General features: G+C 48.7%; 4 protein-coding genes across 4 annotated transcripts; all 4 read left to right on the top strand.

Annotated features, from left to right (window-relative positions):
- Positions 1 to 4,842: 4,842 nt before the first annotated feature.
- On the top strand, positions 4,843 to 23,158 carry MGAT3 (beta-1,4-mannosyl-glycoprotein 4-beta-N-acetylglucosaminyltransferase). Its single transcript, XM_085323444.1, has 2 exons — positions 4,843 to 4,995; positions 16,914 to 23,158. Exon 2 carries the CDS (start codon positions 16,915 to 16,917, stop codon positions 18,421 to 18,423), a length of 1,509 nt encoding a protein of 502 aa, XP_085179570.1. The 5' UTR covers positions 4,843 to 4,995; position 16,914; the 3' UTR covers positions 18,424 to 23,158.
- Positions 23,159 to 32,698: 9,540 nt separating this feature from the next.
- On the top strand, positions 32,699 to 33,257 carry MIURF (mitochondrial elongation factor 1 upstream open reading frame). Its single transcript, XM_085323613.1, has 2 exons — positions 32,699 to 32,787; positions 33,012 to 33,257. The coding sequence occupies exon 2, from the start codon at positions 33,038 to 33,040 to the stop codon at positions 33,248 to 33,250; it is 213 nt and encodes a 70-aa protein (XP_085179739.1). The 5' UTR covers positions 32,699 to 32,787; positions 33,012 to 33,037; the 3' UTR covers positions 33,251 to 33,257.
- Positions 33,258 to 33,350: 93 nt separating this feature from the next.
- On the top strand, positions 33,351 to 42,875 carry MIEF1 (mitochondrial elongation factor 1). Its single transcript, XM_085323612.1, has 5 exons — positions 33,351 to 33,437; positions 34,601 to 34,749; positions 34,900 to 35,080; positions 37,152 to 37,414; positions 38,508 to 42,875. The coding sequence occupies exons 2-5, from the start codon at positions 34,606 to 34,608 to the stop codon at positions 39,312 to 39,314; spliced, it is 1,395 nt and encodes a 464-aa protein (XP_085179738.1). The 5' UTR covers positions 33,351 to 33,437; positions 34,601 to 34,605; the 3' UTR covers positions 39,315 to 42,875.
- A 9,851-nt stretch (positions 42,876 to 52,726) lies between these two features.
- ATF4 (activating transcription factor 4) lies at positions 52,727 to 55,845 on the top strand. Its single transcript, XM_085323450.1, has 3 exons — positions 52,727 to 52,953; positions 54,079 to 54,393; positions 54,914 to 55,845. Exons 2-3 carry the CDS (start codon positions 54,177 to 54,179, stop codon positions 55,762 to 55,764), a joined length of 1,068 nt encoding a protein of 355 aa, XP_085179576.1. The 5' UTR covers positions 52,727 to 52,953; positions 54,079 to 54,176; the 3' UTR covers positions 55,765 to 55,845.
- The last annotated feature ends 5,889 nt before the right edge of the window (positions 55,846 to 61,734 follow it).

Genomic DNA, 61,734 nt, shown 5'->3' with positions numbered 1-61,734 from the left:
ATTATTATTATTTCTCTTTATTCCCCCTTCTTCCCCCCCCCCCCCATAATCCCGGCATCCCCTGCTAGGGAGCATCAGTGATGGGGAGGAGGAAGGCGATGCTGCGAGCCCCCTCTCCCACGGCACCCTCTCAGCCCGGGCGCCGCAGCAAAGGCCCATCTGCTGCCCATGCTCGCCGTGCTAGGAGGGCACGGGCCGGGGACGCGTGCCAAGCCTGCAGCAAGCGAGAAGGAGTAACAGGAGTGCGTGCGTGGGAGGGAAAACATACATACAAATGTGTGTGTGTGTATGATCATCATCAAACATCTCTTCTTCCTTCCCCCGCCCCACATCAGCTTGCTCCACTCCCCCATCAAGGGCCACCTGCAGAAGGATGCAGGCACTGAAGTTCTCCCCGCTTCTGCAGGGCTGCCAGGGTGTTTGTGGGCTGGAAAATAGCTGTGCATTTGTTCTGGAGCGGCACAGGCTTGCACAGCTCTGTCCTTGTGAGGGCTTTGCTTGCTGGGTGAGGGTGACAAAGGTGATGGGGAAGGCGGCATCTGCTGCAGCTCGAGACTTTCTTGGGCAGCTCAGCAAGGATGGCCAGAGGCACCCCTCCACTGCCTCAGTTCGTGGCTTTCCTCGAGGGCTTTCTGCAGGCTGTTTCTGCAAGCTGAGCCCTCCTCTGTTTCCCAGGGAAGAAGCCAGGATCTCGTAACCATCTCCTCCACCCTGGGACAGAGCTTAGGTCAGGAGAAATGGGCCCCCTTCTTCACTGCGCACACGCACAGAGGCAGGGCAGTGTGGGTGCYGAGTACCTCCCTTCCTGGAGAATGGCCCTCTAGTTAACACCAAATCCCTCCCCTTGAGTGGGAAGTTCAAGCCAGTGAAAACATTCAGTGGCACCACCGCTAACAAGCATGACTTGAGTCACCGGGAACCCCCAGCCCTATGCAAAATGAATTTCAAATTCCCACCTACACCTATCTCCACTCTAGCAGGATACAAGTCACCAGGACCTTTTCAGGCCTCTTCCCCTAACAGTGGGTCTCTCAGTCAGTAGATTCCACCCTCAGAAGTGGTGTTCAAGTCCAGCTGAAGCCCATGACTTGCATGTCACTTTAAGTCCCTGTTGCTGAAGCTTGAGTTGRTGTCCTCTCCTCTGGGAGGAGCTGAAATCAAGCAGGACCTGCTATTACTTGAGCCTCAGACAGCTGAGAGCCATCTCAGAGAAGAGGGAAAAAACAAAATTCCCCGCTCCCCAATGCACTTCCAATTCCCAGCACTCCCTAAAACACAGCCATATCATCTGTGCTGCCCTTCAGCCTCAGCAGCAAGGCCAGAAACATACCCTCCAAGCTGTGATAGGAGAAGAGCAGTCCTGTGAGCTATTCTTGGGGAGCCTCCTGCTTCCCCATAGCAGTATCAGGCAGGCTTTGAATGAAAGCTGTTGCAAACTGCAGAACAAGAGCAAAGCTGGCACAAAGATCCCTCTAAGATTTATAGCCCTTCTCCACCTTCAGGAGATTTTGCAGCAGTGGTAAGAAATCCATTGCAAGGTATAACRTTCCCTCCCTGCGAGGGCATTCAGTTATTATACCTGCATAGCTTGTTTATTAACACYTTGGAAATACAAATTATACCCCTGGGATTCTGACAAGCTTCAGGTGAGTTTCCTTGCCCTGCTCCTAACGTGGTGGCTCAGCTGTTGCCTTTCATGCCACCCTACACACCTTTGGTCAGTAGTGCTGTTGGTGCTCACCTCCATCAGAGGTGCCTGGAGTATGCAGAGCTATTTCCAACCTGGGTTCAGGGGCTGAGCCGTGGCCTCCCTCACTGCAAGCAGCAGCAAGATTATGGAAAGAAAGAGTTTGCCTTACCAAAGAGGTTTGAGAAGTGGAGGTGGAAAGTAGTGCGTGTATTTGCATGGCAATGTTAGCTTTAGGATGGGCCCACAACTGTAAACATTTATCGAAAGTACTTGTGCCCAACATGAGAGAGGGATAGTGAGTCTGAAGGGTTGCTCAGTCTATCCTGCGGCTGCAGAGCCTGCTTAACATGGGCCAGATGCACTGTGGTAAGTGCAGATACRCTCAGTATGTTCGCCTGGGGAATGTACACATGAAGTTTGTGTGCTCACGCGTTTCCCATGCTTCTTGTGTTTATCCTTCTCCTCCCTCTCCCACGCACAATTGCCTATGTAGTGTGTGACTCTGTGGCCTGCCAGATTGGTGTAACACATATTGCACGTCTTTAAGGGATGTTTGTGTGACAGACGTGGGTATTTGCAAAGGCTGGGTGCATGTAGCAATACCTGCAGGTACTGCCGAATACAATGCAGTAGAGTGCATGTGCTTCTGCAGGTGTTATGCTGGCAAAAAATATTGGTGTGTATAAGCAGTCATTGTACAGGAGTTGTTTAGAATAATGCTGTAGATGTTGTTGTGCATGTACAACGAATGAGGGATACCCTAGTCCTTGCTTTAACACACACCTTGCTTTAACCTGTCAGCAAGCAGAGATAACTCTATCTTACGGCAGGGTTTATATCTGAGTTTTCAGCTTGCTCTGTCTATGTTTCTGCTTATCTTGAGAATAGCATCTTTAAGGTACACTCGCTATCACAGACTGGCTTTAAAAAAAAAAATTTATTATTATTTTTTTTCTCTCCTGTGCACCGGTTCATAAAGGCTGAAGAAGAAAGAGGGGCAATTTGGTGATGGACAGAGCGGGTTAGCTGGGCCAGCGTTCATTCCTGGAGGCTGATTAGGTTTTAGGTGGGGTTACTTGCTCTCAAGCGAGCCCTTTGTACATTGTTGGAGTCCGCGACCCAATCAGTGGGACGGAGCTGGAGGAGGTGGTGCTAACGAAGGCTGGTACGGCTGACAATGGCTCCGGCAGATAGGGTGGCAGAGGGGGTACTGACTGGCACCGGAGGCGTCTCTGCGTCTTTAGGTCGACGTGAGGTGCCTGAGAGGGCTGGGTCATACATCAGGCCTAACTGTGGGGATGGGGAAAGAGTGTGGCTAGTTGTCCCTCCTGCTTTTCCCTTCCGTCGCTGCCGTGCTTCGTTTCRGCAACAAAAAGCCAGGCCACGTTGCATTTGTCCTGATGACAGGATGGCGTCTTGTAGTATTACGGTGCAGCGTAACGGTGGGATCTGAAATCTGGGAAAGGTAGAAGCATCGGGCAGCACAGTGCAAGGGGGTAAGGATACATCCTAGGAAAGTCGGTGGTTCCCCACAGGTGGAGGGGTAAGCSTGGAGCTGCAGGCAGCACTCCGGGTGCTGTGGGGTGCTTTGACGGACTTAGGGCGGTGCGTTTGCTAGGGCTGGGCTGTGTGGGTCAGGCTGCGCCGCAGGAGCAACGCCGTGCGGTATGCTAGGACTAGAAGCTTGTCCCAGGTGCCAGAAACCAGGGAAGGGTTGCAGTCACRGGGAGGCGGAGATCCCCTTTCCTCACGGGGAGGTAGAAGGAGACGCTGTGTATTGGGGGCTGTGGCAAAGGATGGTCAAGAGCTCAATTCCCRTATCCCTGTGAAATGGGCTCTGGTTGCACCTCTCAGGAAGACAGACCTTCCTCTTCTGGCTGCGCTGCGCTCCCTGCAGGGCAAGCCCTCTGCTTCCCTCAAGCTGCTCCTGAAGCACAACAGGTACCTCCTGCTCTCCAAACCTCTGAATACCTGAAGCAAAGCAGATASGTTTTTATGCTCAGAAACTTGCCTAGTAGAGCTGATCCGCGAAAAGGAGCGCGGTGTGCTGCTCCGAGCTCTCATCGGGCAGGCCGAGGGAAGAAATAGCGATGAAGGGAACTGGGCACCTCACAAAAAGCAAGGACTTGTTCTTGAGCCGTGACTTAGAAAGTGATTATCCTCTGCTTTAGGATAGCAGTAGTTACCTGAGCTGCTTGCTGTGGGGGCCTAGGCCTTTCGTACAGAGATAAGCCCCTCTCATCGACTAGGCAGCTCGATCAGCTCAGTTAACGCTTTTTCTGTTTCCCCAGCTGGCAGTGGCTAAGGGAGTACCCACACTCGTGCCCATCTAGAGAGGCTTTTTGCACACATCAGTTGTGGTTGTGGTATGTGACCAAATCGAGCTCTGCCGGCAGGCTCTTTCAGCTGATGGAGTAGAAGTTGCAAGCAGTGGGAGAGGTAGATAAGACCCTCCAGAGGGAGAGAGACGGCGGGGGAAATGCCTACCTCCTCTTTCAGAGGATTGTCTCAATRTCTTGTGTTTTTATGGCAAGGTTCATTTCAAAAGGCTTTGAAGCAACCCGTTAAGCTTCTCTTAGTTAAGCAAGCCCCTTACCTGGAGGTGGAAAAGCGGCGCTCCCGTTCTGTGTCCAGGGAACCGTCGGCRTGGAGCAAGGCTGTGGCGTGCATGAAGTGACATGTTCAGGAGGAGGGAAAACAAAGAAGGGCAGAGCTCACCTGCGGCTGCCTAGCAAATCCCCCCCACCCCCCAAACTCCTGCAGGCTGGGCTGATGCAGAGCTCGGGGTTGTCAATAACTTTCTGGTTGCCGCTTGGATCCTGCCGCCCTTTTCGCCGCGGTTATCACCTCTTTCTTGATCTGTTGTCTAATCTGTAATCCCAGCTCCCTGCTGCCTGTCCCTTGGAGTGCCATTTTTCCTCCGTGTGTAAATCCTTATGGATTGGGTTAGTGAGCAGAATCAGTCTTTGTCGTCTCTTTAGGGCTTTGGTATGATTTTTTTTTCCCCCCTTGGAGCATTGATGTGTTTGTTTTTGCATCTTACCAAAGCCGCAGCAAGTGAGTTTGAGGCGTACCGAGAAAATAATGCAAATTAGACCCACTGCATAACGTCTTCAGCAACTGTGAAATCTGTGCTCTAAAATGCAGGTAGCCGCTATGCTGACTTTATCTGCGCTCGGATCCTCTGTTTCAGCATTCAGATACCAGAATTGAACAGAAAGCAAAAGAGGCGGTGTGGCAAAGCGAGAGACATGAAAGGGAGCCTCTCTCCTAGATGCTTGAGCCCTCTGAGAAAGAAGGGGAAGGTAAGCTAGAGCCCAGAGACTTTAAACCGGTTGCACCGAGGTGGAAGACAGGGCTCTGGCAGCGCTTTTGATTCCCCCTCCTCCGACACGATCGCTTCTAGCCGGGCGGCAGGTAAAAGGAGAAGGACGGAGGCCTGAGCATGTTGGGCACGGGCAGTTCTGGGAGCCAGGAAAGGCAGGGCTTTGGGAGGGCTGGCCGGCGCAGGGGCCCAAAGGAGGTGCTCCCTCCTCGTGGAGCTGGTAGGGCGAGGGCCGCCTTTGAGGCAGAGCCGAGMGCGGGGTAAATCGGGAGCGCGGTGCCCCGGAGCGACCAGCGCGCRCCGCGCACGAATATTTCCTGACCCCATTGCTGCGGGAAACCTCTGTCGCCCTGGTGTTCAGGGAGGCAGTGTTTCCTGAAGGCTCTTCGAGCCGGGTAGGAAAGCGGCCAGGTAGTCTGTCTGCTTTTAGCTCAGCCTCCTCCGTGTATTGCTCGCGTTAGAAAAACGGTTGCCTCTACGCTATCTCCAGGCTGTTTCCATTTCCCTTTTCTCCTTCCCTCCTGCCCCGACAGCCCTCTCTTGCCTTCGCTTTGCTGCGCTAGTGCCTGAGCCCCCTCGCTGCTTAATTTGGGGCGCAATAACGAGACGAGAAAGCCAGCTTGGGGAGGATGTGATTTCCCACTTTCCTCCTGGGACCACGTGAGGCCTCTGGAGAATAGGTGGGTTAAAGGCATTACTGTTTCCCCGGGAGCCCTTTGTCCCCGGCTACCTTCTGCTGCGCTGGTTTTTGCGGCAGGCCGGACTGTTTGCAAGTGGCCGTTGGGCTTTCAGATATGTGCTGTTGGCACAGAGCCTCGGTGGCCTCAAATTCTCTATTTAGCAGCAACTTTTGGAGCTAGGGTTGACCACACCTGCATTCAGCCTGGCCAGGGGGACGACGGGATTGCTTCTGCATAATTTAGCAGTCTCTTGAATTATTTATAGTGCAGTTGTGCTCGGAACAGAGTCTTCTCGCTTCCCGTGAGCGCTGGGGGGGGGGAGGAAGGGGAGTTTCTGTCAGGCATCCAGAGTCTATCACTTCATGTTGTGGGAGTGCTGTGGGTTTCCTTTCTGCCCATGTTTGCTTCCCTATGCCTTTATGCAGCTGCACTGCCCTAAGACACCRCTGTTGAGCAAACCCAGTTCTGATTTCTGCATCATTCAGGTGCATGGTACTGCAGAGCATCTCTGTGACTCGGGACTGTGCAGGAGATTCCCAAGTGCAGAGACATGTGTTTACAGTGAAGAGATGGCATCAAGTACAAGAGAGTGAATTTGGAGCTTGGATTTGGTCCCTGACTCAATTACAGTGCCATGCTGTGGATCTGGGACGGGGATCACCAGGACTGCTCTCTAAAATATTCGGGTGCTGGAGAGCATGTTTGGAAAGCCCATCTTGTCCTGTCAAAGAGATTTTAGCTCTGGCATGACACAGTAAGTCAGATTTTGCAAGAGATCATCAGGACCTGAAGACTTGAAAGCTCGTGCGGTTATCAGCAACCCGTGTGAATTGCATGACTGAAGTTCCCATCATTTCCCACTTACTTAACCCTAAACAGAGGGAGCTGAGGGCAGAGGGAGGCTGGGACAGTTTTCACAGGCTCTTTCAGCGGATGAGTGTCGTGAGGATGAGCCAGGTGGCCTGAGTGCCCACCCCAACGCCATATGTGCTTCATCCCCTYTGGCTCGCCGTGGCAGCCTGCTGCACCATGCAGCTGGGTTGTCCYGCTCCTGCTCAGGCAGTCTTGGCAACTGAAACACAGCTGTGGCTTCTAATATATTGCACACCCTTCCGGTGCACCACTAATTCTAATGGTGTGTTTATACATTAGCTTTTATTGTCTTTTTCCTCTCCTTTCTTTCTGGTGTGGCTGTGGCAGCTGATTTCTCAGAAACAGAGTTCGAGATAAATGTGTTTGCGCCGTTGAAGACCTGAAAGGGGAGGGACAGGGTCAAGGGGGTGGAAAGCAAAAGGAACTTGGACCGTAATCAAGCAATTGTGACCGTAAACCGCTCGCTCTCTGTCCACTGTGCTGCTGAGCTGAAACGCGGGGTTTCCCTGCTCCCAGCTGCACTGGGTCGGTTTGTGGCTTTGGTGCTCAGGAAGAGCTGGCGGAGTTAGCTGGGTAATCGCCACGGGGCTCTTCGACAAGCAGCTCTCTCCTGCCTGGTTCTCAGCCTGCAACACCACCAATTCTCGAATCAAGTGGTTTTTACCTCCTGTCATGGAAGCCAGCAGCTACATAAATAAAAAAAAAATTCCTCGTCGTCGTTCCCAAGAAAGGTCCYAAGGTGATCTTAGGGAAGAGAAATGGTACCAAAGCCTGTGCAATGTCCAGGATGAAATCTGATCTCACCGGATGAAGACAAACTCTTCCCTTCTTCCCTCATCCGTGCCCTGGCCCCCAGGCTCAGGGCTGGGGGCAGGTACGGCTCGGCTCTGCCGCCACGGCTCCGGGCCTGGCCTTTCCCACTCTTTGGCCGTGCCGGCCCTGGGAGCAGCAGGCAGCTCTCCAGCAAGGCGAGTGGTGTGTGGCTTTGCCCCTAAGGAGAGGRGAACGTGGGTCTCCCGCAGTCCTCTCCGCTCGGTTTACTCCGGAGATCAGGGCGCTGCTTTGCTTAGTGAAAGGGAGCGCGTGTATGGAAGGAGTAAACATATTGTTGAGACCTGTAACGCCTGTAAACAGGATCCAGCCGTCTGTGGGAGGCAGAAGAGAGWTTTATGTGACCCCGAGTTAAGTGCATTAGGAGGCTTTTGATTTCATTCTGGGAAACTGCCCCTTTTCACGGTACCATATGCCCGTTACTGGCACAGAGCGGTTAGTGAAGATTTGATTCGGGTGGATTTAATCCGCGGGGCTGTGACACCGCAATCGGAAGGATTACGCGAGCGGGGGCTTGCCTCGGTGAGCCGAGCTCTGCGGAGCCCCGAGCCCCTGCCCTTTGCCYGCGCCGGAGGTGGGAGTCCGGGCTGACTCACTTCTGCCTTGGGCGAAGGCATTGAGGAGCTCTCCGCCTGCCTGCCGGCGCTTTCCTTTCCTTCCGAAAATAATAACACAGTGAAGTGGCGGTGGGGGGTCCAGGCGGCACTGTGTCGAGGTCTTGCCTAAGTCTTGAAAGAGGAAGTGAAGAACAAAGGCAGAAGAGACAAATAAACAAGGGTCTGTTCTTGGTCCAGGAGAAATTCCCAAGGGCTCGCGCAACGTTCTCGGAAAGACACAACGCTCCCAGTGCTGGAGTTAGYTTTTGAGAAATAAAAGGAATGGGAAGGAGAGGCGAGAAGGAGGTGGGAAGAACTGGGGGCGGAGAGGAGAGAAGGAGGGAGAGACACCCTAGAGAAACCTCTCCGCACGGAGTCGGAGTCGGGTTTCTCGGCTGTTCCCAGCGAACAGGGGTTAACGCGGTTTGCGTGGGATTGGCTGGCCACCAGACATTCAGAGGAGAGGGGGATCCGGGGGCTGCCAAGCGGGACCCCTGTGGCCTGAAAGGAGGGGAGGAGGGGAAGGAAGAGGCTGGGAACGCTCTTCCAAACAGCAATAGATCGGCTACTGTGGGAAAGCGAGTGCACTGCCAAGCCCCAAGTGGTTCGTGATGGATGGGGGAGGAAAGGGGGCGGGGATGGAGGGGCAGCTCTTCCTCTCGGTGGCCGCTAGGATCTTGCCGTTATTGCCTTTTATTCCCTGGCCTCTCTTTATTTATTGTCTTTCCGGGGTTTAATTACTGCCCTCTTCTCTCCAGCTTGGAGAACGTTTATCCCAGGGATGCACAAACAACTGCCACCTGCTTCAAAAATAGCTGGAAGCAACGTGGTTTCTGCCTGCCTGCGTGGGCTGCTGCACTCTACCCATCACCATGGCATTAAGCACTTCTTGCCTTGTTCCTTCTTTAATTGCCTCTCTGTGGCCCGCAGGACATCCACCTCACCTTGTTCTGGGCTGTTGAACCTGCACTTCCCAGAGCTTCACTGTTGCCGGGAGTCCCTGGGATTTCTCCTGCTTTTCTTTGCTCTTTTGCTCAGGGTTTATGTGCATGATCTGGTGCGCGTCTGCCCTGCGCTTCTCACCCAGGGGCCCTCAGCAATTAGTACAATTTTGGCTGCCCRTTTTGCTGCTGTTCTTAGGATTCTTGATTTGCATTCTTCAGCACGTGTGGATCACCTGGCAGGCTCTGCTTTGAAAGCCGTTGTCTGCTGTTGCTTCTTCCACATCCCTCCTTGAGACCTGCTCCTTCCCTGCTGCTTGCCAGGAGGAGCTAGCTAGCTCCTGGTAGTTGAACTGGAGCCTCACTGGAGATTTGGTTAGATCAGCCGTATTAAAAAATGTCCTTGAATTTTGAGTGTCTGAGGATGTAGTTGCATGATATCTCAGTTTTGGTAAGAACTGAGCTGGTGAAGTCAGTTTAGGAAATTTCTGCCAGTCAACCACTTGTTCCCATCCCTAGGCACTTTTATTGATGTTTATTTTTAATTCAGTTAGATCTGTTGCTGGTTTGGGTTTACAACACAGACTTTCATGCAGTTGTACTGACACAGCTGAGGGGTGGTGAGCTGTGAAAGGGGTGAGTGAGAGGAGAGAACCTATGAAACCATGCAGCCCGTGTTACCACACGCCTCACTTGGGTCTCTGAAGGCATGTTTTTCTTTTACACTCAGAAGGAAAAAAAAAAAAAGAAAAAAAAAGATTTTGTCCTGTTCCTCTCTGCAAGACACAGACTGTCTGGGAGTTCTCACATACTTCTTTGATTACCCGATGGCCTGTCTAAGGACATAAATTGTTTTTGCATAGTTCTGTCCGTGTCCTTTCATATTCATTGTCTCGCGATGATGTGTTCCTTCTCTGTATGACACCAAAGTCAAAGCAAAAGAACTAGCAAACTCTGTTTTGCATTGCTGTAACCACTGCGCACTTGAAGCAGTGAGCAGCAGTAATACTGTGTTTGGCTGGGAGAAAGGTCTTGCGCCCTTGTTATGTATATGTGTGTTCTGCAGAGCATCATGAGCCATGTCTCAGCTCACTCTGATGTCCTGAGAGAACCTATGTGTGGGCCAAGTGATGACATAATCTCCAGGGCCATCACAACCATCTTCAGGGAACTGGATGTTACAAGAACGCAGTAAACAGGATTGAGGAAGAATCTTTCCAGGATGTCAGGAGATAGTGAAGGAGAAAAGAGGATAGGAGTGCTACTTTTCCTTCAGTGGAAAGAGTGCTTATCCTAGTAGTACCAGGAAGTTTAAATTATGGTTTCTGAGAGCATCTGAAGAATCAGTATGTGCTGAGGCATCTTGGAACCATAGAAATTCCTATGGTGAGTGTGATTTTACCTGGGGAGAGGAGGAGAGAGCTACAAGGAAGCCCAGTACGGCAGAAGCATGCTAAGAGGAATATTCAATAGATTCCAGTGGAGTTAGAAATCCAGCTTTAAGTTTTCTTTAACGCACACCACTGTACCCTTGTGATGTCCAAGTACTTCTCAGATAAAATTAAATCGGTATCTCATAGCCCATTATTGAATTTACTCTTCTCTGAGCAGATCTTCTTTTAAACCGGGGGCTGGAGAATTATATAATTATGCTGCTATTAGTATTATGGTAGTTACAGTAAGAACAATCTGTTCAAGTGAAGGGTTCTATAATGGACTCTGAAGGAGTTCAGATGCTGGGTTATTCTGGTGACTTCTGGAAGAGCAGTCTTGAGCCAAAACTCTCTCAGTGAAGACTGATTTATCTCCAGGTCCTGTGCGCTTTGTACAAAGGGTTGAGAGATGCTTTGTCCCAGAGTGTGCAGCTATCTTGCAGTGGTTGGACATGAGACACCTAAAATAGCCCAGACTAAGTCCACCAAAGAGCAGGACAGTAGAAACAGTGAAAGCCCATGGAAGATGTGGAGTCCAAAGGTATGGTGCTTCTGGGAATCCTTTGCCTTGGGGAGATGGACCGCCACAATATTTAAAAAGCTAGAGTCTCTGCATTGTGTCCCTCTTAGTTTCTATATACAGCAGACGGTAGCTGCTGGCTTGGAGAATGTTGCACAGAGATTGTTGTCTGGAGGTTTCCTACAAGAGTGCATGGGAGAGTTATGGTTGACTTGATATACAACATCTGTCTGCCTTCAGTGGAAGGGGAAAGGCAACATTCTGGTTTCTCAGTTGTGCTCTCACGCTTTCCTGGCCAACTTTGTCTCAGCCTTGTGTAGATTCACTCTTTAGCTGTTCTTTCTCTGTCCAAGTTTTCTCCTGGCTTGATGTCACCCATTGATGGTGTGTAGATATCAGATCTGGAAGTCAAATGGATGCGATGGTCATGCGCTGTTGAGAGCGGTGACCTCATGTCTCCCGGCTTTTCCAGGCTGCCTTGCCTTACTGTTGAAAAGGAGGGAAGATGCTTAGGATAGAGCCTAGTTTTCCCTTTGCCTGACCTAGATCCTCTTGAAGAGTAGCTGTGCTGGACRATTTTGCATCAGCTAGTTGGGCTGGAAGTGAGTCAGTGGCACCTTGTGGTCAGTTGCCTCAAAGCTGCAAAGAAAATGCATAGCATGAGGAATTACYGTCTGCATTAGTGCTGTGGGTGATAGCTCTTAACGAAGGTCACAGAAGGATGTTGAATCCCCTTCCTGAAATGTGAATGGAAAGCAATATGAACCTATCTGCATTCAAACCACCTTGCACTGTGACCCCATCAGAACTTSCTGCCAACATCCTCATCACTTGCAGTCCCTGAAAATACCAAGGCTTCTTTCGCATAAGACAGAAATGCTGAGCCCTAGTTACTGTCTAGTTTGTAATGCTTCCCTCTATTTTCCCTGCTGTCCAGCTTTGTAGGATATGTTTCTCTTCCTATCCTACAGGAAAGCAGAGTTCTGCTGTCCCTGAGCTAGATACATTTCAGCTGTAGATAAGTAATAGTTTCATAGTTTCTCCTTACTCCCATGAATGTTTGCAGGACAGAAGTAATTTGAGATTTTAGAGTGTTTTAAGGTACTGTAGCTCCAGTGTGTTGTTCTGTCATGTGCCCTGTGAATGACAGGTAGATACAGTACTTCAGAAGTGTAGAGCCCATCCACATTTATCTGCAGCCCGAGTGGAGAGTGAGTTTGGCCCTCAGTGTGGAAGGGGGGATGGAAATTATGTCGTATTTTGTTCTGCCACCTGAAAGCAATTCTAGTTTGAATCGTTGCTCTGTGTCAATGTGTCTAAGTGATGGGCAAATGTTACTCCATGGGTGTTCAAGGGATACCTTGAGGCACAGGAGATGAGTTTTGGGGTGTGGGAGGGTGAGGGGAACAGAGTGTCTGTTCTGACTTGTCCTCCTCAGCAGTCTTTCTTGTGTAACCCCAGGAGGAGCATAGGGTGTCTCAAGCTGTGAGCCCTAATGGGCCAGAGGCTGGGGAGCTGTGCATCCTATAGCTTGTGTGGCCTCTTGCCAGTGTCCTCCAGAAGAGAACATTAGGACTGGTAAATTGCCAGCTCTTAGTTGTGCATATCTTTCTGTCTGGCTCCTTGAAATCAGGATATGATTTCAGGATGGTATAAATCAACTCATCACTTGAGATAATGGCAAAGTAAAACTGTTACAGGTGCCTGGGAGTAACTATTATGCACACCACCCCTATCTTTCCTCCTCCTTCTCTGAAAGCAATTCCCCTGTGTCATAGAGACTTACCACTTCTTCAGGCGAGAAAATCAGTGTGGTCCCTTAAAAAAAAAAAAAGCTTTCAGCTTTCCTTGCTGCATAACTGCATGTTCCCTAAAGTGCTTTGTCCATACTCTTCTCAGCCTTTTTCTCTACTTAAACACGAAAGCTTTCTTTTTCTTTTCTTTTTCTCTCTTTCTTTCTTTCTTTTTTTCTTTTTTTTTTTTTTTTTTTTTTTTTTTGGTCATTGTTTTTAACTTGACAGCAACTTGATCTCTCTCTCTGAGATCAGGTTGACTCTTTTTTTTTTTCTTCCTTCTCTCCTCACTCAAATTTGTCAGAAGGGAAGCATCTCTTGCTGTTTTTTTGTGTTCCTGGTAGCTGATGGCTGCTTTGTGATGGAGCAGCTGGGATCCTTTATGACAAGCTGAGATGTCTTCCCGACTGGTACCTCCTTTCTAATTTCCACCACACGTAAATGCTTTGGATGGGGAAACTGGCTAATAATGTCTTCCTCCCCTGCTGGCCTTTGTCTCCAATTAGCTATCACTCAAAGACRTATCTTTCACTGTAGTGCTGATCAGAAGATACAAGAAGGGATATGTGACTGATGGTTTTTAGCATCTCAACCCACCCAAGGGTGGATGAGCTCTCTTCCTCCCTGACAGAGGAGTCCCTGGTATGGGAGAAAGGAGGTGGCTCCAGGGAAGAGGATTTGAAGGGGATGCAGTTTTATTCTTCACTTGCCTCCTTTTAGAAAAGGATAGGAAATGGGTTTGTCTTCCCGTTGCCTCAGAAGGCAGCAAAAATTGCCTCCTGGGAAATATCGGTAGCGCAACAGCAGAGGGTACTGCAGGGCCAGCTTGTTTTGGCAGAGCTGCAGAGGAGAGCTGTGTGCACCAGCCCGGCTCTCCCAGACGCAGGCTGCAGTATCAGGGAGGCAACCAAGCCACGCAAGGGCTGAGCTGTGCCAGTGGGTGAGGAGCTACAGAGCCGTRTGCTGGGCCTGACAGATACTGATGTATGCAAATGTCAAGTGAGGAAAACATTYTTTACTTCCTAAAACCGTGTATCCTGCTATGTTGACATGGCACACCACACCCCAGAAAGTGAAGCAGTCTGTTAAATGTCAAGAGTTATGACCTTTGTCTGGGAATTTCACAAGACATGCAGAGCATCTCAGCCGCCTGGGAAGGAGACGGAGATCTGCCTTAGGTGCGTGGCTCCTTCGGTTCTTGTCCTCTGAACTGGCCTGACCCGGGGGAAGCTGGCTGCAGGAACCGGAATGAAACCAGCATTGCCCGGCAGCAATGCCGGTGGGATTGCCGTAGTGGAGCAAGCTGGGTCTCCATCTGACCAAGGACTTTGCATTTAGTGAAGACCTGGTGTCTGGAGGTGATGCCTCAGAGAAAGCACAAGGCACCTARTAGGAGATAACTGCATAGTAGTTTACCAGTGAAGGATGGTTTTTCCTAACAGCAAATCACTCTAGATTTAGTCTTTTTGGCTTCCTTGTGCTCTTTCCCCRAACCTAGGGGCAGAGCAAAACCAGTGACATGTAAGGCGGAAGCTCTGGGTACTCCTCCGCTCTGCAAACAACCTCGCCGCTCCAGCAATAAATGGAGCCTTAARAAAATCATTTTACCCTGGACACGACAAGATGGCAGTGGCGGAAAGGGAGGGAGGTCTTCAGCAGTCTCGCTTCACCTCGATGAAGAAAACATTACAGCGAAGCCCAGAACGGCCTTTACGGGTTTCAACAAAACGCTCTGGCCAGCCCGGCCAGAGAGTCCTTGGGGACAGGCTGCGGCACGGCGGCAAGACGGGCGAGAGGCAGGCGGCCCAGGCACCGCCAGAGCAGGGACGCCGCATCCTCGGCCAGGCTGGCCCGGCCGGGCTGACAAGACGGCGGGCGCTGGGTTTGGTGGTGGTTTTTGTCCGACTCTTCCCTTTGCAGCAGCTCAGGAGGAGGTCAACCCAAGGGGATTCRGGACCACTTCTCCGCCAGCTTCAGGCTGCTCTCCTCCCCTTGGAAGCCAAATAACCTCACCGCTAAATGTTGGAGTCTTCCCATAAGCGCGCTGTTTCACCCGGCGCTGCTCATCCGTCTTAGCTTTGGGGCCTCATCCGGGCCCCCGCCGAGCCACGTCCCCGGGAACCACATTGCCCAGCGTGCGGGRTGCAAATGAACGGCTGGCCGGGTGCTTCGGTTTGAGAGGTGCCACAAGGCACCGCGCAGCACGTTTGGTTCAGGGAGATGGAAAACGTAGGGCTGGAAATGGGATTTAAGGGCTGGAAGCCTTGGAAGTTCTCCAGAGGCCGTCAGCACGGGGGGGACGATGTCAGCGAACAGCGGTGTTGCTGAAAGAGGACCACAAAGCGTCCGGGAACATCTGCTGCTGCGTTGTAGGGTATAGGTGGAGATGGTTGTGCTATCAGAGCCCTCTATGAAGATCCACACGTGGGTTGTGCGGGTTTTTTTCTTTCTTTTTTCTTTTCTTTTTTTTTTTTTTTTTTTTTTTTTTTTTACCTTTTGTCTAAACACTTTATAGCTTCTCACTGTAGTATTAAAGTCTCTCCAAGTTAATAAGTAAGCGTGCTTTGTTATATTTCACTTACTGCCCTCGGAAGCGGCGAGAGAAGGCCAGAGATTTCTTCCCTCCGTTCCCACCCCGGGACACGTGTCAGCCCTGGGGAGAGCCCAAGCGAAGGGCTCGGCATTTCCCCCTGGCGCAGGGCGGTCTGCGCTTAGCCCTGGCGCTCTGGGCAGGATGGTCCCATACCCGAGTCTGCCTCCCACGGAGGTGTCGCCTAACCCTGGCGCCCGTGTTCGATGGAGACCTTTATTAACGACCGCGTGGGATGCGTTATTCCCGTACGAGAACTTTGGTCCTTAGAGGGGGAGGAGGAGCCGAATCCCACGCGCAGAAGCGGCACGCAGGGCGCCAGGGCCCTGGCGAGCCACCCCACCTTGGCAGCCTGCGGAGCGGCGTGGGCCAGCTGGTGCGTTTTGGGCGTGCGTCCTCTTCTGCACGGGGGTGGAGGGGGCGCTGAGGCTTGGGCTGCAGAGGGGGAAGGGGTCTCTCCACCTCTCTGCACAGAGAGTTTCATGCTGCTGGGGGGCGGGGAGCGTATAGCCTCCGTGTTGCAAAGGGCATTTATGAGATGCTGTTCCAACACCTACCTTCTCCCAAACCTTCCAGTTTTAGCAGAGGGAGTCCCTCCTTCCCTAAACAGCAAAATGCCTTTTCTTATTTTCCTTGGTGAAGCATTGGTTCAGGTTAGAGCTTCTGTCTGTCCTTCTGTCTGTCAGTCTTCAATTACTTTTCTGCCTGACAGCAGCACTGCGCTCCCCACCGGGGCTGGAGGTGGTGTAGAGAGGGGACGGAGGCTGTTTTTCTTACTGTTTTCTGAGAAAAGGGCTGAGTGCTGCTGGGTTCTTGCTKACCCAATGTGGATCCTTCACCACAGCACGATATTACCAGCAGGTAGCTGGATGTGTATTTTAGCCACCTCAGTCAAGATGCAAAATGCTTTGCACCTGGTTCACAGAAAATAAAAAGCAAAGGGCAACACCTGGAGGTGTTCTGGACTTGAGAAGGAGGGGAGGAGAATAAAAGAGACAGAAACTTTTTTTTTTTCTATTCCCATACAGAATCAAATAGCACTTCCTGGGAGTGAGGGTTTTTTAGGGTGCGTGTTGTGAGTAAACCTTGAAAAGATCTGGGAAACGTCGGTACTTSCTAGGTTCTGGGAGGCTGGCTAACGATCTCAGTCCTTTAAAATCCAAGTGCTCTCATAGATTGGTCGTGTTTTCAGTTGTTTCAACTGTGAACCTCTACCCCGTCTCATCCCTCTTGCTCTCTGCTCACTCTCCATCTTCCCCTGGGTCTCATCTGGTGCAAGACCTGAGGAGGCCTGAGTTTATTGTCACTGCTGAGYGTGGGGACTTCACGAGATTGTGAATCCCCTTCCTTTCTGTGTTTCTCTTCCTTTTACTTTGTCACCAGTGCCTTTCTGCTCTTCGTGAGGTTAAAAGACTGTATCTGATCTAGAAGAGGTTCAACTTGGTGTAACCTAGCCAAGATAAAAGGCCTGTTGAAGGTGGCAGAGGGTGGGGAAAGCTGTTTTGGACTTAAGTCTCAAAGGATGCATCCTGAACTCGGACTAGGTGTGTGGCATTCCCAACCTTGTCTTCCTACAAGTGGTAAATTTTTACACCCCACTAGCTGCTGAAAGTGACTTTTCTTTTCATGGCTTTTCCACAGGATGAAGATGAGACGCCATAAGCTCTTTCTGACTCTCTGCATGGCTGGTCTCTGCCTCATCTCCTTCTTGCACTTTCTGAAGGCCCTTTCCTATGTCACCTTCCCCCGGGAACTAGCTTCGCTTAGTCCCAACCTCGTCTCCAGCTTCTTTTGGAACAATGCACCWGTCACACCTCAGGTTAGCCCTGAGCCAGGGGGTGCAGAGTTCCTCCGCACGCCTCTCTACTCCCACTCCCCCTTGCTCCAGCCCTTGCCTCCCAGCAGAGCCAGCGAAGAGCTGCACAGAGTTGAGTTTGTGCTGCCAGAAGACACAACAGAATATTTTGTCCGTACCAAAGCCGGTGGCGTTTGCTTTAAACCGGGCACCAAGGTGTTGGAGAAGCCATCTGTGGGAGGGCGGCCAGAGGAGCGAGCAGATGGTGCTGCCTCAGGGCGACCCGCTCGCAAGCCACTAAGTGCCAGCGGGACCAAGCGACGCAAGTGGGTAGAGTGTGTGTGTTTGCCAGGCTGGCACGGCCCAAGCTGTGGGGTCCCCACTGTAGTCCAGTACTCCAACCTGCCCACCAAGGACCGCCTTGTGCCCCGTGAGATCCCCCGGCGGGTCATCAATGCTATCAACGTCAACCATGAGTTTGACCTGCTGGATGTCCGCTTCCATGAGCTGGGAGATGTGGTGGACACCTTTGTGGTGTGCGAGTCAAACTTCACGGCCTACGGTGAGCCGCGGCCCCTCAAGTTCCGTGAGATGCTCCTCAATGGCTCCTTCGACTATATCCGCCACAAGGTGCTCTACGTCTTCCTGGACCATTTTCCCCCCGGTGGCCGYCAGGATGGCTGGATTGCTGATGATTACCTGCGCACCTTTCTCACCCGTGATGGCGTCTCTCGCCTCCGCAACCTGCGCCCGGATGATGTCTTCATCATCGATGATGCTGATGAGATCCCGGCCCGTGATGGTGTGCTCTTCCTCAAGCTCTACGACGGCTGGACAGAGCCTTTCGCCTTTCACATGCGGAAATCACTCTACGGCTTCTTCTGGAAGCAACCAGGCACCTTGGAGGTGGTCTCAGGCTGCACTATGGGGATGCTCCAGGCTGTCTATGCCACTGATGGGATCCGTCTACGGCGCCGTGAGTATTACACCATGCCTGGCTTCCGGCAGTATGAGAACAGCACAGGACACATCCTGGTGCAATGGTCACTGGGAAGCCCCCTCCACTTTGCTGGCTGGCACTGCTCCTGGTGTTTCACGCCAGAGGGGATCTACTTCAAACTGGTATCAGCCCAGAATGGGGACTTCCCCCGCTGGGGTGACTATGAGGATAAACGAGACCTCAATTATATTCGGGAGCTGATCCGGACTGGTGGCTGGTTCGATGGTACCACGCAGGAGTATCCCCCTGCAGACCCCAAAGAGCAGATGTACGCTCCCAAGTACCTGCTCAAGAACTACCAGCGGTTCCACTACTTGTTGGAGAATCCATACCGAAGAGCAGAAGGGGCTGGGTGAGGCCACTGGGGCTGGCATAGAAAATTGGAACTTCACAACAAAGGGAAAGAGTCGAGTGTTTTGTCAGTTCCTTTCTTTTTTTGTTTTCTTTGATTCCAGGTGGGGTGTACCATTTCTCGGCAGTCTCTACCCTCCCTTTCTTCTCTTCTTCCCTTCCTCCCAGGGTGATGCCTGGGGACAAGAATTCCTGAGTCGCATAAAGGGAGGCCCCGGGCAAGAGAAGGAGAGAAGTTGGGGACCTACTCTGGGAGTAGCATAAAGACTTTACTGCATCTCCTAAACCTCTCCTGCTGGCTGGAGAGAATCTTTGCAGCCAGCTGATGGATTTTCCTCTGTGGGAGGCTGGGAGGATCCCCTGGGGAGAGAGGGCAGCTGTTCCCGTCTGCCCTCATCCTTTGTGGATCGGAGCAAGCACAGATGTGAGCCTGGACTATTCAGTGAGCGTGTGAGTCAGCAGGCACAAACCAATGTGAATGGCCATGTGTGCAGATACGTGTCACAGGCATTTTTTGGATGTGTGAATGTGCAAAAGCATCTTGGTATGCGTTTATTTTTTGTATACCTCTATATTCAAAGAGTATTTTGGGGAAGGTAACTCCTTTGCTTTGAAGGTGTTCTCCTCAGTACACAGTGTCCTCCCACAGGGCTAGCCACATCTATCCTGGGCCAGGTCTTGGCCTGATGCTCTACCAGTCTTGGAGCAGGCAGACAGGGGAAGCGGGGAGAAGGCTAATCTTTTTTACTTCTTTTTCACCCATGCTCCCACAACACTGCACTGGCTCAGCCCACAGAACCTAAAGCATCTTTCCTGCAATACATGCTTTTTGCAGGGCAGGGATAAGCTGCAGAGGACTTAATCAGATGTTGGGAGTGTATGGTTACAAGTGCATGGTTTCCTGTGTGCATGAGTGCTAACATGCATGGTTTTGGTATGCACGTGGGTGTTTGTTACCAGTACTGGGTGGGGGGAAGGGGACATAGTTGGGCTTGGCTGCGTGTGTTTCCATAGAGGTCAGAACATGGTGGGATCTGGAAGCTATGATCTCCATCTAAGCATGGATTACGTTTCAGGGAATGCATAGGAGAAAGTATTAGCTCCATATACCAGTGCTACACACATGAGATGGTTGCATGCTGGCTCTGGCTGTGTGCAACCCTGCAGGCTATCCCTGCTGCAGGGCTGCTGCTTACAGCAGGGCTAGGATACACATGCTGGCTATTCCTTCTTGTTATGGGGTAAATGGGAGGGGAAAGGAGAAAGGCAAAGCCCTGAGTCAGCCAACGAGTCTTGTGGGAGACACAAAACATGTCAAGGCATACCACCCATCTATCTGCTCTTGGGGTGTGAGGGAGCTCGTGGAGAAAAGGACCATGAGTGGGCTTTCCCTGGGGCCAAGAGGCTGTTTCGGGATGATCAGGCAATAGAGAGGACATGCAGCCCACACTTGCCGCTGGGCCCATGCAGACGAGATCATGCAGAGCAGAGGGGAATGAGGATGAAACTAATTGCAGCTGGTTAGTGAGTGTCTACTCAGAGTTCATCAGTGATGGGTAGTCAGGATCTGGCTTGTCCATGTCTCAGACTGAGGTTGAGTTCATTGAAGAGGCAGATCCCTGCTTCCACCCTTACCTCCCTTCCTTAGCAGATGGCTGCTTGACAGGGTGCCCCGAGCCCAGACTGTAGCGGGCAGAGGATGAAAAACATGGTGAGCTTGCTCTGTTAGCTTTATGGTGGAAAGACTGGGTCATTTTGCAAGCAGAGATGTGAGGATCATGTGTAGGATGAGGAGGAGGAAAATACTGGCCGTAAGAGAGAGTGACCCTGACATCAGGCCAGCTGTGCTGAAGTGGGAGGGTTTCCATTGCTGTTAACTCACTCCATCAGGGCTCCATATTCTTGTGTTGTCCAGCCCGTTCTCTCCCTTATGCCTCATTCCCGTTTCTGTATCTCTCTCTTTCTCTCCCTCCTAGTCTCCTCTCTAGAGAATTGAAAAATAATTTGATTCCCTAATAAGACTGAGACAGGAACTAGAGGTACAGAATCAAGATGAACATTGCTGCTCAAACTGAGATCAAGTTCATTTTAGCACCTTCTACATCTCACGTGCAATAACAAGTGATTAAAAGAACTGAAGGACTTTTTTTTCTTTCTTCTTTCTTTCTTTTTTTTTAACCGCTATTGTCACTTCTGCTGCATGCACTCCACAGGCAGAATAGCCCCTTTGGGAAGTGAGCAGAGGACCGAGTAGCCAGAATGCCCTTTCCCCAAAGGGAAGCTGTGGCTTTTCTGAGTCCAGAGTTGCCAACATACCAGAAAGGTGTCTGGTCACAGTCATGGGGGCTTTGTGCCAGCTTGCTACATTGAGTTCTTGATTATARAAAGATTATGGAGAAATCAGGACCCAGCTGAGAAAGGAAATGCCTGGATAAAGAGAGACAAGAGCAGGGCATTGAGCTGTTGCTCAAGGGAAATGTGCTTTCCCCAGGGGAGGCCGGAGGAGAGCCCRATGCGTTAGCTGAAGGGATTCAGTAGAAGGTACCTGAGAAGTATAGACTGAAGTGTCATTCCTAATTTTCACTGTTGGAAGGAAGCCTGAGACCTGCCCTCGGTCCTTTGGCTTTGCCTTACGACAGTCATGACACAGCAAGCCTAGTGCCAGGCCTTGCTGAACAGAGGAGAGAAAGAAATCGGTGTGCTTTAGGGGCACTACAGCCCCATGAATCAAGGGCTGAGCTGCTTGCGTGCTGGGGCTGCATCCTGCAGTCTCCTCGAGGAGGAAGCTACGTGGCTGGGAGCAACCTCTGCCCTGGTCGCAGCCCTTCCCATGCATGAACTTCTTTGGGGATTTTTAATGTGCTACAWGTCATGTTTTCATTGCTGGACTATAGCCTTTTCCTCTTAGGAGTTTCAGTTGAGCCCACAGCTGCAATATCTGGATCTTCTCTTCCTTAAGCGCAGCCTGTTCCCTTCCCTCCTCTCTTCTCCGTTATTTACTCCATGGTTCTCTTCATCCCCCTCTGAGTTTCTTCTCCCTTCTCCTATCCTTCCCAGGCAAGAGGAAAAGGTCTTGTTGGAACTGGATAAGCACAGCGTTGGGGCTCTTCTATGCGATGGCCTGGCCCTGTGTCCCCCCTAGACTTTTCCACTTCCTTATTCTTATAAAATTATATTTAAAACAGGCTTCTGTTGTGGGGGAAGGAAGAGAATTTACAGAGGAAGTACTTTTTTTTTTTCTGGAGAATCATTTAAACACTTCTGGTTTAAGGCCAAACCAGTCAATGTTTCTGTTGCCTAATTTGTCTGGCTAACCCTGTGTTTATTATCCTAAGGGAATTAGAGTGCTTGTCATTAAAAATCTTCCTTGTCCCTCAGAGGGTGGGGACTTGCAAGCTGACTTTTGCACATTGATTTCCCAAGGTCGTGGCTTGCCCTCTGTCCAGCCTTTGCATGCAGTGTTTAACCCAGGAGCTCAGCGGAGAGGCAGCAAGGTCAGAGTCATCCTCCACAGGAGGGAATCCAGAGCGGATAGGTGCGTGGGGTGGTGAGGGATGCAAAGGAGGGAGGCAGGTCTGTGTCAGACTCTGACCCTTATTTCCCTAGGCYGAATGCTTTGGGGTAAGCGTTGAGGCCTTTTGATCTTGTCTCAACAAGGGAATGAGGTCTGAGAAAGGAAGGAATGGAAAAGCCCGAACCTGCTGCTGGGGTGGGGTTGGGATCAGATCTCAAGAGCCTGCCGTGCGTTGGGTTTTTCAGCCGTGAGCTGCTCAGCCGAGTGCCGGCTGCCTCTCCTGGAGTGAGGCATCCAGTGGAGGGGTGGGCAGGCTGGCGTTAGCAGAGGGCTGTCAGCCTTTCCCTGCAGTCCTGTTCAGCTTGACAGCTCTGTGCCATTTGTTCCCAGGAATCGTTTCATCTTCAGATTAAGTGGTGCAAGGGAGGGCTGGAGAGCAGGAGCAGCAGCACGTGGCGTCCCTGAGCCCTGTGCTCTTCTGCTGCTGTCTGGCCACATCYCACCTGCCTTTCCAACTGCTGCTTTCTTCCCCACTAACAAAAGTTGTGTGTCCGTGCATGAGCAGGACATGGGCTTTGGTGGACCTGCAGCAGGTGAGTTTGCTAAAGCAGGGAGGGGACAGGGAGATCCTCTGTCTTTGCCTCTCCAGAGGACTGGGAGTAATGCAGTGCCCCRAAAGTGCTGGACAAAAAAGAGATGAGGTGGTTTTGTGCCTGTGTGGTTGGTATGAAGGAYAACACGCTCAAGTCTACTCTTGCTGTTGCATTCTCTGCTCCCYGTGTCCTGCTGACGTGCTTGATGTCATGCATCTTACACTGCCCCACTGTGCCTCTGTGGTGGTTAAACGAAGGGGACCTTGTGGCCTCCAAGTGACGTGTGAGTCGGAGGGAAGCAGTGTCAGAACAGAACGGGTATCAGTTTTTCCCTGTTTATTCTCTTTTGATGTGTACTATCCTTGTGGGATAGTAGTGTCTTTCCCCCTCCCCAAACCACCCCAGGCTGTATGCTCATCTCCCTGCTGCTGCCAGCAATCTCTGTGGCTGCTAYGCCTCTGCACTGTGAAGACACTAGTCCAGGGTCAGCCCTGGTCCTGTTAGCGAACACTGGTGGTGAAGAGGGAAGGAAACGCTCATCCTGGCTTCATTGACCTCAAACCTTGTCAAAAAAGGAAGGAAGTGCCTGGGAGACTGGATCCTGAATCCCTCCATCGTGTTCCCCCCCCCCCCCCCCCCAAAAAAAAAACCCTCTTAGTATGGAAACTAAGAGGGAGCTGGAGGTAAGAGGGTGGCAGGAGGGGCTCAGATCCAGCATCGATAAAGGAGAGATGTTTCTAATGCAATACACTGACATTTAAGGCTTTGGGGACTACACATAATGGCTTAAGAAGGGATCTGAAATACTCTGAAACTAAGAATTCAAACCACTATTTTTTCCTTCCTGTGAGGATGATGATGCAGTATCATCCTGGGGGTGGTCCAGCAGCACTTCCTGAACTRGGGTCCACCTGGTCCCACTAGTTGTGTTGCTCCTGGGGTGGTCCCAAAACACCCTGTTTTGGCAAAAGAATGCGTGGACTTGCCAAAAAAAATAAAAATAAAAAAGGAAAAAAAAAAAAGGAAAGCGGCTGCAAAGCTCCTTTCAACTCTGTAATTTATAAACAGCAAGTAATAATGAATTTTTTGTAAGGATAAATCAAATGTACATTCTGAAATCATTTTCTCTGTAAATGGTTGAATTTCATTTCACCCTTAAAGGGATGCTTAAAAGGAGGAGAATAATAATAACAAAAATAAAAAAAAATTTACAAAGGATGAAAGGAAACCAGCATGTGTGTGTGTGACGACTTTTATTTCTGATCGTCTGGCAAAGGCACCATTGGCGAATGGAGTGAGGGAAGTCGCTTCTTCCTGCCGGTTTGGGGTTTCGGTGCCTCTTCTCCTTCCTTCAGTACACACAGAATGACTCCTGATTTTGCGGGTCCCAGTCGGACCTAATCTTCTGCACGTTAGGGGAGCATCGGCATGTACGGGCAGACCTGAGGGGAAGAACAGCTGCCATGTGGCTCTTTAAAGAGCTGGGGGGGGGGAAAGGTGGTCCTTTCCCCACTACTCAGGAGGTGGTTCCTCATCACTAGCTCCTTCCTTCTCCCTTCCCAGTTGCTTTTTCAACTAAAGCTGTGGAAACTCTGGAGCCCAAAATTATCCCCTAACCTTCCCACTCGGGAAATTTTGAGAACGTACCCTCCTTGATTTTTATCTTGTCTAACGTAATTTGGGCTATTTCTGTATAAAAACCTAGTGCCTTTTGCAATGGCCTTTTGCAAGTCAATATGCCATCTATAAATATTTCATTTTTATCTTTCTAAGAGTTTTGCATTTCAGTTTGTTCCAGTCCCATTTAGAGATAGTGACTATAAACATTATAGATTAAGCTTCTTTATAATCATTAGTTCCATCACATCTCCTCTTCTTTCCATCTGCCAAAACAGTCTGATGTTTTTGGTTTCCCACTTGTGGAAGGCTTTCCATCAAACTAAAGAGTATCCATGTCCATTTTTACTGCCTTTCCACTTCTTCTGTCTCCTTTCCAAAGCAAATAGTCTAGAATACACATATTAGTCAAGATTAAGAATTTAATTAACATTTTCAATTAAGAAATTTTGGCGATCCTTATTGATTGACAGATTTTTGCACCCTAATATGGAATAAACTAAAAATAGATCCTCACCAGAATGTCTGTGAACTTTCCCATTTTTCCAGAGGGGAAGATAAAATATCTAAGTTTAGGCCAATGGAAATTTTGCGAGACAGTTCAAGAAATGAGAACCGATTAGGGCAAAGGTTCTCCTATATATTTTTCTTGCCTCCGGTACAAGGTCTTCTACTGACATTTTACGTTATTTTAAGAAATATTGTAGATGGCATTTCTTTAGTTCCTCTTGAGCTCATGAGGCTTTAAAAAAGGTATTGACTAGAACCCAAGACTTTTTCCCCCCTCCCGGAAAGCGCCAGCCTCTGCCGCGTGAGCTCCAAGCACCTCTCTGAGCTAGGGATCGCCTCCTCCGCAACCCGGCCGGGCGCACCCTTGGGTGCAGCAGCAGCGCTGACCACCGGCGCAGCGTGGCTCTGCCGCGGGCCCTTTTCCGGAGTCAAACCCCGGCTTTGGTCAAAGACRTATGAAAAGGGATTTAGGTGACGCTGAGCAGCGGGAACCGAGGCTGCGGCAGACGCCTCCATCTCCGTCTCACCTCGCGSTTGGCGCCGGCTGGTTTCTGATCGATGCCTGCAGCAGAGGTTGGCTGATGCGGGGACGGACATRCTGTTTCCAAACACCAGGGTGCTTAGAAACAAAACCGACTTCAACACAAACTCACAACACGTTTCTAACATTGCTGGGTGTATTTTTTTTTTTTAATAAAGTGAAAAAAGAGAAAATAGTATTTATGGTTGTTTGAAAAACGTTATAGTTATACAAAAATATATATGTTTCAAGGCCATGTCTCTCCTCACCCTGCCAAATGAAACAAAAAAATAACCCCCCCATTGCTTCACGCTTGCTTATGTTTCCTGTGCCTTACGGCTTGGACTGTGCATCCCTTGGCTGAAATCCACAGCAGTAATGATTTAATTTAGGGACCACACTTCACCTTTCCAAAAACGAGGAAAACTGAGAAGAGCGACTCAGTTGGGCTGAACAAGGATCTAAAATGACTTCTCTGTGAACTCAAATTAAAGAAACGGTGTTGCCCAGGGAATGGATAAAATCAGGTACTGTAAGACTGTCCAGCAAGCTCTCTCCTGGCATTTTAGCCCTATTCTACAATCCGGACCTTTTCCAAAGACAGAGCAACAGATCATCAGTCATATCTATTTTCCCCAGCCACTTACTAAGAACCAGGCATACACACAGGAATAAAAGAATGTAGAAAACATTTACTCACTTTTGTTTGAGTGTCAGTGTTTTTAAAGTGTTCGGCTGAAACTGTTTTCCAGGAGGGAGCCTCAAACTGCTGCAAAACCAGAACAAGACAAATATCCCTAAAGGGGCAGAAATAAATCTAAGGACCTGTGAGTTAACGAGACGAGATGTGCAATAGGTGCCTTCACATAGAAATGAAGGGAAGCAGCATGMCACGGCAGCTCCGTACTTGTCAGGCTGTGCATGCACATGGCACCAACCCYGCGCTGTGCCCGGCATCCAGACTGCCCTTACGCAAGCCAAATACCGTGTTTGCACCGGGAGGACCCCAGCACAGGTCGCAGGGCTGCACGAGGCTGGGCATCACCAGGGAGGCTGGCAGGGTGCTGGGGTGCGAAGCCCCACGAGGCCTCCAGCACCCGCCAAGGTCTYTGGGGTGGGCAGCTGATGGGGGGAGAGGGGGCATCCTGCACCCGCTGCTGGGCTGAGATCTGCCCCCATGTTTCCAGCCCAGTCCRGCAGAGCTGTTGAGTCCGACCGGATCTCACAGCCGGGCTCCGTCCTGGAGAAGGGGAAGCAGCTGGAGTTGCAGCCGCTGAAGCGCAACTCGTCCGCCGGCCGTTTTGGACAAGCTGGTGCTGTGCAAGCACCGGTCAGGTTGTGTGTGACCAGCAGCTCCAGTAACAATCAGGGACACTAGCCAGGCCAGCTGGAAACGGGCCAAGCAAAAAAGCCGGGGCAAGCGTGTGCAGCCCTGCCTGGGGGGCCGGCGCCTCCGGCTGCGAGCCCTCTGCAGACGCTTCCTAGCGCAGAAAGCCCACAAGGCTGTCAGATTAATGCAAAACTGCAAGGATAACAGTGCTCACAAAAGCAGGGCTGCTGAATCGCTCTGGAAACCTACTGCAGCACACAGCTGGTACACAGCAAAATGGTAGGGAAAAAAAAATCTGGCTATCCAAGGAACAAGAGAAAGTCCCCAGCAAACTCAACCACAGGGAAATACGGTTGAAGAAACACAAGTTGTGCTGAGCTTAGAACAAACATGCATGCGGAGCGACTGTAAAAATACTACAGCAGCTATTTGCAACCAGTTTCAAAAACGGGGAGCTCCTCAGCAAACGTGAGCGCAGACCCCTCATAGCAGTGGCAGTTCTGCAGGTGCCGGCGTGGCRTGCAGGAAAGCACGCGCTGCTGCCAATATTTGCAGTCCCCCAGGCTCCTGCGCCAGAGGTGAAAAGCTCCATGTTAGAAGCAGCTGGGCTGTGAACTTTGTCTTTCTTCCCTCTCAAAAACACACTTCAAACAAGCTGTGCCAGAGTGGCTAGGTACCCCCTAAAATTACTACTAAAATCTGGGGCTCAGCTGTAAATCATGACTGCGCCTTGAAACGTGACTATATGCCAGCGGTCACTCCTCTGTCAACACCTCTGCTCCTTTTTAAGTTTGTCCAACATCAAAGTTGTTGGTTTTGTGAAAAGAAGCCGTTTGTGCCACCATTAGCCCTTCACCACTCTGGGCTCACCACAGCTGGAGAGAAGGAGCAGGATCCCATTATTTCTGGTGCATTATCAACAGATTCTTGGGTTTCTTTTCCCTCTCCATCAAATTCCAGTCCATTGGACCGTAGAGAGTCATATAAACCCAGAGGGATGCAAAGCATCCCTTTAAGGCCTTGTCCAGCACAAATGCCGTTATTCCAAGCAAATGTTCAAGAAAAAAAAAATGAAGAAGAAGAAGTAGAAGTGGAATAAAAGAAAGAACTGTTGAATGGACTTAGACTTCCAAAAGGTGTTTTGCAGGGTCCCTTTATGAGAAGATATTAAGGATATTAAGACCATGCTCAGATGGCATAAGCAGGTCACCCCCCTCYTGTGTTTTGGGATTGCTTTCTGGCTCCTGTATGAGGCCACTCTTCTGTTTCCGAGTGCAGCCAACCCCCTGGAAAAAAGCTTATAGACCCCCTCCAGGGCGCCATGTGCCACTACCCAGTTTACATTCATGCCCCTGCTTCCCAGCCAGGGCAGGCTTACCGATCTCATGCCACACATGGATATATCCCTGGCTGKGACTTGCCAAATGGTCCTAGTCCTGCCAAAACGGGCGATGGGCCATGTGCGAAGCCCTGGGGATAGAGCTGCACCCGCTCAGGACCTGCTCCCAGGAAGAAAGGCCACAAGCAGGGAGCAGCTGGAGCAAGCCCCACAGCTTCTATTGCTCCTGCTTTTGGTGACCGACAAAGCCATGCGGCAGCGGCTCTGGGAGAGGGAAGACGGGCTGCAAACATGAGAAGACCGGCAGCAGAGCTGTGGCTCCAGGAACTCCTGGGGCCGGGGGGGGGGGAGAGGGAGGTGATCCCTGTGCCTTATGCCCAGGTAACAGGATGGGTTACTGTGCCCCGTAACCCAGGCTGCCTTTGAAATATAACAAGCTCGCTTAGTCTTTCAGGGACACAAAGGTTGTTTTTGTTCTCTAGGTATACTGTTGAAGTACACTTCCTCCTCTTTGCCTGCAGATCACCGGTACCGGTGGGGGTAAATTCCCTTTACTGCAGGGGATGTAGCTTGCTGCAGGGGGAACCCAGACTCCCAGCAGGTCCAAGGGGAAAGAAGGGCAGAAAGGGGCTGAGGGCACCCTGGGCAATCACAGAGACAACGGGACGCACGGGATGGCAGCCCATCGGGCCCGCTGACGCCCATTCCCACTCTAGGCCTGGTGCGCTGCAAGCGACCTTCAATGCTTCTGCGGTCCCCGACAGGGGCAGCTACATGTGGTGGGTCAGGAGAGGAGCCAGCCACATTGGGAAACACTGCAAAGGATGTTGCTTCACTGTCTCAAGGCAGAGTTCCAGTTTATAACCCTGGGCACGTTGTCAGAAATCCAGTGCTCGCACAGTGGCTGACAAGGAGATAGCCAAGAGATGCTCTGCGATGGCACTTGCRCCTCTCTCTGCTTTGCAGAAGGGGCTGGTTGAATGCCTCACCCATGGGCATGGGGACTCCACAGCCGGCAGCGGCCACCACTTCGGGGGAGATCCGCACTGCTCTAAGGAACGAGGAGCCTCAGGCTGAGGGGCYGCGAGTTGCTGGTGCTGCGGACCAGAGCTGCAGCAGGCGAGCGGCTGCGTGGTGAGGCACTGGCAGGCACGGCAAGCCAGTGAGCTGCCTCCCCAGAGGCGCCGGGGCAGTTTGGAGGCATGCTGAACAGCATGGCCTCAAGAGTTCACAACACACACACAGCTGCTGGCGAGGGGCCCAGGAGCTGGCAGCTAGCCCAGAAAAAAATGCAGAACAAAACACTAGAAYAGGCACAACTGAAGGGGGCCAGGCTGGGGAGGGGGCGCTTACAAAGGTCTGTAGACCTTGATGCCTACGGCAGGAGGGCAGCAAATAAAGCCCCCAGAAAAGGCCTTCCTGCCTGTGGAGGTCACAGCATTGTGCACATCCAGGGCACCTCAGTGCAAGGAGGTCCTGTTTCTGAGGAAGCTACGGAACGGATCTTTTTCTCCTAGGCTATGGTCACATCTTCGTTTTCACCTGCCTTACCCTTCACAGAAGATGCAGATGGCTCTGGAGACAAAGCAGGGTCTGAAATCTTCCTCGGAGAATCCCCTCCATGCACACGTGCAACACCTGAGGCTTGTGAGTGGATGGGACGCCCGCACCCTGGCAGCATGCTGCAGACCATAGCTATCACATAGGCTCCTGTTGGTGGCCCTGCACCTGCTGAGCTCCCTGACGCCTCCTGCTGTGAGCAGGGCTCCCCAGCCTGCAGGATGGGTACTCATCGTGGGAGTAGAGGCTGCACAGGATCTGGTGGGATGAAGGAGAGCTGGGTGAGAAGGGCTTGGACCTGCTGCCGGGGCCCCGCGTGGTCCCTGCATGAGGGCAGCTGAATGGCTGCACCTGATGCAGCACAACAAGCTTCAAATCCAGTTCACCCCAGCACATGCACGCAGTTCCGCACAAGACTGATCTGTCATGGTACTTTTATGCTGCATCAGTGCTTTGCCACATGTCACTGCAAAAGTTTTGATCCAGACTTAGGAGCCTCAGGAATTGGATTCATCAGTGCACCTGTCTAGACATTATATAGCCCTGTTGTGAGAAGCAAAGTATTTTTATGGATCAGCAACCGAACAAGGAGACAGGAAGCCAGAGGGAGAGTTCAGTGATCAATTTTCATTCTGGCAAAAGGTTAAGGCAGGGAATATGAATGCTCTCTGAGGCACTGGGTAGCTTAGTACATAAACTGATGATCTAGAAAGGAGAATGAGCAATATACTAAACATTTTTTATGAGATGACTCAAAGGTATTGACTCCTGAGGAGACAGGAAAAGACTGTAAGTAAAATACAAATATGGCAAATGGGCAACAACATGGCATTCACCATGCTTTAACTTGGCATATGCAAAGTCAGAAAAAAAAAGCAAGTATGTTGTATGTAAAAATTATATAGCTCCAGATCGACTCTACCAACTCAGGAAAGGATCTGAATGTCGCTGTAAGCAGTCCCACACAGACCTTGGCTTTGTGAGCCGCTGCAGGTTAAAAAAGCGCACACAAAATATTAGCATGCAGAAGGAAGAAGAGAATAATATGGAAAATATGATAATRCTATTATGTAAATCAGTAGTATGGCCTCTCTGGGAATATGGTCTGCAGTTCAAGTAAGCCTTTCTCAGAAAGAGTGATTAGGGGCATGGCAAACTCACACGTGAAGAGAGATCAAAACGATTGGGGTTGTTTATCTCAGAAAGGAAATGAACAGGAGGAGATTGGCACAGAGCAAGGCAGTTCGGAGTCTGTTTTGCTTTCTGTTCAATTCTATCACTGTCATATCTGGTGTCACTGAGAAGTGCGTAAAGTGATGTGGCTCTCCTCTGCCACACAGTTTGTTCTTTCTCTCACTCTCTCTCCCTGGGAGGCATGGCGTATGTAGTTATGTTTTCTATTTTGGTAGGATTAGGGGAGGAGGGCATAGGGATGGCTAAAGATGAATAGTTACTCCCTAGAGCAGTTCATAGTAGAGAAGGTACTCATGAAAAGGGGGCATTTGCACTTGGACAGAGTGGACTGAAGGTCCTGGTTTTGGGAGGCTTGTTTCATCTCCTCAGGCCAGCTACTGCCTTCATCCCAGAGCTCTTGGCAGACTTTGGAATTTCCAGGCAGGCTATGGGGTTCTTTGGAGATAAAAATACGGAGCTTGAATTTAGTAAGTTATTCTRAAAGAAGCATTGGGGTCACTGGAGGTACCTTCAGCCAAACAGAGTTAACTCATTGCTCTCTGTCTATTCTAAAACATGAAAAAGACTCTGCCTCTTTACTATTTACTTCACATCACTGCTAGGCAGCCATCACGGACAGGCTGTGATGACCGTGGTAATCTGTGCTGTGGATGTGACTCACTGCAGCATGCTGAACTATCCCTTTCTTACATGAAGCCACTGGATGGCATTTGGACTTGTCAAAGTCAGAACAACAAAAGGAAATGTATATCTGTGCTCTAGCTGTCCTGAACTGTGGAGACCATGCTCACAAGCATGCAAAGCCACTGAGGTCAATAACCCAGTAAGTTTCAACAAAGCAAATGAAATGTATATTGATAGCAAGACTTTCCTGTGTAGAACAAGTACAGTGTCACGAGGAGGTACTGGCTTTGCCTGCACAGCCTTGAACAAGCATCAAGCACGAAGTCAAGGACTGTCTGCAAGCCCCTGCCTTCTGCCCCAGCTGCTTCACAGCACCTGGCCTTATTCCACCTTGCAAGCTTGTTCTCAGTGCGAAAACAGAATCTGTCTCTGAGGGCAGAAAATCTAAAGGGAAAGCATCAGCTTTCCCACTAAAGCACAGGCTTGAGGGTTTAAACCCATTTTTATTGCAGACTAGCATTAAAGCTAATGAGGGAAGCGGCTTCTCCACCTTTGGCTGTTCAGCTTGCCCCACTGTGTTCCGAGACAAGTTACAGGCACAGGAGGACCTGCGTGAGGTATTTGCTGGGGCAATTCTTGCAGTCCTAACGGAACTGAGTCCTTGTAGAGTTCAGGCCTAGCAATGAAAAGAAAAACAGTGTTGTTTTGAAGCAAATCTGTGTATGTCAGGGATAAAGAGCCATTTCACCCACACACTTGTATCTTGGTCTTTCCAGGCCATGCTGGGAGGTTCCCCCTTCCCACCTGGCCTTTCTCCTTCCCCACAAGGGTCCCTTAGCCTTTCCCTGGAAGGTCTTCAAGTAGCCCCAGCCAAGGTCCTTGCTCCATCCTCTCCCTCTCTGGCGGCAGAGGCTCTGAGCACTGCCCACACCCCTCTCCCCTCCACGAACCGGCCCCGGCCCCTCCCTGCGGCAGGACTGCAGGACACCTCGCCCTACTCCCAGGCGCAGGCCGGGTGGCGAGGCCTCCCTCCGCGCCCCCAGCCCAGCCCAGCCCGGGCGCGGCGTGCTGCCGGCGCTGCCCCCAGCTCGCCGCGCCCACGGCGGGGAGGCTCGGCCTCAGTCTGCGTGCTGCCTCCGCAAACTTCACCCTGAAACCGGCCCAGCGCTGGGCCGAGCCCCCCCCCTCCCGCCCCCCATGGCAGCCCCAGCCGGGCGCTGCTGGCGAAGGGCCCAGGGCGGCGCGGCGCGGCGCGGCCCCTCCCCGCCAGCAGAGGGCGCCGTCGCGAGCGGGCGAGCGCCGCCCCGCGCCCCCTCTCGCTCGCCGTCCAGCCGGAAGGGGGAGACAGCGCTGCGCTCGTGGCCGCGCGCCCGGCGGCCGGCACGCCGGAAGTCCTCTGCGGAAGGACGGTTTGGGCTTCGGGGCGCTGGCTCGTTGATTGGAAGGGGCCGGGGTCGCGACCCGGAAGCGGAGCGGCCATGTTGCCGGGTGACCCCCGGAGCGGTGCGGGCCCCGCCGAGGGGCCGAGGCTGCCGTGAGGGGCCCGAGCGCCTCCCCGATCCGCCCCGGTGAGTACAGGGTGGCCTCTCGCTGTGAGCCCCCCGCGACCGTCCCGGGGCCCCGGCGGCGGCGGGGCGGCCCCGCTGGGGAGGGCCCGGCCGCGGGGCCGGGCCGTGTCTGCCCTCTCCCCCCACCCTGCGGCAGGCCCGGCCCTCGGGGAGGGGGCCGTTATGCCGGGGGCCGGCGGAGGGGAAGGCTGTGCTCAGGGCTGCCGTCCTTGACCTCTTTGCAGAGCGCCTGGCTGCACAGCTGTCCCCCATGGCCGCGTGGTCCCGAGAGGCCGTCCTGACCCTCTACCGGGCTCTGCTGCGCCAGGGCCGCGGGCTCCGCTACACGGACCGGGATTTCTACCTCGCCTTCATCCGCCGCGAGTTCCGCAAGAACCAGGGCCTGGAGCGGCTGGAAGATAAGGAAAGACAGTTGGAGAAGGGGCAGGCTTTCCTGCACAGCAAACTCGGGGGCTTGGTTTAGAGATTCCCTCTTTTCYGTAGCTTCTTTTGGCCCCGCTCACTTTCCTTTTCCTTCCAAAATTCCCATCTTCACCATGACAGATGTTTAATGCTCTCTGCCTGCCACTACCTTGAAGAAGCCAGGAAGGCACTTCCACAGCTGTGCCAGGGCTGCTCTCCTTTCCCCTTACAAATGCATTAGGCCACAGGTAGGTCATTCCCAATGATGTAATCATGTTCTTTAGGTTAATATTACAGTTAGTTTTATGAGAGAGTGTTATTTTTTGCCTAGCAATCAAGAGTAACTGGAGCCCATGTTCATCAAGAACCTTCTTTCTTAGAATGTAACTTGGTCTTAGAAAAATAAAAAGGCTGTTTTAAACTGCCACAGTAAGGCAGGCACTGAACCTTTAACTGGCTTTGAAACCGACTTACAGAACTGACCTTGAGCTGGGTTGCAAAAGTTTCATGGTATCTTCATTTAGTTTCACTAAGGATCCACCTATAGGTACAGTGATGGTAAAGCTTATATGCATCATTGACCAGGGAAGCTCTTTGAACATAAATATCAAGATCAGAGATTAAATGGGAATTGAAAGTGTAAACCTAAGCAAATGTGRACGTTAGTCCGTGTTTTACATGACTTGTTTGAGAATCAAACCCACCAGCCTTGCAGGCAGGAAGAAATGACTGATGAAAGCAAGGAAGTTTTTCCTTTTGTGGTTCAGTGTCGTGCTGATCCTTGAATGTTTTGGGAATACCTGGTTTTAGGCTTTGCCCCAAAAATGAGTCTGGGAGCTGACGGATACCTATCTGCCAGCTTCTAGGAATATCCTGATTTTTCATGGTCAGGCACCAGATAGTCCCTACATTGCCTTGTCTGTGAAAAAATTATATGTTTTAGACTGAGTAAGAGAAAATAAATTGGTATAAAAGAGGCCATGGTCTGGCTGAGGAGCACCACCTAAAAGGAAAAGACACAAATAGTAATATAATGCTACACAATACACAGGATTTCATTGCAAAATGTTACTGAAGCAAATCTTACCTTTTATAAAGCAGTAGGTGACTGCACAAATAAATCTACTTAAATAATTACTAGTCACACAAAATTGGGGTGTCTCTCTTCCAGTCATGAACAGAGCTGGAGGCAAAGAAATGCTGCCATTGCAGAACTTGGTCAGTACCGTCATTCTGGCGTGTCTGGGAATAAGCAGCCCCTAGAAGGAAGATAATTAAAGAGGATGTGGAGTTAGTCCCTTCCTACGGCTCGGTGTTAAGACCCCAAGAGCACAAAGTGTGTGATGGAGGAAACAGGAGCATCCTGTTAGGGCTGTGCTCTTCTGATCCTCTTGTTCAATGCTCCTTCCAGATGAGATGGCAGGCGCTGGGCCGCGCAAAGGGAAAAAGGACGACAATGGCATCGGCACAGCCATCGACTTCGTGCTGTCCAACGCGCGGCTTGTGCTGGGCGTGGGTGGAGCTGCTATGCTGGGCATCGCCACGCTGGCCGTCAAACGGGTGAGCCTGTGGGGCGGCAGGGTGGCCTGTGAGCACAGGGGCACTGGAAAGCAGGAAAGCACAACAAGGACGTGGGGTGCTGGTGCTAATTTGGGTGAAACGCAAGCACTGGGCACTTAACTCAGATGGTGCCTGCTGATGTTGCTTTAGATGTACGATCGGGCGATCAGTGCTCCCAGCAGCCCTACTCGCTTGAGCCAGTCCGGAAAGAGAAGCTGGGAAGAGCCAAACTGGCTGGGATCCTCCTCGCGATTACTGACCCAGGACATGAAAACTAACCTGAGCCGCTCCCTGCAGACCCTTCCCACTGATCCTTCAGCTGCAGACACAGGTAAGCAGCAGTGTGATATTCCTGCGTGGCACAGTCATCCAGACCMATAAACCCTGCATTCATCTAAAGGAATGTAGGAAAAGGGAATGCTTTATCTAGCCCAGTGACTTTTGAGAGGAGGACTCAGGGAGGTTAAACATGTCTCCTGATAATTTCAAGAGTTAGAAGTCAGTAATGTGTCAGGAGTAATAACTGCCTGTTTGCATTCTTCATGCTTCTCGTGACTTTATGTGCTTAAATTTTATTCTCCATTGGTCATTTCTCTTTCAAGTTGAATAGTTATTATCTGTGCAATCGCTACTCTTAAAAAGACATTCCACACCTTTGAATATCTTTGCCTCTTTGTACCATTCCAGTTCTTCCGCCTCTTTTTGAGAGAGTATTAACATTATGAATGTACTAGCAATTTACATGTAGCAATATTTTCTATGTTATATCTCTTATTTTCCTAAAAAAACTCTGTAACTGTTTGTGTTTATAGTACTGCTTATGAACGAGCTACTGTCGTCATCACGTTGTAAAGAGTGATTTGAAGTTGTTTTTCCGAACAGAGTAATAAGTAATATAGAGTCCATCAGTGTTTGTTTTATGTATTTGGTTGTTTTTGCTCACAGATTTTACTTTTTATCCCCCAGTCACTTTGTGAGATTGGCATTTAGAGATTTAAAAATTGATGACCTTTTCAGCTGGGTGATTTTGAACCTGAAAAATAAGTGTCAAGCTTTATCTTGGTTTCCAGACATCTACAAAAAAAGTCATCTTCAGGATGGCAGTGGATTTGCTGCTGAGGAAGCATTAAATAACTAGACAGCTGTGTTAAAGGGGGTCTATATCGTTAGACTGGATTCCCAAAAGATGAGCAGTGAGGCTTTAAAGCATTGATGATAATGTCTTGCATATTTGGCTTAAAAATAAATTAAAACTTAAAATTGAACAAATAAGTTGTTTCATAAGCGGTCATTGAAGTCTGGTTTCCCAGGGCTTTACACAAACCCTCCTATCTGCCCCAGGAGGCCACAGTGGGACAAGAGACAGAAGTCACTGAGGTTGAGCAAGATAGATCCATGTGCTGCTTAGCTGCCGTTCTTCATGTGTTGCATGGCAAAATGCCTGTTGCCAGACAAATGTGGAATAGCTGATTGCCTTAATGGTGCCACTGGCTTGTGGCATCTCCCCTGTGTCCCRCTGCTAAAGTTCCACAGCCTTTGCAAAGACTTAGGATCTCTTATATCTCTAACTTTTTCTTAATCCTGGCTAATAACCTTTGAAATTCTCTTGGTCAAGGTTGAGAAGTCTGAAAGGTAGATGGGAAGCATAGACTYATTTCTGTAAGAAAACATTCTGAAAAAACAGAATTTAGAGAAAACGTACGCAGGTTAGACATTGCTTAATAGTGCCAGCAGTAGCAATGCTGACTTTTGCCTAAGGACACGTTCTCTTGTCTTTGACTGATGAAATTTTGAGAGAGGTTTTTGCTGGGGCTATACTTGTGTGAGTTCTCCTGGCCCCAAGGTCTGTCAGCTTACGATCATGATAGATGGTGGTCACAGAACCTCAACAGCTACTTCCTTTCTAGTGTCGTGGTTTTCTCTGACCTCATACCCTAGTGAGGAGTGGGCTTTGCTGATAATTTGTAAAAAAAAACCCATTATATTGTTAAAAACTTAAGGAGATAGTGACATTTTTTCGAGAATGTTTTATCCCTCATTCTGGCATTGTTTTAAAAGCAGCTGATCTGGTAACGGTGCTGAATTTTTGATGAACTTGAACGCAGGTACTGCCCACTTAGCCAATAAAATACTTCTTGTGCAACATGAGAGCATTAGTCTTATTCTGGCTAAACTCCACATCTAGTAACTTGTTTTCTTCCCCTTTGATTCTTCCTTAATGGTTTCTTTTGAAATTTCTCAGCATCTCCCTTTTGAGTGGTACTTGTGTAAAGCATGCAAAATGTCGGCTAAAAGCTTTTTGCGACCTAAGAGAGTGCGCTTCTGTGCAGCAGATTCCTTGCTGCAGATGACTTCACAGTGAAACACTGGGGACGATCAGCAGTCTTCCTTCTGCCTTGCAGACTTTTTCCGACCCACAAAGCCCAAGCCATCTGCCAAAAGGAGTCAAATGGAACTGAAAAAATCACGCCTTCGTTTGTCTCTGCAAGAAAAACTCTTTGCTTATTATCGGAGGAAGGTAGCTATCCCAGCAGATGAGCAGGCCCGGGCCAAGCAAGCAGCTGTGGATATTTGTGCTGAGCTGCGCAGCTTCCTGCGCGCCAAGCTGCCGGACATGCCCCTGCGTGACATGTACCTCAGTGGCAGCCTGTATGATGATTTGCAGGTAATTCCTGGGGCCGCGTGATGGGTCGTTACTCAGAAGGCTGACTAGCCAGGGGCATTTCTGGCTTCTCTGTTAGCAGTGCTGTCTCAGCACAACATTCCTCTGTAATAAGGCTTCTGGTGTTGCCTTTCCCACCGTGGAGCCTGACGTCGATTTCTGCACTACTTTTTGAACAGGCATGACCAGATTGTTCTGGCCTTGTCTATAAAGCATTTGCTGTTTGCAGCTTTTATTATTTCAGACCCTTCTCTCCTTTCTCTCCTTCTCTCCCTTTAGCGGTGTTTTTGTTGGTAGATCTCCGCTTCTGTTTTCTCTCTCTCTGTCCCTTCCATCTTCTTCCAAATATATGACATTCCCTTAGGACTCCTGTGTATTCATGTAGGTCTTCCCTACTTTTTTTTTTAATGCATGACAGACCTGGATTGGACAGCAGTCCCTGCTGCATATCTCCCTGATGGAAAGATGCCCATGGCTATAGTGAGTGATTCAGAGGCACGCTTTTTGGGTTGAGTCAGAGCTCCAGAATGGAGTGTCAAATGTCAAGTGAAACTTGAATCTGGGGTCTTAATCATATTGGTGAAAAGGGACCTTTAATGACCTTTTCCAATCAGTGTGGCAGACTGGGTGAGGGCAGTACCTAGCTGTAACATGGGATAATTAAACCATGGCAACTTAAGCTAGGCTAGAAATTTAATACCCTCCTGTGTTAAATTATCCTGTGGCATGGCTGTGCCCTGGGCCAGCTGCATCTTGCATCCAAGGAGTGGGCTTAGAGCAGTAGGAGGCAAAATGATTCTTGTATGTACAATCCATGTCGGGTCCTTTAAGTATTTGAAGATTTCTAAGTAGCAAGTGCTATATAAGCACTAGCTTGTATTATACTTGGAGTTATTCCACTGAAGCTGGGAAATGGTCCTTCAAAATGTCTTTTGATGAAAGGGAGGCTGTGAATCCCATGCAGAGAGGAGAATGGGACAGCTGAATGCTTATTCCAAGTTCCTTTGAACAGAAGGCTTTCTAGAGGTGGTGGGAAAAAGAATGAGCGTGCTGGGAGAAACATGGTCCTTACTTGTTTTTTTTTCTCTTGTGAAAGGTAGTGACAGCTGACCACATCCAGCTTATTGTGCCTCTGATGCTGGAGCAGAACTTGTGGTCATGCATCCCTGGCGAGGACACTATCATGAACATTCCTGGCTTCTACTTGGTGCGTCGGGAAAACCCAGAGTACTTTCCCCGTGGGAGCAGCTACTGGGACCGCTGTGTGGTGGGGGGTTACCTTTCCCCCARAGCTGTAGCAGACACTTTTGAGAAAGTTGTAGCTGGCTCCATCAACTGGCCAGCAATTGGGACTCTCTTGGATTATGTGATCCGTCCAGGAGCTCCCCCAGGAGATTTRACGCTGGAAGTCCAGTATGATCCAGAACGACATCTTTTTATTGACTTCCTACCATCCCTGACACTGGGTGACATCATCCTTGTGGCCAAACCCCATCGATTGGCCCAGAATGACAATCTGTGGCGGCTGAGCTTGCGGCCAGCAGAAACTGCTCGCCTCCGAGCCCTGGACCAGTGTGATTCTGGCTGCCGTTGCTTGTGCCTGAAGATCTTCAAAGCAATATGCAAGTCGAATCCAGCCCTGGGTCACCTCACTGCCAGCCAGCTCACAAATGTCATTCTGCACCTATCTGAAGAGGAGTCCAACTGGTCCCAAGATGTGCTGGCTGACCGTTTCTTGCAGGCACTGAAGGGACTGATCCGCTACTTGGAGGCAGGTGTCCTCCCTAGTGCTCTGAACCCCAAGGTGAACTTGTTTTCAGAGCTCACCCCAGAAGAAGTGGATGAGCTGGGCTATACCCTCTACAGCTCTCTCTCAGAGCCAGAGGTCTTGCTGCAGACGTAACRGGGCCTTATGAGGGGAATGTTGATGGTGGTTAGCCAAGATGGACTTTGATTACTGCGAAATATGTCTCCTTCACTTCTCTCTCTTTGTCTCCCTTTGGCTTATTATTATTTCCTGCCGTGGAGCTSGTGCTCCCACTGGATTTCTTGGTGCTACTGGTCCATTTCCACCATCTCTGTCCCAGCAGGTACCTGTTGGCTAGGGAAGAGAGGATAAAGCTGCAACTGTAAGATTTTTGGATAAATTCTGCTGATATTTAAGTGTCTACCAAAAAACACTATGCACTTCTTTCTCCTGTGTTATACTTACTGCAGTGAATTAGTTTTGGTCTGGAGAAGGTGGAACTGGGCTGGTGAATCCAGTGATGATTTTAGCAGACTTGCATTGAGGTCTTTTCATTTCTTCCTCTCTGATTTTACCCCCATGTTTCTTTGTCTCCTCTGTTCCGCACTGTTTCACTTCCCCCTTTTTGTCCCTCTAACCCAGATGTGCAGCCTGAATGAGATGATTTGGATAGGGCTACTTGTTGTATTTCTGAATGAACTCTGAATAATGATTATATTGATAGTACTTGAGGCTGTTGAGCTTGGAAGAGGAGAATGCACGTGCCCATGGCTCCTGCTCCTACAGAGCCTCCTCATCCTTCGTAAGTTGAGTTTAGGAGTAATGTCCAGCCTGCTGCAACATAGCCTTCAATATGGGCAATTCTCACTGAAGCTGTTGCAGGGAGTCTTGGAAGAAACTTCTGTGGTCTGGCTATGTGAAGAGGCTGAAGGAGCAGAGCTTGCCATTCCTGCCTAGCCAGACCTGTTGGGTGTTGCTGGTGGGAATGGCCCTGGGAATGGAGAACAGGGCGGCTCTTCAGATACCTCTGGCCTRGAGGAAGAGAGGCTATGGGGAGGGGTGGGAGGCACTCATGGGAACGGGGATTATTTATCATCTTTCCTSTGAGAGCATATGGCTGTTCTGGTTTTTTAGGTGGTGGAAGCAGGACTGTGTGCCTCAAAGGGTTTTTTAATATGCACATGTAAGCCAGATTCTCATCAGGTATAAGCTGGTGAAGCTGATAGGACTGTCTTGATGTTATCAGTGCAGTTTTGACCCATGCACAGAAATCAGCGTACACACGCACTGTTGGCATTTAGAAAGAAGCTAGCTTCACCATCTGCTTTCAGTATGTCTTTTAGTTTTTCACCCCAGTCACCTCTGAACTGAAGCTTTTTTTTTTTCCCCTCTCCTTCCTCATTCCCGAGTGCTGACTTTCCAGCGTTCTCAGTTTACAGTTACTATTAGAAAGCTGGGGAGGGCACACCTTCCTCTTCTCTTTGGACCTATTGGTAATGCACTTCTGCTGACTCCTGTTTCCCAGTGCTRTCGCACTGTTCTCCCTTGACTGTCCTTCCATCTGCTGCTGGAACATGGTATGATTTTGAGGGAGCAGCTGCAGCACAGCTGGCATCTTGTACACTAGCCACAGGGACTCTGTATACTCTGCATTCAGCCTTTTGGCCTCTTGCCTTCAGAAAGGGGGAGAGATGGTGTCCTCCTGAATCTGGGGCTGTGTATCTCTCAAATGACAACACAGTCATCCTTAGAGAATCCTAACTGCCTTTCCCCATCTTTAGCACCTTCCCTTGCTGTCAAGCATCCTAACCAATGGAGGGGAATAGCGCAGCAGCAGAGGCTGGAGGAAGCAAGTACCCTTTACCCCCTGCCTTTCCCTCTGGATTTACTCCCCTTTCACAGAAGAGTTTCAAGGTCAGTTTCAGAAGTGGAACCACAGAGTCTTTTATCCCTTGTTTTCTTCTTAGAGGCAGTGCAGGTGAGATGAAGGAGGGCACATCTTTCTCAGGCAATCCGTCCATTTTAGCAAGTATGTCAGATAGTATTCTGTATACAGTGATAACAGGATGTTACATTTTAAATTATTTAATCCTTAGGGTACTGGCATTTTCTAGACTGCCAGATGCATACTTTGAAGTTTGTGTGTGTAAATAGTCTGTAGTCTCTAAAAGGTTAACAGAAATTCTGTTCGTAAGATTTTGTGTTTTGTAAGTTTTTGCAGCAGTCAGTGTTGGGTCTGTTGTTGATTGCTCTTCACTCTAGTTCCTGGAATTTTTCCTCCTYCTTTTCCCTGTCCTTCACTGCCTTTCTGATGTCAGCCTTCCTATCCTAAAAGCAGACAGGTGAGACTTGGAGCCCATAGGGTATTTGGGGAAATTCCCCTTTCTTCTAATTACTTGAAGGTCAACAAAAATATTAAAATATCAGGGTTGTCAGGAGTTCCCCACAGGTTCATTTCTTCAATGTGATCTCACCCCTCACTTGGTGCTGGCTCCAATACCATGCTCTTCACACAGAATTGAGCAGCAGCATGGTTTGGAATGATCAAAACTATAGACACAAAAAAGGTGAGACAGAAGTAGGAGGAAGCCAGTGTCTGAATTAGCTTCAGAACATTTGCCACATACATATCTGTATATAGAATTTTTTACATGAATGCTTTTGCTTCTTCCTGGCAACCTAATGAATTAATATTTTATGGCCATTTCTTGTTGCTGCTATTGAGCTGAATTTGTGTATCAGATGGAGACTGAAGCTGCCTTTTTGCCTTTCTTTTTGACTTTGCTCCACTTCAATCACTTCCATCCTTTCTTCCTTTCAGTTTTCCCTTCTTCTGAGCTAGCCACAAGCCCATTTGTGAAAGGCAGATACTCACTTTCTAGAGGCAGCCCCCACAGTGGGCAATAACTGCCCTGGCAGTGGCAGTCTCAGCAAAGGCCAAAGATGTAATAGGTCACAGGGACACTGCACCTATGAGTGTTTCAAGAGCAGGGTCAGGCATAAGGGGTGACAGAGGCAGGGAAGAAGGAGCAAGGCAAGTATGCAGGAAGTTTACACTAATGCAGTACCCAGCCTGGGGTCAAGCAGATTGTTGGAGAGTCTTTTGAACCAGCACCTTTCAGTGTTAAGATGCAGTATATGTGTTGACATACAGCCAGGACGGCTGCTTTGTCTTATCTATTGGTAGGTTTCTTCCTAGCCAAAATTTGAGTACAGAGCAGAGGGGGATAAAGGCGAATGTGAAAAGGGCAGCTCCTGACAGAGCAACTTGGAGACAAATGATTGTAAGAGGCCCAGAGCTTGCGCTGGCTGTTTGCTATCTGGGTTCCAAAAATGCCTTGGTGTGTTGTGCTATAGCTTAGCTAACACAAACTTCCCATGAGACTGTTGTCTTGTACCCTCTAACTGTGGGGCGAGGACCAGCTTGCTCAGCAGCAGGCTTTCAGTGCTGCTGAGCTCCACTGTTAACCTTTCAAGTCAAATGGATTTCTTTTTAAGTATCTAAAAGCAATTATGGAAACAAGAGGCCCTCTGCCTCCTGGCAAGCTGCCATCACGGCCCTCACTCTTAGCATCTGGGTACTTGCAACGTGAAGCGTAGAGATGATGCCTCATCTCTCGCAGGCATGGAGGCTGTGGATTCGTAAAGGGGAAAGTCTAGTGCATGGTCTGTGACAGAGTGTGTGGAATTCTGAAATAAAATAATTTTCCACAGTAACCTGGTTGTCTCTGATGTGTTTATAAAACAAGAGTGTCTCTGTTGTCTCTGCGCCAGGGAGGCACATCACTTCTATGTTCATATAATTGTGTGCTGCCCTACTGCCTTAGGGGACTGGCTTGCCCCTTGGTGATTCACTGCCTTCCCTTTATGGCTTAGGGTGCTCAACAGTCTGCAACTTGCCTTGAGAGAGCAATCAGCTAGGCACTGCAACATGCTCACTCCTGGCAGCGTTCACAGAAGACACAAGATGCTGCATAATTATGGAGCTGTGCCCTCCCTCCCTTTCTCTGATAGCCCACATGCCTGGGCACAGACCTGCGTTTCATGTGGTTCCCCAGATTTCATAGGCTTCTGTGCCTCTTTTAACTTTCCTGTTCAGACTTCCTGCCCTTGTTCAATGACCCAGTTGTTTCTACATGCCAGTTCTCTCCCCTGCCAAATGTACTCAGGTCTTATCCACGCATCAGCCTCGGGGCAGTGAGGAAGCCACCGTGCCATTAGCCTGTGTGGGAGCGTACTGAAGTTCTTCACTTAAGCCTCAGTTTTATGTGCCTACTTGGGGAAGAGGGGAAGTGTTGGACATAGAGATCTCACTTTTGAGGGGTCCTGGCTCCTTAAATTCTGGGAAAACATGCTAGGGTAAGGACGTTGTCCTGTGAACCTAGTGTTAAGAAGGTTTCGGCAATTAACATTTAACTATTTGGGAGGGATATGTAATAATTCGAGAGTTCATATATCTAAAGAATATTTCTGATACTACTTCCTCCCCTCCCTTTAATCTGTTCTGTGGTGAAAAACATCAGGTGAGGTCAAGCCTATTTGGTGTCACTTGGATTATTACAGGAATAGCTAAAACAAGATGCTTGGTGGAATCTGCCAGCTATGACTCCCTCAGGTAAATGCCCGTAGAAAACCTAGAGCTTGCAATACCCGTTTAATGCATGCAGAAGTTTGCACCTTTGCGTAAAAGCTGTCATGGCATGAACAGTGAGGAAAGATCAAAAGATCTAGGTCTGTTTAATGTGCAGAAGAAATTATTGAGGAGAGTCATGGTAATTATTTCAAGTATGCAAAAGGTTGCTGCAAAGGAGCATGGCATGAATGGTTCTCCAGGCTGTGAAGATCAGCTTGTGTTTTGCTCTTAGCTGAAGGAACAAGCAGCTTAGAAGGAAAGTGAGTTTGGGGAGAAGTAAAATACTTCACACATGTTGTTATATAACCACCATCTTTACCTGGGAATGAATTCACCAAAACTCATGTTTTACCTGCTTGTTCCTGAATCTTTTAATTTTAAAAATAAATATATAAATTCCAGTCTGATTGTTCTGTAAATTAATCTTAGGCTGGGGGAAAAGAGGGTGGCTGTACCCCAACTTTGAGATTATCATGCTAAAGCGTTGAACTGTGTGATGAATGACTTTTTTCTTTTTCTGAACACTTGATCACCTCTGTGGTTTTTTAGAGTTTATTTTAATATTCCAACACCAGAAAAGCTACAAACAGCTGCTGCTTTTTTAATTTAGTTACAGAGAAAAATGAGGAACCTCTTCCAAACGAATAGTTTCTCTTCCAAATAAGATAAAATATGTTGGCCAGCTACCCACGCTAGGTATGATTCAATGGCTCCAGCATGGGACTGGATCTTGAAATGCTGAGACTTAACTCACAGATGCAGCGAGAAAGAAATGTGAGATTCTCCCTCTTCCCAGTGAAACCCAGCATTGGCTTCTGATCTATGGGTCTGCAGTCTAGACACTTGGATAGCTAGTCGGGGTATCTGGACTTTATCTTCTTTATCCCTGTCACGCTGAGCTTTATGGCCTGAGGGATGTAAGAAATATTATCCCTCCCCCTTTTTTTGGATTCAAAAACCTTTAAATAGCACTCATGTAACAAATATGCCCTCTACAGAATCAGAGAGAGCACAATATAAAAGTTTTATTAGCGTACTCTGAGCAGGACTACATTATTTACAAATGACAGAACTCGAAATGTGGTGGTGAGCAGGCTAATAAAATCTTTATAGTACGTGATCCCATGGAATAATCTTGAAAATGGTAAGACAAAAGACAGTGGTCAGACCAAAGGGTAAGGCAGGGAAGATCTGAAATCATTCCCTAAAGAGAATGTGCTCTTGACACTTTACAACTAGTAGGAAGAGAAATACCTTGGCTTACGAAATTCAAATTTTTCCCGATATTCCTGAAGTGCTCATGCAGAAGTCAATTTTGAACAAAATCACTTTAAACACATTGAAAGTCAGACTGATTTTTATTTTGCTGTGCTGGTTCAATTTCCCTGGCTCCAGTGGCTAAGTAGTTCTTTGATCTGTCTACTAATGCTTAGTGCTAAGCCTCTGGGGGGGGGGGGATATATCAATTCTAACCATGTTCTTCGTGAAGAGCCATATCCATAGAATAATGGGCAAAAGCTGTTGTTTGCTTGGCTTTTCCATTGTGTTGGTTTTGGTTTTTTAGACAACAGCTCCTTTAACTTCAGCACAAGCCTATCCCTTTCCCTAGTCCCAGCCTTTTCACTGTGGTGGAATTGTCCCCGTTCCACAGAAGCTGGGACAGTGGTGATATATTGTCCCATTAGACTTCCCATTATTGTGATCCCAGTCCTGTAGGACACTTGTCTCATTTTGCTCAGCATTGCAAAGGACCGAGACCCAATAGGCAACAGACGCAAGGGCATGGATGACAAATGATGGACTGCACTGGCTCTTTATCTGTCCCATGACAGACATTACTTCAAAGCTGGTAATGCTCTAGTAGGCTTCTTATCCTCTTGAAAGGCAGGAAGCAATCATTGCTCAAAGCAGTATGTCAGAGAAACATTTTTGCCTTCAAATTGTTTAATTTATTTAGCACAGAGGATAGTTATGGCCTTGGACACAGTAACTACTCTCACTTATCTAAATAATATCATCTGAATTATGTTCAGGCTTCTGGTTGTTTATAGCAGTGGTGATATTGCTAACAGAGGGCCTGAGATATGTTGAAGCAAAGGTAATAAAAGATGCAGTATCCCACAGGCCACGGAGCCACAGCTTTCATGTTGCTTATTAGTACATTGAATGCCAACTTCCTGGCATTCAACCAAAGTTGTTTTTTGCTGAGCTAAGCGTGTAACCAAGGCACAAAGCTTCTCTTCTTTTCCAAATCACTGCCTGTGGCCATGAGGGAGACTGTAGCAAGCATCTAGTCCAGTGCCTTTTCTTGAACAATCAATTAGTGATCTGGCTCAAGAATGCTTCCCCCTTTTTTACTGTGTCGTTTCTGTTCACATGGACATTAGAAAATAATGCTTAAAAAAAAAAAGTGAGAGAGAGAGAGAGAGAGATCCATCTTCAGTCCCTCATTTTGCACTTCAAAGGAAGATGCTTGGTGTCACTGCCATAGTGGACTCCTAAGCCTCATGATCTGGGACAGACTCACTCCTTTTGTGGTCAGATATTGCCTCTCCTGTGTAGGGGAGACTCGTATCTCCAGTAAGTGCTCAGCATGCAAATCAGTCTCACTGAGACTGTGTGACTCAGATGTACTGCTCAAATGTTACCTGCCTGGACAGTGACTACTTTGTCCTAGACCCACAGGACATGGCAAATCCAGGACAAGATCTCAACAAAGTCTCATCCTTTGAGTACAAAAAAAAGGTGGCCAGGAATAACCCCCCAAGAGMTGAGAGTCACTGGCTAATTCCTCCCTCAGATCTAGCTATAAGTCTCTACACCACCTATCTCCACATTTGAGAACAGAAACCTCCTCCTGTTACTGGAYTGCAAACCCTCCTCACAAAGCACCACAGTGGCACGAATAAGAGGGGCAGTGTGTTGAGAAGCCACAACACCTAGTACTTTGGCCATGCAATCTCCTTTGAGGGCTACTCTCCAATTTGCCTATGATTAGTCCCCCCCAAAAAAACACAGCCGGAAAGGCTCTCCAAAGCTGTCACTGCCTAGGTCAGTCATGCTGGCTGCAAGCCCATGCTGAAGCACTGGGGGAAGAGCAGTCTCAAAATCTTTTGAAAAGAATCTGTTTGTTTTCAGTCCAGCATCCATTGCCAGATCTCCAAATGCAGTGACCTTAGAAGGGAAGATTACGGTCATTCAGGATAGTGATATATAAACTCAATGATAGTCTATGTCAACATCCACCAGGAATGTCTCCCTCTTCCCACCTTGAGGAGGAAATACTGAAATAGATCAAAGTCTGCTGCTAAATTCCAGCCACCATGCGGCTGCTACCTACTAGAGGGGAGAAACATTACTAAATGCCTCCCCCAGATGTCAAATTTGGCTCATTACTAGCCACAGCAACAAAGGGCACCCTGAAGGACAGAGAGTCCAGCCCAGTGATCTGCTTGGACACAAGGCCTCCTTACTGGTCCTTGCAGCAGCCATAGCTCAGCTGGAAGGGCCGATGCGGTACACRTGCTCGTGAGTTCGGTGCTGTCTGCAGTATTCCCTAGGAATCCGGACAGCTATAGCTTCATCTGTGATTTGTACTTAAATGAGTTTTGGAGCTTCACCTAAACTACCTGGTTTGTCCATGCTCCAGCAGAAGCTGCATGGCAGCACCAGGAAAGAGGCGACTGCACACACAAGGTATCCCCCGGATCCCGTTTGAGTTCATTAATAGGATCTACCCATTTACAGTCTTTTTTCTGGCCTTACCAAAACACACTGAAGTTAAAACAAATCCCGAGGTGGAGTACACATCGCCCTATCGATCAGAGAGGCTCCTTCACCCAAGCTCAAATAGCTTTTTTTCCACGTGCTTCAGACAAAGCTAATGTTTGTTGAACTGATATGGCAAAAAATCCTCATTTTGACAAATCTGAAGAGCACTGAGATGCTGAAAGCCAAACCTACTTAAACGGTGAGGGGCTGTTCACTCACTCACTGATATCTGGGGCTATTTGAGAAGCTGCAGTCTCATAATCCACCATCCACACTTGCTTTTCAGGCCTCAGCTATTGCAAACTGCACTTATAGGAAAAAAAGGAATTTGCATTGCCACTCTTGCCTTAATACTTTTTCACAGGAAGGTGAAAGGCACGTGCACACATGTGATCTCAGCAGGCAGTGCTCATGTAAAGGTATGTTTACTTTGATATGCACTGAATACACATATATTTACAGCAGCGTATGTATTAACTACAGCCTCCTAAAGAACAAGTTACCATGGGATGTATTTCTGTTCTTGTATTGCTTTGATGACTGGAGGGCTTCTGGTTGTGTACTAAACTGCTCCCACGTTTCCTAATACATAGTTAGGGGTTATTCTTGACTCCCAACTCCTTCCACCAAAGGAAAGCAAGACTGGAAGATGAAAAAATCAAAATATTCCCTAGCACTYAGAACAAAAACAGTTAGCTCCTCTCCCTTCCCCCCTTCACAAACACATATTTTTTGCTAAAGATCATTTTCAGCCACTTGTAGCTTTGCTCAGGAAAATCATGCTCAGGCAAGTTGCAAGTTAAAAATCGCCTCCCTCCTGAGATTTGCACAATGTTTTTACTTGTGGCAGTTGGCCACAGATTGGCTGATTCTGAGTAACTAAGCCTCTGGAGAGCCATAGCTTACAGGCTATTAGTATGTGCTTGGCATGCCCACGTTTGTTCAGTAAGAAAAATGTAGGTGGACAACCAGGACTGTTTCCATATCCATCTAAAATAATTGAACTGTAAATTGCAAATGTAAATTGCAGATTTAATCCTTATTTTTTATTACTTTAATTTCAAATGTCAGCGATATTTACATAACAGGATGGAAACATAAGAAAGTGAGGGGGTGAGTAAGCAATGAAAGATTTATTGAAGGTTCCCTTTGGTGCGTGAGTCCAAAACAAACGAGACACAGCATATGGCTAACTTATTTTCTATTTGTGTGTAATAAAAGATGGACKCTAATACCCTCAGCTTGATCTTTAATCATATTTATTTACTTTTCAATGTAGTTTCATTTTGGAATGTGTATAAAGCAATCCCTAAAGAGCGCACAACGAGAATCTGGCAGAAAAGATCCCTTCAGGTATCTATTTGTGCCGCATGAGGAGGGAGGCAACCAAGCGCTGAGAATTAGCCCGAGCCCCAGAGTCTGTCGGTAACTCCTCTGGGAAATTGCTCCCAATTTCTCGGTGTTTTGCCTCATTCCTCCTTTGTATTTTCCCTTAGCACTCCGTCTCCTGGAAAAATTCCTGTTGGTTTCAGGCAATGCTGTGTCAACTGAGGGGCAGCTGTCTCGGCACTCCAGGAGAAAGGGAAGATTTCGGGCTATGTTACTTTTGCCAGTTGCCTTCTGGGCCCCAGTAACACCTACCCACCTGGCTACCCTGGTCTATAGGGGGGCCCTGGCAGCCCCCCACCGACAGGCCCCTGGGGCTTTGCATGCAGACAGTCTAGACAGTGCAGGGAGATGTAACTATGGCAACATTTACGTCCTCTCTTTCTTTTGTGTACTTAATAACATAGCGCTCTGCACGCATACCTCCTGCGTATTTGCTGCTGGAGGAAGGAAACTTCCTTTGCTTCTTAATGTTGAACAAAAATAAGGCCTATACGTCGACCTTCCCTCCCGACAAAGCAAGAGGGTGAAACGAGGAGAAGGAGGAAACCTGGAGGCTTTTCGTCTCCTGGTGCTGCTGTTTGGCTGGACAGGGCTTTCTGCAGTGCCGTATTTACCTCGGCAGTTCATCACTTCCTAGCAAGGTCACTTTGGCCTCTATCCTGCAGTGAGCTCTGCACAAGCAACTCCTCCTGCCTGTGGCTGGTCCCTCACTTCTGGGTATGGATGGGGCTTACTTATCACAGGAGATTTCTTTGCTGAGAAGTGGTGCCCAATATAGGAAAATAACATCAACTGTACTAAAGCTGACAACATGTCAGCAGGAGATTATTGACCATACACATAAATTAATGTTCATTCAGAAGCCTTTTATCATCATAGATTTAATTTTCTTCAGAGCTATCAGACATGTCCATGCAACGTTTGAGCCACAAATAGGTTTTGCAGTAGTGGAAAGGGACACTTTTTAGACACTTTCGAGTTAGTAGCGGGTAGCTAGTTCTCTGCTTAGAAGATACTTGTCATTTTCTATTTATAARAATTCCCCAAGATTTTTTTACTTGAGTGTAAAGCAGTATCTATCAAAAACTTTAGCCATGAAGAACAAACCTTTAGCATAACATGGGCAAGTAGAAAGAGATGATTTATAATGGAATTAAAGATGGATCTTACGAAATTATGTAACAAGTAATTCTGTAGTCCTTTAGGAGACCAGGAAAACACACTCTTTACTAAGTGGCTGGTTTTGGTTAGTTCACTTTCTGGGTAKGGGACAGATAAAAAATGTCTGTCTGGAGCTCATAATGCAGACAAATTTCCACATCTATGTACACACAAAAGGAAACCAACAAGCTTGGGAACAGGCAGATCTGGGTTAAGTTTCTCATTGCTTATTTAATTTTTGCTTGCGTGATTCTTGCTCACACATACCCAGAGTCCTTTCACAGGAATCTATAATTATTTTCTCAAGATGAAGGATAGGGTGTGTATAGTGTTTTCATTTATTTGGCTACCATTACAGTTTTACAATCATCCTTTTCTTTTCACCTAAAGGAGGAGCAGGCAGGCAAGGTGAGGAATGTGAGAGCTTCCCTTTAGCCAGTCAAGGCATCAGGATACCATCTACCCACCCACCCAGCCAATCATCCGCTTGGCCTCTTTGAAAGCTGCTGCATCCTCTAAATTTTGCATTTAAGCACAATCTGCCTACTACTTGGTGCATTTATCAGAACAGTCCTTTTAGATCACTGAATTGCTACTGTGGTTTTTCTGGCGTTGGAGGGCATTTTTCTCCGCCTCCTCCATTTTAATGAGTCATTCCCAAATCTGTGCTTGCTTCTAGAAAGAAAAAAAGAAACAACAACATGGAGGAAAAAATACGTTTTTTTTATTCAGCGATTGCATTCAGATTACAGATGCAGAGTGACATATTCTGATTTGTGGTGATGGTGGTAACATCAGACTGCTAAAAGTAGAAACTGGGTCATGCTTGTCCTTGCAAATTATCAAATAATAAGTTCCAGGCACCTGTGTGTGTGCTAACTAAATGAAAGCCAGGGCTTTACACWAGTATTACTGAGGCCCTAACTGGAAAACAATGAGGCTTTTGGCAGAAGCAGCTGAGGGCAATTTGACCTACACAATGATGATGTTTGAACAAGACAGAAGCGACCTCAGCTCCCTGTTGCAGTGCTGCAAGATTGGCAACAGGGAAGAAAACGTTTGAAGCTGCATAGGTCTGACCCCATGAGAAAGGGCACACGTAGAATCTGTGCTGTTGCAAGGGTCTGACGGTGATGTAATGGCACACCGCCACTGTAAGGGGCCGGGCCAGTCCACTCCAGCTCACTTGAGCTGACATTTGTTCAATCCAAATGAAAATTAGGAGGCCTAAACCAGCAGAAAACAACTGACTTGCATCAGTTTTCTTGCTGGGTTAGCTACCAATCTCACCAAGGGGCAAGATAAGCTGGTGGGATTGTATAGCCAGGAACCGGGTGTAAGGAAAGGAGCAGGGCTGCCTTCTTCCAGAGCATCAAGTTGATTTAGATGAGATAAAGCATAATGTGAAACTGCACTTCAGAAACTTTCCAAGGTTACGCTGCCTTATGCCGCTGTTAGGCTATGTAGGTGATCCACTAATGCTCACATTAATCTGAGTAATGTCTGTACAAAGAATAGAGAAGTAACAGTGTCAATGTGAAACTGTACAGGAAGAGGGCAAGTTCTCTTTCCTCAACTGGGAAATAACCAAATTCATTTTTAGCTTTTGGATAGGTTCAAGGCACTAATTAGACTCATGCTCTAGGGTGCTAAGTGGTGTGGATCTCCAGCTCAACATTGTGCCAGAGCTGCAGCGAGACCAGCACGCAAACATGCACACATTAATATGCTACACCTATATACAGGCACACAGACAGCCTGTGCCCCAGAACAGCTATAATCTAAAGGCTGCATTTGTCTGACAAGCAGCAAGGGAAGGCCAAGATGCCCTGGGCTGACACCTTATCTGGGGGAGCAGAAGCCCATGGCGGCCTGCTGGTTACTTCAAGCGAGTGAGCCCGTGCCAGCATCTCAGCCTGTGAGCAACTGTTATCTGCAGCCTGGGCTTTGGGCAGGGGACCACAGGGGCTCTTGGAAATGACGGGGGGGAAGCGCTACCTCAGCGGGGAGAGGGAAGGCAAGGCCTGGAGCGGCGGTGAGGGGGTGCAGACTGCGGCATGCGCAAGTAGTACCATACCACCCCCCCRCCCCCTTCGCCGCCATCTCCTCGGCCAGGTGCTCCTTCTCGTGCTCCCTCCCCCTCAGACATCTGGCCTCTTTCAGGTCCTAGCCAATAGCAGCTCACCGTAGACGTGAATAACTCGCCGTCAGCCAATCAGCGCCCTGTTTCCCACGTGGCCAGCTGCGTGATGCCTCCCGTCCCAGAGCCCCGTCTCCGCTGGCAGTTTCGAGCTCCCCTCCTCCCCCCGCTAACGCTCCTTGAGGGGAGTGGGAGGGTCCTCAACTGCTCCGTCACGTGACGCGACCTCGCTTGGCGCGGGAGGCGCGTAACGCGCATCATATAGTCCCTCCGCCGGCTGCACCGTGGCCGAAAGAGTTGGGGGGGTTGCTCCTGCTGGTGCCTCCTGTGATTAAAGCGTAGCTGGTCGCAAGGAGAGAAGCCAAGAAAGACAGGCTGCACGCTGCCGGCGGCTGGTGAGAGGCAGATGACGGTTGGCGGAAGGACACCTGACGACCGGATCTCGTTCGCCTCAGCAGTGGTATATAAAGGCGGAGCGCGGGCTGCGCCACCTCATTGTCTGTCTGTAGCTAAAATTAGGAGCGGTGATYGGTGTTGCGACCACAGCACCTCCCCGCGCGGCGCGGACCGGAGCAGCCTCCCCATCCCTGGCCGCCATGGCTCTTTAAGGGCGGCAGGGCCAGCGGCGGCATCGGCCAGTGCAGCAGGCGCAGCAGCAGCGGCGGCGGCCTCGGCACATCCCCGGCATCTGCAACCATGGCGTAAGTACCGTGTGGGAGGGACGGCGGCCTCTGTGCCCTCTTTTTTTTGTCCTTGCTCTCCTAACCTTGCACCACTTTTTTGGGGGGGATAGGGAGGGATAGGTTTGTCACGGATTTGGTAATGAATGGTATTCTTTGGGGAAAAGGTAACCGGGGTATGAGGGATCTGAGGAGGAAGCGCATCTTTAGGTAGTACGGTCCTGACTACTTTGATGAAAGCCATTTTCTTTCTRTGGGCTCAGCCTGTCACAGGATGGAGTTGAAGGAAATAACACTTAAAAACAATGAGGAATTCTTGTGGTATGTYTAATTCAGGAAAACTGTTCTCAAAAGTGGTGGAGTTGGGGCTCCTTACCTCCATGGGATTTTTTTTTTTCCACCCACTATAGGGGAATCCTTCTGTATTTACGAGAGAAATAGGGCATTTGAGACATCGGAATTTCAAGAGTATAAATGCCGTGTAGTGTTTTGTCCTGAGTAGATCAGGGACGGTTCGTAAGGTGACAAAAGTACTGTAATCCTTTAATACCGTAGTGTTAAGTGTGCTTTGGGTRTCCGGATGGTTTTCATACCTTCCGGATAGTCAACTTCCCCATTTTGTAACTCAGCTTATTTCGGAGACTTGCCTAGCCCTTACAAGTCATTCCAGYTCCATCTCGCTTAGTACTGCACCCCGAATGTAGAGGTCTGCTCTGCCCTTGAAAATTCTTGGCCCTCATCTGCGAGGCACCAGGTGCTTGTCTATAAGCCCCAGTGGAAACGTGGCAGGATACAAAATGGCGGCCCGTGTCTAGGCAGAAGCACTCGGCGAGATCATGAAATGGCTGCGGCTGCTGGCGTAGACCTGCGTCAGGGCAGCGGGTGGGTGGGGCGCTGCCGGCGGACGCCATGCCCATATATGGTCATGAGGAAACCGAGTGGCCTCCCGGTGGGGTTTTCCCACCTGAGGAAGGTCTCCTGGTTTATTAGGTTGGCTCTGCTGTGTAGCAGGAGCTCTGGGAAACTGAAAAGTCATTAAGTGTCACTTGTTCTGAAAAAGTTCTATCCCAGTAGAGGAAGGGCTGAATTGAAATTACTTAAAAATGAATATTTATCACTGATGGACTTAAAATGTTATTTTTGCAGGTTTTTCAAGGCACCGCACAGCAGCATTGCTGTAAAAGACGTAAACACCCTGTACTTGTCTACATCCTTCGATATCAAAGCATTAAAAATTGACCAAGATGAGCCTCTTGAACAACGAGATGCTGTTGGGGGATTCATTATCCCCCTTCAGCCAGCCGTGTTCGGTGGCTGAGGAAAGTCTGGGACTCCTAGATGACTACCTGGAGGTGGCCGAGCCCCTCAGTTCGCATGGGTTCTCCAGCGACAAGGCTAAGGCAGTCTCCTCCAATTGGCTCGCTGTGGACAGTTTAAGCAACACCATAGATAGCAGCCAGGGTAAGATACTTTGTTTAAGGTACATCTGTTTGCTAGTTGCACATAATACATGGTCAGTAATGTTGCCATCAGAAGTTGTTATTGTTAGGTTTTCATAAATCTGTAGATCTCCCATGCCCTGGAAAAGATCTTGGAAAGGATCTGTGTAATGTGACAAGAAACAAAACTCTGTATGGYAAAGTGGTACTTCTAGCCCTTTTCATACCTTGCTAATTGTTACAGTAGTATTTACTGGAAGAGGCCATGAGAATCAGCGGTTGCATGTTTCTGAYGGCACTAAATTTTTGATTCCTAGAGTGTTAGAGGAATAGGAGGGATGGAATGTCAGCAGTTGGGTAGCTTGCAATGTCCCCTGCAGTCTCTTACAACTATTGGAAGTAGAATTTTTCTGATAGTTGATTTTTTTTCATAACAAAAACTGGGGAAGGTGTTACAGATCCACATTCTAGATTATTTCCTGAAGCTTGAACTGCATTGGTTGGCTCTCTYAGTGAAGTAGTAACTTGTTCCTTCTTTTCAGAGGATGCCTTCTCTGGCATGGAGTGGATGGTGGAGAAGATGGATCTGAAGGAATTTGATTTTGATGCCCTGTTAGGTATGGAAGATCTGGAAGCCACCGTCTCACCAGACGAGCTGATGGCCACGTTGGAAGACACGTGTGATCTCCTATTTAACCCTACCACCCAGGAATTTCACAACAAAGAACCACTCCTGATACCTGACCTAATTACCAATTTCCCTGAATCCCCAATTGGAGCAGATCACATGGCCCCGTTGACTCCCTTTTGTTTTTTTCCCCCCTCCCCAGGGTCTCTGACTTCCACTCCAGAGCATTCATTTAGTTTAGAACTAGGTAGTGAAGTGGATGTTCTGGAAGGAGAAAGAAAACAAGAGGTCCCCACCTTTGTGGTAGTGATCACCAAGTCCGAGAAAGAGGAGGAGAACCATTCTGATGATAGTGGAATATGTATGAGCCCAGACTCTTAYCTGGGAACACCCCAGTGTAGTCCTAACACTTCAGTTGGATCCCCCAGTGACAACCAGCTCCCTACAGATGCCAGTTCTGGCTCTGTGCGGTCCAAACCATATGATCATCCTACAGAGAAGGTAGTGTCAGCAAAGGTGAAAGGAGAAAAGAAAATAGATAAGAAATTGAAAAAGATGGAGCAAAATAAGACAGCTGCCACACGTTACCGGCAGAAGAAGAGGGCAGAACAGGAAGCGCTGTCCGGGGAGTGCAGAGAGTTGGAGCAGAAGAATCTGGCCCTGAAGGAGAAAGCAGATTCCCTAAGTAAGGAAATCCAGTACTTAAAAGATCTGATAGAAGAGGTCCGCAAGGCCAAGGGCAAAAGAACTAGAGGCCCTGACTAGGGTAGTCAGTAGTTTATATGTGCATGTATATAAGCTTGCTGCTATTACTGATAAATAAATTATTTTATAGTAAACCTGAAATTGTGTGTGAGATAATTGGGTACATCTAATGCATGTAAAATCTGTACCACATAATGGCACTTCCGTTACAATGTAGGCATTCTTGGAGTTGGTTACTGATGGTATTGGAATAGACCTCCTTGTAATGTGCAAGTAAGTGTACAGAATTTCCACTAAGTAAAYGGAGGCAATGCAAGTGGAGACAACACAATCTTGGAGCATTTGTTCTGTGCTGCACAGAGTTAGAAGTGCACTACAAGTCCTTTGCCTTTAATTTCATTYAGTGACTCAAGTGATTTGTCACCTATTGCAGCTTTACATATGGTTGAGTAGTACTTCAAATACATTCTAAGCAGCTGTGGGGAAATTTTGCTGAGATGCCCCTAGCTGTTGGCTGGCAAAGGTGTAATCACAAAGATACTTGAAGAATTCAACCTTGCCTGTAGGGGAACCATGTGAGCTTGCTGAGTGGTAGAAAGGCTAGTTTTTGAAAGAGTCACGGGCACTTCGGATTTTATTAGACTCAGAGATTTGAACCACCTTTTCTAGGTACAAGCCACAAAGCAAATGTGCAGTACTGCATCTAAGAAGAAATTAAAAGAGCTGATGAAGGGCAATCTTGAAGAGACYTCTGGTTTCTCACTGCATGTTTCTAGAACAAGCTGAAAATCRAAGCAGCAGATCTGTTTCCAGGCCCAAGCTAGTGGGGTTTGGGTTGGTTAAACTAAATGCTGCCATAGGTACTAAGGCTGGACTGTGTAAAGTAAATGTTACTTTAGCACACTTGAACAGTGGAAGATGTTTTTGCACCTAAGTGGAAAAAAAGATTTCCTGGCTTCTTCAGCTGTAGGTGAAGAATGTCAAAATTTGAGATGTAAACCTAGTTSACTTTCTACTACTGAGGAAAGATGTTTACAGTTGCTGTAACTAGCCCTGCAGAAGCAGTGCAGCTTGTGAGGAAAATGTGTGTGCKCTAAAGCAGCATGTGTGTGTAGGGCCTATGGGTGGAGTTCGTTGATAGCAAGCTGCAGCCTGACTTTAGTTTCTTAYCTGGGGCTGCACAAGTAAGTTAATTCTTTGATTTTGGAGAATGTTGGGAGAAAGCGTAAGACTTGAGGAAAACCCTGGTATGACAGTTTTTATTGCACCCCGAAGAGAAATTTGATACAAAGGTGATGAGAGCATGTGTGCTTGGATGGTTTCTACTTTAGACATTAAATTAAATGATATACTTAGTGGGCAAGGTTATAGTCTACCTGCTCAGTGTTATGAAATACTTTGCRGTTGATTCTAGTTTTTTGAAGGTCTTAAATTCAGTAAAGTCGATTTCTTTAGTCAGCTCTAAGGCTCCTGAAGGCTGACTCCTGATTAACTTCAGGAGTTGCCATTTGTAATCATTTTGTGTGTGTGTTTTGGCTACTGACTCCCAGGTTTAGTAACAGGAGCAGACTCCTTAATCCTTGCTTGACCTGAGATACGTTTCTGGCATGTGGATGTGCACATACTTACTTTCCCAAGCAGCTAATACTCCTCACTTGCACTGACATGACTCACTAGTCTTGCCAGGCTTAGCCACGTGCACGTCTCAGCCTGGCTGGTGTTCATACATGCAGTACAGTAGTTACAGGACTGGCCTTCACCAGTGCTGGGCTCCAGCCAGGTTTTAGAAGTGYGGGGAGAGGGTGCCTAATGTTAGTTAAAACAGAAAATAATTGGTCCTGTTGCAGCCTCCTGGGTTTCTTTTTTTTCTTTTTTTTTCCCCTGACGGTTGAGCTCCTTATGTGCTCAAGCTAAGACTACAGTCCTCCACCCCTTTGCATTTCCCAGTCCATTAGCTGATGAGTGACACAGGGGTAACAAGCATTACGCTCTGGGACCTGCTGTTTGTAGGCTCTTTCAGCAAGCAGATGAAGTAGCTAACCACAAGCAGCAAGTAGCTGCTTGCTGGCCAGGGGAGGCTGAATGGCCTTTAGCAATGACTTGTCTACACTTAGAGCTGGTACTTGGGTAATCTGGATACTATCTAAATTATAGCAAAAAGATTCCCTGACTTGCTCTCAAATCGCATCATTTTCTTTCCAGTGCCTGTGCAGAGGCTTTTCCTTCCCTCCCTCTCCCCATCCTCCCCCCCCACCCCGAGGCAGAGATGCTTTTTTTTCCCCTTCTGAACGTTACCAAACATTTCACCCTTACATCAGTTAGGGCTCATGCTGCAGGAAAGTTAGGGTGCATAACTAAAAGCCCCTCACCTTGGCTTTCACAAGTTAGTCCCTGTTTGAGGAGTCTCACCTTGGACTCCTYATCCTCATGAGCGCATCCTCCCTCGTCCCCTGGCTCCAGGGCAAGTGCTCTAACCACTCCGCGCTGTATAAATGGGAAACACTGYGAACTGGCAGGCAAATCATGGTCCTGATTTAACAGTTGCTTTGTTCTCTAGCTCTTGCTGGTGACCACATGCAGCAATGAGGGACTGTTCTATTTCTGGGGGGGGTAAAGTACCCTAAGAGGTTTTCCTTTAGGTCAGCTGGACCTGCAAGCCTGGGGATGAGGATAATTAGAAGCAGAAAAGCCCAGTGAGCCAGATAACTGTGTCCTTGGTGGGTTAAATCTGTAGCTGGAGTGACCTTTAACATGCTTGGTCTCAGCTGAGCCACAGAAAACATGGGAACGTGTATGAGCAAGTGGCTTCATTGTGATGGGCAAACACTGCTGTGGCTCTCCTAAATGCTGATCCCCCTTTTCAACCACAGAGCAAYCAGCTCTGCTTCCCCTAGAGTCATTGCAGCTATTGCTTAAACCTGGCAGCAGTGTGGGGTAAGGCAGCTGCAGACATTGTCTATAACCCTTACTCAGCTCACCCAAAGCCCAGGAAGGCAGCCAGCAAATTTACCTCTTTCCTTCCCCRCCCCCACACCCCTCGACTACAGCCAGGGCAAGATTGTCTCTGACTACAACCCTGGTTAATTCAGCTTCTCTTTTCAGTTAATGCTCTGCAGGCAGAGGAGGCAGTTTCAGTGCTGGCAAAGAAAAAGATGCTTCTAGTTTCTYAGCTCTTCAGAGAATATATAGCCCCAATTTACCAAATTAAAATCACTTCAGTGAAAGAAGACTGAGCTAGTAAATGAGACAGTGAATGCACGATGCATCCGTGATCCCTTAGGTGATTAGGAGCAGTCAGCATGGATTCACCAAGGGGAAATCATGCTTAATCAGTCTAATAGCCTTCTATGATGGAATGATTGACTGAGCAGATGAGGGGAGAGCAGCGGATATTGTCTACCTTGACTTCAGCAAGGCTTTTGACACTGTCTCCCATAACATCCTCATAAGTAAGCTCAGGAAGTACAGGCTAGACGAGCAGTGAGGTGGATTGAGAACTGGCTGAATGGCAGAGCTCAGAGGGTTGTGCTCAGTGGTGCAGTCTAGTTGGAGGCCTGTAGTTAGTGGTGTCCTCCAGGGGTCAGCACTGGGCCCAGTCTCATTCAACTTAYTCATCACTGACCTGGATAAAGGGACAGTGTGTCTCTTCAGCAAGATTGCTATCAATATCGAGCTGGGAGGAGCAGCTGATACACCTGARGGCTGTGCTGCCATTCGGAGGGTCCTGGACAGGTTGGAGAATTTGGTGGAGAGAAACCTCATGAGGTTCAACAAGGGCAAGTGCAGGAACAAATAACCTTATGCACCAGTACAAGCTGGGGCCTGGCCTGCTGGAAAACAGCTCTGCAGAGAAGGACCTGGGAGTSCTGGTGGACAAGTTCACTACAAGGCAGCAATGTGCCMTTGTGGCCAAGGTCAATGGCATCTGGGGGTGCATTAGGAACAGTGTTGCCAGCAGGTTGAGGGAGGTGATYCTGCCCCTCTGCTCAGCCCTGATGAGGCCACCTCTGGAGTACTGTGTCCAGTTCTGYGCTCCCCAGTAGAAGGSAGACATGGAGCTCCTGGAGAGAGTCCAGGGCTATGAAGACGATGAGGAAAGGCTAYGAGAGCTGGGCCTGTTTAGCCTGGAGAAGAMAGACTGAGACAGGACCTTTTCAATGTATACAAATAYCTYAAGGGAGGGTGCCAAGAGGATGGGGACAGACTCTTTTCAGTGGTGCCCAGTGACAGGACAAGAGGCAACGCRCACAAACTGAAACACAGGAAGTTCTAKCTGAATATAAGGAAAAACTTCTTTACCGTGAGAGTGACAGAGCMCTGGAACAGGTTGCCCAGAGAGGTTGTGGARTCTCCTTCTCTGGAGATACTCAAAACCTGCCTGGACACAATCCYGTCTAGYGTGCTSTAGGTGACCCTGCTTGAGCAGGGGAGTTGGACTAGATGATCTCCAGAGGTCCCTTCCAAACTCAAYCATTCTCTGATTCTGTGATTCTTTACAAAGAAAAGCTCTCCCACTCTGCTATGTAGTATGTGTTTTATGGAACTCCATTCAGGGGAGAAATCTGCCCTGAAAGAGCTCTGAAAACTCCATTTTGTTTCTGCATTTTCTGCAGCTTTTCAGAGGCTGCCAATATGGCATCCTTATGCAATGCTAGAACCTGTTGAAATAACGTTTTGTTTCCATTCTTAGTAACATAATTAAGATTTTACACTGGCTGAAAACGTGGGCTGAATCTTTCCCTGCATTTATTAGTCTCTCCTTCAGTCTTGTGTTAGGCACGCTCGGCATCGTGCCATTTTGCTCCGTGGCCTTGCAGCTTGCCTTGTGTGCCACAGGAGGCAAAGAACATGAAGACGTCAAAACCTCAGTCTGTTAGAGAGAGGTTCCACAGCTGATAGCATCTTACCTGGTGACTAATTCTACATTTTGCAAGCTGAATGAGCTGTCTTGTTTCTCTCACTGCCTCTCAGAGAAAGTGTGCTTCAATTGAGTTCTTGCAGTTTACCTACAGGGTGATACAAAGTCCAGGAATAGCTTTTAAGGTATGAAACACAGGCTTTACCTACCCCCAGAGAAACCCAGTCCTTCTATATGTTTGGAAACAGCAGAACACCCCCCATCAASAGAACGGAAGAGCTCTTTGAATTTGAAGTTGGCTTATAGGATTTCTGTCTCAATGAATTTTCCTCTGAATTAAGGGCAGTGAAGTGGAGTCAAAGGGAGCACAGTCGTTTCACCCTCAGGCTGCTGATGGCTTATTTGCTCTTGTGCTACTTGATGAAGAGGAATCAAATATTTCCATATACATCCAGAAAATACTCTGTGGTTTGCTGTTTGCAAAGCTGCTCTGACAACACACAGCCCTGTTCTCACAAGATTTTTTTCTGCTGTTACCACCACCTTCCTCTTTGTCCCCTGTTTAGAGGGATCCAGGTGTTCACACTTCTTCAAGCAAACAGAAAGAGGAAACCACCACCACAACTTCTTAGCTTGCCTCTGTGGAAATCCAGATGCACCTTTGCAGCGGACTTACCAAAATAAAACCCCAGCTGCAGCTTTGGAGAGTGAAGAGCGGATGACATAAAATCTTCTGAATAGCTTTTGCCCTGGCGGAAAGCCCAGAAATAGCAGCAAGGACAGGCTGTCCTTTGGGAGATGAATGCTCCCTCAGCACTGCTGAGCTGGACTAGTAGAAAAAAAATGTAAGTTATTCTGGTTGAAACAATTTCACACAGTGGTAGCCCATTCACAACCCCCGTACCCCACCCTAAAACCATGTCCTCTCTAAGGAGGAGTCAAATGCCTCTGGGAAAAAATAGGTTCATTGTCTTACTCCTGTTTCCCACAGCTGTTTTCAATATTGCCTCACCTTTTTAAAGTGTGGTTCAGCTTATGTTCTTGGCATAATCAAATACCATCTCTGTTTTGAGAAGTCCCTTGCTTTCTCAGTCCTCATTGATGTATAATGACTTACCAAACCTTTCTCTACCTCTTTCTCTAATTCAGAAAGTCTTTTTTTTTTTTTTTTT

This window comes from Rhea americana, unplaced genomic scaffold, assembly GCF_003343005.1.
Source record: "Rhea americana isolate MKP2758 unplaced genomic scaffold, rheAme1 scaffold_85, whole genome shotgun sequence".
Lineage (NCBI taxonomy): Eukaryota > Metazoa > Chordata > Aves > Rheiformes > Rheidae > Rhea > Rhea americana.
Note: the sequence above shows the minus strand (reverse complement) of the source record. Positions and strands in the feature narration are given on the sequence as shown.

What these genes read in the sequence shown, in the direction of transcription:
- MIURF (XM_085323613.1), top strand. Translation starts at nt 33,038, where the DNA reads ATGGCCGCGTGGTCCCGAGAGGCCGTCCTGACCCTCTACCGGGCTCTG.